Source organism: Heptranchias perlo, chromosome 1 (assembly GCF_035084215.1).
Source record: "Heptranchias perlo isolate sHepPer1 chromosome 1, sHepPer1.hap1, whole genome shotgun sequence".
NCBI classification, from domain to species: domain Eukaryota; kingdom Metazoa; phylum Chordata; class Chondrichthyes; order Hexanchiformes; family Hexanchidae; genus Heptranchias; species Heptranchias perlo.
This window is the reverse complement of record NC_090325.1, coordinates 29,513,224-29,569,179: the sequence shown is the minus strand read 5'-3', so window position 1 is coordinate 29,569,179 and position 55,956 is coordinate 29,513,224. Positions and strand designations below refer to the sequence as shown.

Genomic DNA, 55,956 nt, shown 5'->3' with positions numbered 1-55,956 from the left:
GATGTTAAGTAGTTGAATACATTTACAGCAACAGCGAGTGAACACCAAACTTAAGGACTAGCATGCAGTTGATCAGTAAGGGACAACAGTGAGGAACCTGAGATTGGACTCAGTAACCATCAGTAACCAGGGTCCAGGCCCCAGACTACCTCGTGTCAACAAAATGAACTATTCCACCCGACTGCGTATCAATATTATTGGGTTTGGAATGCAGTAGGGCTGGGCGCTCCAGGATACCATTGACCAGGACTGACTGATGCTGGGTTGTTGCCAGTGGAGCGGCGGAGCTGACTATTATGTACCTGCAGGTAGCAGGGGGTAAATGTTTGCCTTTAGAGTGACGTCCAGTAAACATTTATAACCGTGGTCCAGTGAACATTTATAACCCTGGACCTCCAACTGACTATCCTGAGCATAGCCATGGGAGATCTACCAATGATGTTAAGTAGTTGTATACATTTACGGGACAGGAAATGAGCACCCAACTCAAGGTCTGGCAGCAGCTGGTCAGTGAGGGACAACAGGGAGTGTCCTGAGAGTGGAGCTGAGTAACCATCAGTAACGAGGCTCCAGAAAACCCATGAGAAATGCCATGGAAGATCTACTAGTGACAACAAATCCAACTATTCCACCCGACTATGCATCACTATTACTGGGTCTATTAAACTGTTCATATTGCTTGTAATAACTATCACAAATTATGATACAAGACAAACAGGTAAAGACAAACCTTTCAATATCCGCAACCTTCTGCCTAATCTGTTGGTTCATGTTTTCATCGATATCAATGCTCCAATGTCCTTCTGAAACAGCATTTGTGTTTCTTGGGTTTGGAATGCAGTAGGGCTGGGCGCTCCAGGTCATCGGTGGTGCCGGATACCATTGACCAGGACTGACTGATGCTGGGTTGTTGCCAGTGGAGCGGCGGAGCTGGCTATTATGTACCTGCAGGTAGCAGGGGGTAAATGTTTGCCTTTAGAGTGATCTCCAGTAAACATTTATAACCAGACTTCATTCACTCCTCAATAGATAAGCCAGTTAGTTATAGTCAGTGCAGCTCCCTTTCCTTCACTTAAACTGGTTGTGCAGCCTCCTGCCTCAAATTTACCCAGTTTACAAACCTATTGTGATGTCTGATCTCACTGTGATGCGCAGTGTGAGGGTGAAACTTGCCCTGTGATGTCACGGTTTGACCCGTCCAGTTAAAAGGGCCTCACCTTGATGAAACAGTGTTTGGCAAACCCTTGGGCTTCATTTAGGTTACAATGACTTGATGTGCTAGAATGCAATAACAGATTTCCATGTGGTTACGACCTAGAGAACAGAGTGCGCAGGCGATGGGCAGTGATGTGATTGTTTGCCTTCTATCAATGATGTTAAATAGTTGTATACATTCCCAGCAACAGGAGTAGGGCATTCTGCCCGTTCCACCATTTAATTAGATGATAGCTGATCTGTATCTTAACTCCATCTACCCACCATATCCCTTAATAACTGGACATCCTCACCAGAGGAAATTGTTTCTATCTGCTCTGCACCCCCTCTAAGACCAATATATCCCTCCTGAGGTGTGCTGCCCGGGATGAACATAATACTCCAGATGCAGTCTAACCAGAGCTCGATACAACTGTCGTATAACTTCCAACCTCCTTGAGATAAAGGCTAACATTCCATTAGCTTTTTAAATTATTTTTTAGACCTGTCCACCAGTACCTGGTTTCTCACCATTTGGAAAATATTCTTATCTATCTTTCTCAGGTCTTAAGTGGATGACTTTGCATTTCCTCACATTGAACTCCATCTAACAGTTTTGCCCACTCACTTAATCTATCAATGTCCCTTTGCAACTTTCCGCTCCCATCTATATCACTTACTATGACACCTAACTTAGTATTGTGAGCAAACTTGGATTTATGGCTCTCTATTCCTTCATCTAAGTCATTGAAAAATATAGTGAAAACCTGAGGCCCCAGTACAGAACAACACTCAACACATCCACCAATCAGAGAATGTACCCTTTTATCCCTAATTTTTGTCTCCTATCTCCCAACCAATTACCAACCCATATCAGAAGGTTACCTCCAATTCCATGCATTTTTGCTGATGATCTCCTGTGTGGAACCTCATCAAATGCCTTCTGGAAGTCCATATGGACAACAGCCATAGACAGTCCCTGACGCCGTGTTAGTGATCTCCTCAAAATGTTTTATTGGATTGAACCTTCACTAATCCATGCTGACTTTCTTTGACTACCTACGAGCAATGCCATGGGGGAACTATCAATGATGTTAAGTAGTTGTATACATTTACAGCAACAGCGAGTGAACACCAAACTTAAGGACTAGCATGCAGTTGATCAGTAAGGGACAACAGTGAGGAACCTGAGATTGGACTCAGTAACCATCAGTAACCAGGGTCCAGGCCACAGACTACCTCGTGTCAACAAAATGAACTATTCCACCCGACTGCGTATCAATATTATTGGGTGTGTTAAACTGTTCAAATTGCTCGTTATGACTTTCACAAATTATGATACAAGATAAACAGGTAAAGACAAACCTTTCAATGTCTGCAATCTTCCGTCTAATCTGTTGGTTCATGTTATCATCAATTGTGTTCCCTTCACAAAGTAAACATGTGGGGGGAAACTTTCATATGAGATTATTTGTTTTAAATGAACTCAACCGTTAGAAGTGCACAAAGTTAACAGGTTCTGCATGCTTCTGCCTGTAAATGGTTCAGATCGCCGAGTGACATTAACCAACCACATTCACTCCTAGATAGATCAGCCAGTTATTTACAATCAGTGCAGCTCCCTTTCCTTCACTTAAACTGGTTGTTCAGCCAATCCCAGACCCAGTAATAGTGATGCACAGTCGGGTGGAATAGATTGATTTGTTGTCACTAGTAGATCTTCCATGGCATCAACTCCAGTTTACAAACCTATTGTGATGTCTGATCTCACTGTGATGCGCAGTATGAGGGTGAAACTTGCCCTGTGATGTCGCGGTTTGCCCCATCCAGTTAAAGGGGCACCTCACCTTGATAAACAGTGTTTGGCAGACCGTTGGGCTTCATTTAGGTTACAATGACCTGATGCACTAGAATGCAATAACAGATTTCCATGTGGTTACGATCTAGAGAACAGGGTGCGCGGGCGATGGGCAGTGATGGGATTGTTTGCCTTCTCCGTGCTCCCTTCTCTTGGTGAAGGATGATTTCAACGCTCCAATGTCCTTCTGAAACAGCATTTGTGTTTCTTGGGTGTGGAATGCAGTAGGGTTGGGCGTTCCAGGTCATCGGTGGTGCCGGATACCATTGACCAGGACTGACTGATGCTGGGGGGGACCTTAGATGGAGCTGAACCTAATTCCTGCTGGGCCATACATATTGTTGGAGTTGAGGCTTTTCAACAAGTCCTTGCCTGAGAGAAAGACCACGGGAGATGAACCAGTTCCGTTAAGCTATATTATGTACCTGCAAGTAACACGGGGTAAATGTCTGCCTTTAGAGTGAGGCCCAGTAAACATTTATAACCGTTGACAGGAAATGAGCACCAAACTCAAGGTTTGGCAGCAGCTGGTCAGTGAGGGACAACAGGGAGTGTCCTGAGAGTGGAGCTGAGTAACCATCAGTAACGAGGCTCCAGAAAACCCATGAGAAATGCCATGGAAGATCTACTAGTGACAACAAATCCATCTATTCCACCCGACTGTGCATCACTATTACTGGGTCTATTAAACTGTTCATATTGCTTGTAATAACTATCACAAATTATGATACAAGATAAACAGGTAAAGACAAACCTTTCAATATCCGCAACCTTCTGCCTAATCTGTTGGTTCATGTTTTCATCGATTGTGTTCCTTTCACAAAGTAAACATATTCAGATCTTCCACCTGACTTCATTCACTCCTCAATCATTCAGCCAGTTAGTTACAGTCAGTGCAGCTCCCTTTCCTTCACTTAAACTGGTTGTGCAGCCTCCTGCCTCAAATTTACCAAGTTTACAAACCTATTGTGATGTCTGATCTCACTGTGATGCGCAGTGTGAGGGTGAAACTTGCCCTGTGATGTCACGATTTGACCCGTCCAGTTAAAAGGGCCTCACCTTGATGAAACAGTGTTTGGCAAACCCTTGGGCTTCATTTAGGTTACAATGACTTGATGTGCTAGAATGCAATAACAGATTTCCATGTGGTTACGACCTAGAGAACAGAGTGCGCAGGCGATGGGCAGTGATGTGATTGTTTGCCTTCTATCAATGATGTTAAATAGTTGTATACATTTGCAGCAACAGGAGTAGGCATTCTGCCCGTTCCACCATTTAATTAGATGATGGCTGATCTGTATCTTAACTCCATCTACCCACCATATCCCTTAATAACCGGACACCCTCACCAGAGGAAATTGTTTCTATCTGCTCTATCATATCCTTTAATCACCATAAACACCTCAATTAGATCACCCCTTAATCTTCTATACTCAAGGGAACACAATACTAGTCCATACAACATGTCCTCATAATTTAACCCTTTTAGCCCTGGTATCATTCTGGCAAATCTGCTCTGCACCCCCTCCAAGACCAATATATCCCTCCTGAGGCGTGCTGCTCATGACTGAACGTAGTACTCCAGATGCGGTCTAACCAGAGCTCGATACAACTGTAGTATAACTTCCAACCTCCTTGAGATAAAGGCTAACATTCCATTAGCTTTTTAAATTATTTTTTAGACCTGTCCACCAGTACCTGGTTTCTCACCATTTAGAAAATATTCTGATCTATCTTTCTCAGGTCTTAAGTGGATGACTTTGCATTTCCTCACATTGAACGCCATCTGCCACAGTTTTGCCCACTCACTTAATCTATCAATGTCCCTTTGCAACTTTCCACTCGCATCCACACCAACTATGACACCTAACTTAGTATTGTGAGCAAACTTGGATTTATGGCTCTCTATTCCTTCATCTCAGTCATTGAAAAATATAGTGAAAAGCTGAGGCCCCAGTACAGAACACCACTCGTCACATCCACCAATCAGAGAACATTCCCTTTATCCCTACTTTCTGTCTCCTATCTCCCAACCAATTACCAACCCATATCAGAAGTTTACCTCCAATTCCATGCATTTTTGCTAATGATCTCCTGTGTGGAACCTCATCAAATGCCTTCTGGAAGTCCATATGGACAACAGCCATAGACACTCCCTGTCCGCCGTGTTAGTGACCGCCTCAAAATGTTTTATTAGATTAAACCTTCACTAATCCATGCTGACTTTCTTTGACTACCTACGAGCAATGCCATGGGAGAACTATCAATGATGTTAAGTAGTTCTATACATTTACAGCAACAGCGAGTGAACACCAAACTTAAGGACTAGCATGCAGTTGATCAGTAAGGGACAACAGTGAGGAACCTGAGATTGGACTCAGTAACCATCAGTAACCAGGGTCCAGGCACCAGACTACCTAGTGTCAACAAAATGAACTATTCCACCCAACTGCGTCTCAATATTATTGGGTGTGTTAAACTGTTCAAATTGCTCGTTATGACTTTCACAAATTATGATACAAGATAAACAGGTAAAGACAAACCTTTCAATGTCTGCAATCTTCTGTCTAATCTGTTGGTTCATGTTTTCATCGATTGTAGAACATGTTCAGATCTTCTTCCCGACCACATTCATTCCTAGATAGATCAGCCAGTTAGTTAAGGTCAGTGAAGCTCCCTTTCCTTCACTTAAACTGGTATCCAGTTTACAAACCTATTGTGATGTCTGATCTCACTGTGATGCCTGTTGTGAGGTTGAGGCTTCCCTGTGATGTCACAGTTTGCCCCATCCAGTTAAAGGGGCACCTCATCTTGATAAACAGTGTTTGGCAAACCCTTGGGCTTCATTTAGGTTACAATGACTTGATGTGCAAGAATGCAATAACAGATTTCCATGTGGTTACGATCTCGAGAACAGGGTGCGCGGGCGATGGGCAGTGATGGGATTGTTTGCCTTCTCCGTGCTCCCTTCTCTTGGTGAAGGATGATTTCAATGCTCCAATGTCCTTCTGAAACAGCATTTGTGTTTCTTGGGTTTGGAATGCAGTCGGGCTGGGCGCTCCAGGATACCATTGACCAGGACTGACTGATGCTGGGTTGTTGCCAGTGGAGCGGCGGAGCTGACTATTATGTACCTGCAGGTAGCAGGGGGTAAATGTTTGCCTTTAGAGTGACGTCCAGTAAACATTTATAACCGTGGTCCAGTGAACATTTATAACCCTGGACCTCCAACTGACTATCCTGAGCATAGCCATGGGAGATCTACCAATGATGTTAAGTAGTTGTATACATTTACGGGACAGGAAATGAGCACCCAACTCAAGGTCTGGCAGCAGCTGGTCAGTGAGGGACAACAGGGAGTGTCCTGAGAGTGGAGCTGAGTAACCATCAGTAACGAGGCTCCAGAAAACCCATGAGAAATGTCATGGAAGATCTACTAGTGACAACAAATCCAACTATTCCACCCGACTATGCATCACTATTACTGGGTCTATTAAACTGTTCACATTGCTTGTAATAACTATCACAAATTATGATACAAGACAAACAGGTAAAGACAAACCTTTCAATATCCGCAACCTTCTGCCTAATCTGTTGGTTCATGTTTTCATCGATATCAATGCTCCAATGTCCTTCAGAAACAGCATTTGTGTTTCTTGGGTTTGGAATGCAGTAGGGCTGGGCGCTCCAGGTCATCGGTGGTGCCGGATACCATTGACCAGGACTGACTGATGCTGGGTTGTTGCCAGTGGAGCGGCGGAGCTGGCTATTATGTACCTGCAGGTAGCAGGGGGTAAATGTTTGCCTTTAGAGTGACGTCCAGTAAACATTTATAACCCGACTTCATTCACTCCTCAATGGATCAGCCAGTTAGTTATAGTCAGTGCAGCTCCCTTTCCCTCACTTAAACAGGTTGTGCAGCCTCCTGCCTCAAATTTACCCAGTTTACAAACCTATTGTGATGTCTGATCTCACTGTGATGCGCAGTATGAGGGTGAAACTTGCCCTGTGATGTCACGGTTTGACCCGTCCATTTAAAAGGGCCTCACCTTGATGAAACAGTGTTTGGTAAAGCCTTGGGCTTCATTTAGGTTACAATGATTTGATGTGCTAGAATGCAATAACAGATTTCCATGTGGTTATGACTTAGAGAACAGGGTGCGCAGGCAATGGGCTCGAGTGCGCAGCCGATGGGCAGTGATGTGATTGTTTGCCTTCTATCAATGATGTTAAGTAGTTGTAAACATTTGCAGCAACAGGAGTAGGGCATTCTGCCCGTTCCACCATTTAATTAGATGATGGCTGATCTGTATCTTAACTCCATCTACCCACCATATCCCTTAATAACTGGTCATCCTCACCAGAGGAAATTGTTTCTATCTGCTCTGCACCCCCTCTCAGACCAATATATCCCTCCTGAGGTGTGCTGCCCGGGATGAACATAATACTCCAGATGCGGTCTAACCAGAGCTCGATACAACTGTAGTATAACTTCCAACCTCCTTAAGATAAAGGCTAACATTCCATTAGCTTTTTAAATTATTTTTTAGACCTGTCCACCAGTAAGTGGATGACTTTGCATTTCCTCACATTGAACTCCATCTAACAGTTTTGCCCACTCACTTAATCTATCAATGTCCCTTTGCAACTTTCCGCTCCCATCTATATCACTTACTATGACACCTAACTTAGTATTGTGAGCAAACTTGGATTTATGGCTCTCTATTCCTTAATCTAAGTCATTGAAAAATATAGTAAAAACCTGAGGCCCCAGTACGGAACAACACTCAACACATCCACCAATCAGAGAATATACCCTTTATCCCTACTTTCTGTCTCCTATCTCCCAACCAATTACCAACCCATATCAGAAGGTTACCTCCAATTCCATGCATTTTTGCTAATGATCTCCTGTGTGGAACCTCATCAAATGCCTTCTGGAAGTCCATATGGACAACAGCCATAGACACTCCCTGACGCCGTGTTAGTGACCTCCTCAAAATGTTTTATTAGATTAAACCTTCACTAATCCATGCTGACTTTCTTTGACTACCTACGAGCAATGCTATGGGGGAACTATCAATGATGTTAAGTAGTTGAATACATTTACAGCAACAGCGAGTGAACACCAAACTTAAGGACTAGCATGCAGTTGATCAGTAAGGGACAACAGTGAGGAACCTGAGATTGGACTCAGTAACCATCAGTAACCAGGGTCCAGGCCCCAGACTACCTCGTGTCAACAAAATGAACTATTCCACCCGACTGCGTATCAATATTATTGGGTGTGTTAAACTGTTCAAATTGCTCGTTATGACTTTCACAAATTATGATCCAAGATAAACAGGTAAAGACAAACCTTTCAATGTCTGCAATCTTCTGTCTAATCTGTTGGTTCATGTTATCATCAATTGTGTTCCCTTCACAAAGTAAACATGTGGGGGGAAACTTTCATATGAGATTATTTGTTTTAAATGAACTCAACAGTTAGGAGTGCACAAAGTTAACTGGTTCTGCATGCTTCTGCCTGTAAATGGTTCAGATAGCCGAGTGACATTAGACTCCTAGATAGATCAGCCAGTTATTTACAATCAGTGCAGCTCCCTTTCCTTCACTTAAACTGGTTGTTCAGCCAATCCCCGACCCAGTAATAGTGATGCACAGTCGGGTGGAATAGATGGATCTGTTGTCACTAGTAGATCTTCCATGGCATCAACTCCAGTTTACAAACCTATTGTGATGTCTGATCTCACTGTGATGCGCAGTATGAGGGTGAAACTTGCCCTGTGATGTCGCGGTTTGCCCCATCCAGTTAAAGGGGCACCTCACCTTGATAAACAGTGTTTGGCAGACCCTTGGGCTTCATTTAGGTTACAATGACCCGATGCGCTAGAATGCAATAACAGATTTCCATGTGGTTACGATCTAGAGAACAGGGTGCGTGGGCGATGGGCAGTGATGGGATTGTTTGCCTTCTCCGTGCTCCCTTCTCTTGGTGAAGGATGATTTCAATGCTCCAATGTCCTTCTGAAACAGCATTTGTGTTTCTTGGGTTTGGAATGCAGTAGGGTTGGGCGTTCCAGGTCATCGGTAGTGCCGGATACCATTGACCAGGACTGACTGATGCTGGGGGGGGACCTTAGATGGAGCTGAACCTAATTCCTGCTGGGCCATACATATTGTTGGAGTTGAGGCTTTTCAACAAGTCCTTGCCTGAGAGAAAGACCACGGGAGATGAACCAGTTCCGTTAAGCTATATTATGTACCTGCAAGTAACACGGGGTAAATGTCTGCCTTTAGAGTGAGGCCCAGTAAACATTTATAACCGTTGACAGGAAATGAGCACCAAACTCAAGGTTTGGCAGCAGCTGGTCAGTGAGGGACAACAGGGAGTGTCCTGAGAGTGGAGCTGAGTAACCATCAGTAACGAGGCTCCAGAAAACCCATGAGAAATGCCATGGAAGATCTACTAGTGACAACAAATCCATCTATTCCACCCGACTGTGCATCACTATTACTGGGTCTATTAAACTGTTCATATTGCTTGTAATAACTATCACAAATTATGATACAAGATAAACAGGTAAAGACAAACCTTTCAATATCCGCAACCTTCTGCCTAATCTGTTGGTTCATGTTTTCATCGATTGTGTTCCTTTCACAAAGTAAACATATTCAGATCTTCCACCTGACTTCATTCACTCCTCAATAATTCAGCCAGTTAGTTACAGTCAGTGCAGCTCCCTTTCCTTCACTTTCACTTAAACTGGTTGTGCAGCCTCCTGCCTCAAATTTACCCAGTTTACAAACCTATTGTGATGTCTGATCTCACTGTGATGCGCAGTGTGAGGGTGAAACTTGCCCTGTGATGTCACGGTTTGACCCGTCCAGTTAAAAGGGCCTCACCTTGATGAAACAGTGTTTGGCAAAGCCTTGGGCTTCATTTAGGTTACAATGACTTGATGTGCTAGAATGCAATAACAGATTTCCATGTGGTTACGACCTAGAGAACAGAGTGCGCAGGCGATGGGCAGTGATGTGATTGTTTGCCTTCTATCAATGATGTTAAGTAGTTGTATACATTTGCAGCAACTGTATACATTTGCAGCAACAGGAGTAGGGCATTCTGCCCGTTCCACCATTTAACTCCATCTACCCACCATATCCCTTAATAACCAGACACCCTCACCAGAGGAAATTGTTTCTATCTACTCTATCATATCCTTTAATCACCATAAACACCTCAATTAGATCACCCCTTAATCTTCTACACTCAAGGAAACACAATACATGTGCTCAGAATTTAACCCTTTTAGCCCTGGTATCATTCTGGCAAATCTGCTCTGCACCCCCTCCAAGACCAATATATCCCTCCTGAGGTGTGCTGCTCAGGACTGAACGTAATACTCCAGATGCGGTCTAACCAGAGCTCGATACAACTGCAGTATAACTTCCAACCTCCTTGAGATAAAGGCTAACATTCCATTAGCTTTTTAAATTATTTTTTAGACCTGTCCACCAGTTTCTCACCATTTAGAAAATATTCTTATCTATCTTTCTCAGGTCTAAAGTGGATGACTTTGCATTTCCTCACATTGAACTCCATCTGCCACAGTTTTGCCCACTCACTTAATCTATCAATGTCCCTTTGCAACTTTCCACTCGCATCCACACCAACTATGACACCTAACTTAGTATTGTGAGCAAACTTGGATTTATGACTCTCTATTCCTTCATCTAAGTCATTGAAAAATATAGTGAAAAGCTGAGGCCTCAGTACAGAACACCTCTCGTCACATCCACCAATCAGAGAACATTCCCTTTATCCATACTTTCTGTCTCCTATCTCCCAACCAATTACCAACCCATATCAGAGGTTTACCTCCAATTCCAAGCATTTTTGCTAATGATGTCCTGTGTGGAACCTCATCAAATGCCTTCTGGAAGTCCATATGGACAACAGCCATAGACACTCCCTGTCTGCCGTGTTAGTGACCTCCTCAAAATGTTTTATTAGATTGAACCTTCACTAATCCATGCTGACTTTCTTTGACTACCTACGAGCAATGCCATGGGGGAACTATCAATGATGTTAAGTAGTTCTATACATTTACAGCAACAGCGGGTGAACACCAAACTTAAGGACTAGCATGCAGTTGATCAGTAAGGGACAACAGTGAGGAACCTGAGATTGGACTCAGTAACCATCAGTAACCAGGGTCCAGGCCCCAGACTACCTCGTGTCAACAAAATGAACTATTCCACCCGACTGCGTATCAATATTATTGGGTGTGTTAAACTGTTCAAATTGCTCGTTATGACTTTCACAAATTATGATACAAGATAAACAGGTAAAGACAAACCTTTCAATGTCTGCAATCTTCTGTCTAATCTGTTGGTTCATGTTTTCATCGATTGTAGAACATGTTCAGATCTTCTTCCCGACCACATTCACTCCTAAATAGATCAGCCAGTTAGTTAAGGTCAGTGAAGCTCCCATTCCTTCACTTAAACTGGTATCCAGTTTACAAACCTATTGTGATGTCTGATCTCACTGTGATGCGCAGTATGAGGGTGAAACTTGCCCTGTGATGTCGCGGTATGCCCCCTCCAGTTAAAGGGGCACCTCACCTTGATAAACAGTGTTTGGCAGACCCTTGGGCTTCATTTAGGTTACAATGACCTGATGCGCTAGAATGCAATAACAGATTTCCATGTGGTTACGATCTCGAGAACAGGGTGCGCGGGCGATGGGCAGTGATGGGATTGTTTGCCTTCTCCGTGCTCCCTTCTCTTGGTGAAGGATGATTTCAACGCTCCAATGTCCTTCTGAAACAGCATCTGTGTTTCTTGGGTTTGGAATGCAGTAGGGTTGGGCGTTCCAGGTCATCGGTGGTGCCGGATACCATTGACCAGGACTGACTGATGCTGGGGGGGACCTTAGATGGAGCTGAACCTAATTCCTGCTGGGCCATACATATTGTTGGAGTTGAGGCTTTTCAACAAGTCCTTGCCTGAGAGAAAGACCACGGGAGATGAACCAGTTCCGTTAAGCTCTATTATGTACCTGCAAGTAACACGGGGTAAATGTCTGCCTTTAGAGTGAGGCCCAGTAAACATTTATAACCGTTGACAGGAAATGAGCACCAAACTCAAGGTCTGGCAGCAGCTGGTCAGTGAGGGACAACAGGGAGTGTCCTGAGAGTGGAGCTGAGTAACCATCAGTAACGAGGCTCCAGAAAACCCATGAGAAATGCCATGGAAGATCTACTAGTGACAACAAATCCATCTATTCCACCTGACTGTGCATCACTATTACTGGGTCCATTAAACTGTTCATATTGCTTGTAATAACTATCACAAATTATGATACAAGATAAACAGGTAAAGACAAACCTTTCAATATCCGCAACCTTCTGCCTAATCTGTTGGTTCATGTTTTCATCGATTGCGTTCCTTTCACAAAGTAAACATATTCAGATCTTCCACCTGACTTCATTCACTCCTCAATAATTCAGCCAGTTAGTTACAGTCAGTGCAGCTCCCTTTCCTTCACTTAAACTGGTTGTGCAGCCTCCTGCCTCAAATTTACCCAGTTTACAAACCTATTGTGATGTCTGATCTCACTGTGATGCGCAGTGTGAGGGTGAAACTTGCCCTGTGATGTCACGGTTTGACCCGTCCAGTTAAAAGGGCCTCACCTTGATGAAACAGTGTTTGGCAAACCCTTGGGCTTCATTTAGGTTACAATGACTTGATGTGCTAGAATGCAATAACAGATTTCCATGTGGTTACGACCTAGAGAACAGAGTGCGCAGGTGATGGGCAGTGATGTGATTGTTTGCCTTCTATCAATGATGTTAAGTAGTTGTATACATTTGCAGCAACAGGAGTAGGGCATTCTGCCCGTTCCACCATTTAATTAGATGATGGCTGATCTGTATCTTAACTCCATCTACCCACCATATCCCTTAATAACCAGACACCCTCACCAGAGGAAATTGTTTCTATCTACTCTATCATATCCTTTAATCACCATAAACACCTCAATTAGATCACCCCTTAATCTTCTATACTCAAGGGGACACAATACTCGTCTCTGCAACATGTGCTCAGAATTTAACCCTTTTAGCCCTGGTATCATTCTGGCAAATCTGCTCTGCACCCCCTCCAAGACCAATATATCCCTCCTGAGGTGTGCTGCTCATGACTGAACGTAGTACTCCAGATGCGGTCTAACCAGAGCTCGATACAACTGCAGTATAACTTCCAACCTCCTTGAGATAAAGGCTAACATTCCATTAGCTTTTTAAATTATTTTTTAGACCTGTCCACCAGTTTCTCACCATTTAGAAAATATTCTTATCTATCTTTCTCAGGTCTAAAGTGGATGACTTTGCATTTCCTCACATTGAACTCCATCTGCCACAGTTTTGCCCACTCACTTATTCTATCAATGTCCCTTTGCAACTTTCCGCTCCCATCTATATCACTTACTATGACACCTAACTTCGTATTGTGAGCAAACTTGGATTTATGGCTCTCTATTCCTTCATCTAAGTCATTGAAAAATATAGTGAAAAGCTGAGGCCCCAGTACAGAACACCACTCATCACATCCACCAATCAGAGAACATTCCCTTTATCCCTACTTTCTGTCTCCTATCTCCCAACCAATTACCAACCCATATCAGAAGTTTACCTCCAATTCCATGCATTTTTGCTAATGATCTCCTGTGTGGAACCTCATCAAATGCCTTCTGGAAGTCCATATGGACAACAGCCATAGACACTCCCTGACGCCGTGTTAGTGACCTCCTCAAAATGTTTTATTAGATTAAACCTTCACTAATCCATGCTGACTTTCTTTGACTACCTACGAGCAATGCCATGGGAGAACTATCAATGATGTTAAGTAGTTCTATACATTTACAGCAACAGCGAGTGAACACCAAACTTAAGGACTAGCATGCAGTTGATCAGTAAGGGACAACAGTGAGGAACCTGAGATTGGACTCAGTAACCATCAGTAACCAGGGTCCAGGCACCAGACTACCTCGTGTCAACAAAATGAACTATTCCACCCAACTGCGTATCAATATTATTGGGTGTGTTAAACTGTTCAAATTGCTCGTTATGACTTTCACAAATTATGATCCAAGATAAACAGGTAAAGACAAACCTTTCAATGTCTGCAATCTTCTGTCTAATCTGTTGGTTCATGTTATCATCAATTGTGTTCCCTTCACAAAGTAAACATGTGGGGGGAAACTTTCATATGAGATTATTTGTTTTAAATGAACTCAACAGTTAGGAGTGCACAAAGTTAACTGGTTCTGCATGCTTCTGCCTGTAAATGGTTCAGATAGCCGAGTGACATTACCCAACCACATTCACTCCTAGATAGATCAGCCAGTTATTTACAATCAGTGCAGCTCCCTTTCCTTCACTTAAACTGGTTGTTCAGCCAATCCCAGACCCAGTAATAGTGATGCACAGTCGGGTGGAATAGATGGATTTGTTGTCACTGGTAGATCTTCCATGGCATCAACTCCAGTTTACAAACCTATTGTGATGTCTGATCTCACTGTGATGCGCAGTATGAGGGTGAAACTTGCCCTGTGATGTCGCGGTTTGCCCCATCCAGTTAAAGGAGCACCTCACCTTGATAAACAGTGTTTGGCAGACCCTTGGGCTTCATTTAGGTTACAATGACCTGATGCGCTAGAATGCAATAACATATTTCCATGTGGTTACGATCTAGAGAATAGGGTGCGCGGGCGATGGGCAGTGATGGGATTGTTTGCCTTCTCCGTGCTCCCTTCTCTTGGTGAAGGATGATTTCAATGCTCCAATGTCCTTCTGAAACAGCATTTGTGTTTCTTGGGTTTGGAATGCAGTAGGGTTGGGCGTTCCAGGTCATCGGTGGTGCCGGATACCATTGACCAGGACTGACTGATGCTGGGGGGGACCTGAGATGGAGCTGAACCTAATTCCTGCTGGGCCATACATATTGTTGGAGTTGAGGCTTTTCAACAAGTCCTTGCCTGAGAGAAAAACCATGGGAGATGAACCAGTTCCGTTAAGCTATATTATGTACCTGCAAGTAACACAGGGTAAATGTCTGCCTTTAGAGTGAGGCCCAGTAAACATTTATAACCGTTGACAGGAAATGAGCACCAAACTCAAGGTTTGGCAGCAGCTGGTCAGTGAGGGACAACAGGGAGTGTCCTGAGAGTGGAGCTGAGTAACCATCAGTAACGAGGCTCCAGAAAACCCATGAGAAATGCCATGGAAGATCTACTAGTGACAACAAATCCATCTATTCCACCCGACTGTGCATCACTATTACTGGATCTATTAAACTGTTCATATTGCTTGTAATAACTATCACAAATTATGATACAAGATAAACAGGTAAAGACAAACCTTTCAATATCCGCAACCTTCTGCCTAATCTGTTGGTTCATGTTTTCATCGATTGTGTTCCTTTCACAAAGTAAACATATTCAGATCTTCCACCTGACTTCATTCACTCCTCAATAATTCAGCCAGTTAGTTACAGTCAGTGCAGCTCCCTTTCCTTCACTTAAACTGGTTGTGCAGCCTCCTGCCTCAAATTTACCCAGTTTACAAACCTATTGTGATGTCTGATCTCACTGTGATGCGCAGTGTGAGGGTGAAACTTGCCCTGTGATGTCACGGTTTGACCCGTCCAGTTAAAAGGGCCTCACCTTGATGAAACAGTGTTTGGCAAACCCTTGGGCTTCATTTAGGTTACAATGACTTGATGTGCTAGAATGCAATAACAGATTTCCATGTGGTTACGACCTAGAGAACAGAGTGCGCAGGCGATGGGCAGTGATGTGATTGTTTGCCTTCTATCAATGATGTTAAATAGTTGTACACATTTGCAACAACAGGAGTAGGCTATTGAGCCCATTCTACCATTTAATTAGATGAAAGCTGATCTGTATCTCAAATCCATTTACCTGCCTTTGATCCATATGCCTTGATAAGTCCTTCTACCCACCATATTACCAGGACCCAGTGTCCGATGTGCAACAGGAGCACAACTTTGTCTTATTGATCCTGTATTAATTTTGTGACAAAGTCCTAGGTGTGTGCTGTAGGAATGTACAGGTACTGAAACTATGGGGTTGGGTGATACAGCAGGCTGTCCTTTCACCTCTGTGACCCGGGTTTGCACATCTCCTCTCTCTGTTGTAGGGATCTACTATGAAGTGTGAGTTTGGGGTAGTCTCAACTCAGTTCCTAGTGGACACAGGTTCACAACACAAAGCTGCTCAGCATTCTGCACAAAGTGGTAATTTCACTCAGGGAGACTTCAAGAATGGCAAGCTGAGGTACTTTATGGCAGAGCAGAAAGAGCTTTAAGCTGCATTTGGCTGTCCATACCTGACCTGGGAATCCTTGATGCTGACACTGGGTGCCCAAAATGGGAAGTGTACATTGGAGGAATACAAAACTCACCAGTGATGAGCAGACACAATCGAATGTTTCTCAATCAAAACTCAAAAGAGTGGCTTTCTACACCCCCCCCCCCCCCCCCAAATCGTACAATTTATAGTGCCAAATAAAAGCCACATGAGGCTTTCATCGAGTTCCCATCTCCTATGTTAAGCACATTATTTGATTGGCGTCCTGGAGCTTTTGCTGAACTGGGGAATCGGGAAGGAATTTTACAGAATTTCTCCTGGGATTATTCATCTCCCTGGGAGTTAAAATGCAATGGGGAGAGTCCACCCTTCTCAAAGATCACGAATGGATAACCCCAGTGTCATAGGTGCTGATTAAATATCAGCCTTCCCTGAAGCTTCTCCTCACTCCGTTGTTTTGCCTGTTTGAGCGCCCACCTGTCTCACTGGGACCATCCCATGCATCCAGAAATAACCAGAATCTTAAAAACAAAGCCACATGTCCTTATATCCTCCCGAGTCTTCATTTAAATTTTTTTTCTGGGCACTGTCCTAACTTTGCTCGAACAGATTTGTAATTATATCAGAGCAACGGCGATGACGCCTACTTAATTCCTCAGTTACTGTCACTGCTTCCTTAGCAACAAAAATCATTCAACAACACACAGTGCTGGATCCCGGGAGACAGCAAACAGACTTCAGCAAAAGGGAACCCACGAATCATTCACTCACTCACGACCACAAGGACCATCGCTACTCCTATAATTACTGTTTAAATCAAATATTTACAGAAATACACCAGGCCAGCTGGATAATTAGATAAGACTTGACTTCATCTGAACCCTATTGTTGATAGTGATTTAAAGGTAAGCTCTGAAAGTTAACAAGTAGACAGACGGCTCCTATCTAGTCCATTGTATTTTACAGATCGGTCCCTTAATCTGTTTTTGTTTCTTTATCACCCTCACTTTTGGATGTTTTAGTTTCATTCTTTCAGTCTCTCTCAGTTCTTGTTTTATAGCAAGAGCTGAATTAGAGTTTTTGTGTTAACCCTAACTCTTTGTGTTTCCGTTACAGGTTTGTGTGAGCCAAGAGCTCCAATGTTTATATGCTACTAATTTATTTATTAAGGTATTTTTTATTTTGTTTCATACTTGCCCCTTTTTCTGGTTTCTGGACCTCGTCCCAATCCTTTGCCTGTGTAGCTGTTTCTCTGGTTGCTGGGAGGTGCACAAAAGTGGGCCCTCAGGTAACCTGGGATCCATTTTATCCTTCGCTCTGTAGAAAAGCTTCACTAGTGAGATATTATTACTCTATAGTGCTTGCAGAACTCTGCCACTGCAGCTGCAAACCAGCCTCTAGGAGATGTGCCAGGGAGACCTCTCCTCTCTGCTTGGAAGCGCCCAGGCTCAGATCAGTATCGCCCCAGTTGGAAGCTCATCCAACGTGTATTAGATTGCGGGTGCAAACTTGTGCCACAGAACTCGGTGCTCTAACACACTGCAACACCACAGCCTTTCCGATGGACGGTTGTATTTCTTTTTCCTCTGATTTTCTCTTCTAAACACAATGGTCCCAAGAGTCCACAGAGGTTTTACTGGTGTAATTTCAGCGCGAACCATGGAACCCCCAAAGAAATGATGGAGACCCAGTTACGTTGGGATGCCATTGTTTCTGCAAGTTTCCAGGTTGTGCTGTAAGGGATAGAACTTCTATTCCATCTTAGAAGGCAAATAATGAGCCGTGGCAGGGAGTCCCTAAGTTGGGAGTTCCCCCTCCTAGCCCTGGATGGGTACCCGGCGTATCAGCGGCGCCATTGGTTTAGTCGAGTGAAATGAGGTGTTTTGTCCTTACCGAGGGCGCACATGTGCTCCACCGATGGTGTCCAGGCCATTTCACTGGGAGACCAAGCGGAGTATTGCTGGAGTTGGGGTGGGAGGGGGTGGGGCCTTGGGCAACTGCTTCTCCTCCTCCCACAGGCAGGTGGCCGGCAGAATTTCCGCTGGCATGGGTTAGGTGGTGGCTACAAAGTGCTGCAAGTAGCACTTTTGCCTGCCGGCCCCATTCAAATGAGGTGTCATCTCACTGACCCCGCAAACTCTGACCGGGATTGACAGCCAAGGAATTTCAGGCAGACTATTTGAACCTAGGGGACATCACAGCCCAGTCCCATCCTATTCCCTCCTGGTACCACAGAAATACACTGGACAACGATCAGAACGGATGATATATTTTCATCAAATTCTCTACAGAAGGATCCAGTGAGCAATATTTTTTTTTGTAAGGATCATGAGTGAACTTTGTACTTTTTTCACCCTTTCTTTCCTGACGATGGTGATTCATTGTTGGATATAGTTTCTAGGGACACCAGATGCTTTTTTCCCCCTGTGATCTGTACTCAGTTAGCGTTCTCAGCTGGGATGGAATTAGCATGGACTACAGTTGATCTTAGCCTCTCTGGGCTGGGGGAGGGGAAAATCAGCTAAGGTTCCCTGCCCAGGTTTGCTATCAGTGACCTTGCTGGAAAGTGTGTGGATGTTGGCGGGGGGGGGGGGGGGGGGGGGACAGGATCTGTCTTAGCTGTGGTTGCCCCAAGGTAAATAATCTGCTAGCACTCAGTCTCTAGTCTCACGCATAAAGAGTTTATGATTTAAAATGACTGCCAAAGGGCTGCCTTCACCTCTGAAACTGTACCTCAGAATGAGTCAATGTCTTCAGAAAAAAAATGGAAAAGAGGAGATAACTGAAGGGGAAAAAGGGAAATCTAGTATCATAGAAATGAATGGAAAAAGTTGTCTCACAGAGCAAAGTTTTTCTAAACTCCTTGATGTTATGAAACTATTTTGTTAAAGGATTTTTTTCCAAATTGAGAAACCTATTTGAAGGTCCAGGGCCATAGTCCAGTGCACTACTAAAGATGAAAACAATAAGAGAGAGGACAAGGTAAAACAGCAAGTAGTGTTTAATGCCAATTTGGAGGTTAAAAAGTTTGTGGGCAGGAGAGACGGCTGAGGGAGGTAAGTGGCTGTAATCTCATTTCAGGCGTAGAAAAACTAAGGCACTGACACTGCACACTCCACTCTGACTTTTGCAAATGCCGTCCTGTCAGTCTCCAGGAAATAACACGTGGCGGAGGGAAAAGTGGGGAAGGGCACTTCAATTTACAAGACTATGGGGCACAGGCTGAACTACTGGAAGCTGATATTGGGAATAACCAGACTGATGAGTTAAAACCCAATGGGTTTTATTGTTAAGCACCTGAGGTCCTCACAAATTAAAGCTCTAAAAGAGAAAGCCTTTCCTTTCGTTCATTAAATGCATGAACTCTAATTACTTAAAATGCTGTTTTCTGATTTACGTTATAAAGGATATGTTATTAGAATTCAGTATTACTGAAGGCTGGGATCAATTTTTTTTAAAGCTGTAAGGGCTTTTATAACCATTTGGAAAGTAAAAGAATAGTTAAATGAGATAGAAGGAAAGAAAAACTTGAATTTATGTAATGCCTTTCACGACCTCAGAACGTCCCAAAGAGCTTTAACAGCTAATGAAGTACTTTTGGAGTGTAGTCACTGGTGTAATGTAGGATAAGTGGCAGCACAGCACAGCTTGTGCACAGCAAGGCTCCACAAACAACAATGTAATAATGACCAGAACTTCTGTTTTTAGTGTTAGTTGAGGGATTAATTTTGGCCAGGACTCCGGGGAGAACTCCACTGCATTTCTTGAAAACAGAAATGTTGGAACAGGAGTAACATTTTCTGACAAAACAAAAGTACACACAAAACACACACTTCAGGAAGACATAGACAGGTTAGTAGAACGTGCAGACAGGTTTTTTTTAATTCATTCATGGGATGTGGGCGTCACTGGCAAGGCCAGCATTTATTGCCCATCCCTAATTGCCCTTGAGAAGGTGGTGGTGAGCCGTCTTCTTGAACCGCTGCAGTCCGTGTGGTGAAGGTTCTCCCACAATGCTGTTAGAGAGTTCCAGGATTTTGACCCAGCGACGATGAAGGAACGGCGATATATTTCCAAGTTGGGATGGTGTGTGACTTGGAGGGGAACGTGCAAGTGGCGTTGTTCCCACGTGCCTGCTGCCCAAGGTGGTAGAGCTTGCGGGTTTGGGAGGTGCTGGCGATTTAATATGGATAAGTGTTAGGTAATACATTTTGGGAGGAGGAGATTTCCGCTGTTCACTATTTATGGTGAAATTCTAAATGCTTATATAAAAAGCATGTTTAGGGTTATGCTATAAATAGTGAGAACAGGATCAGGATTGGCTTTCATGCTCTAACCTTGGTTAAATAGTCTGGCAATACTCACTGGCTAGGTTCACAAATGAGGAATGGCCACTTACTCAAGGTAACAGAAGTTGCCATAGAAGGTGGCAGAAGTGTCGGTAACCAAAGGATACAGATTTAGGGTGATTGGCAAAAGAACCAGAGGCGACATGAGGAAACATTTTTTTACACAGCGAGTTGTTATGATCTGGAATGCACTGCCTGAAAGGGTGGTGGAAACAGATTCAATAGTAACTTTCAAAAGGGAATTGGATAAATATCTGAAGGGAAAAATTTACAGGGCTATGAGGAAAGAGCAGGGAAGTGGGACTAACTGGATAGCTCTTTTAAAGAGCCGGCACTGCCACAATGGGCTGAACGGCCTCCTTCTGTGCTGTATCATTCTATGACACTACTGTGATACAATGATACATGAGCCACTATCTTTAGAAAAGGAGGAGCAATAAGAGGGGAAAAATCTCTTGGTAGAGTGGGAGAGTTTTAAAAAAAATTGAAAAGAGATTTATTTTACAAAGCTGTTACCTTGTGTGTAGCAACGCTGTTTAAATTCATTCTGTGCCCTAGTTTTCCAATTAATTATTTCTTAATTTTCAAGGACCAAAGAACAAAATGCCAACACAGATTCAATATTATAACTCGTCAGCGGCTATAACTGGAATTCTACAGCCCCAGACCTCAGAATGTGCAATCAGGTCCATGAGGCCAATAGATCCCTACCCCATCAACACAGTATCACGCATTCGCCCAGCCACCGGTAAGTTTCTCTAGTAGAATGGAAAACTTTCTCATTGCCAGAGAACTGTTTAATTCTCATTGTCCTAACACTTTGGGAGATTATCCAAAGGTTTACAATGCAACTTAAAAATCTGCTTTCCAGCTTCATCCCCGCTCCAGCCAAGAAAATTCACACTTAGGTTCAATTCCCATGTATTTTCATTGAGCACACTCCTTTCTGGCCTCCCAAGATCCACCCTTCATTAATTCCAGTGCTTCCAAAACTTTACCTTCCACATCCTGCTTTGCATTAAGTTCCACTCATCCATCACCTAATACCGAATCCCAGTAATTCAACTAATGCCCGGTCTTTTCTCTTTTATGTGAAGCCCTTTGGAAAATTTTATTATGTTTAAAGGTTTAATACAAATGGGAGTTGTTGTTATTTCCTCCACAGAATTACTTTCTGTATGTGTAGGACAAGAGAAAGCAAGAATTGGATTGCAAGCTTATAACACATTAAGGGTTCAGATGACATTATGAACCATGGGAATGAAATTGGAGAAACTTACAAACAACAACTTGCATTTATATAGTACCGTAAACATAGTAAAACATTCCAAGGTGCTTGAAAGAGGCATAATCAGAAATAAATGGACATTGAGCCAAAGAAGGACATATAAGGAAGAGTGACCAAAAGCTTGGTTAAAGAGGTGGGTTTTAATGACAGCCTTAAAAGAAGAGAGGGAAGTGGAGAGGCGGAGGGGTTTAGGGAAGTAATTCCAGAACATGGGGTTTATCCAGCTGAAGGCACAGCCACCAGTGGTGGACTGAAGGGGGGGTGGTGGGATGCACAAATGGCCAGAGTCAGAGGAACAGAGAGTTTGGGAGGAGGGGGTGGAGAGCTGGAGAGGGTTGAAGAGAGAGGGAGGGGTGAGGCCATGAAGGAACTTAAACATGAGAATGAGAATTTTAAATTGCAGGCATTGGGGGACCAGGAGCCAATGTAGGTCAGCAAGGACAGTAGTGATGGGTGAGTGGGACCTGGTGCAGGATAGGATACGGGAGTGGGACCTGGTGCAGGATAAGCAGCAGTGAGCTCAAGTTTACGGAGGATGGAGAATGGAAGGCCGTCCAGGGGAGGATTGGAATAGTTGAGTCTGGAGTTGACAGCGGCATGGATGAGAGTTTCAGCACCAGGCGGGCTGTGGTAGGGGTGAAACCGTGCAATGTTTTGGAAGTGGAAGTAGACAGTCTTTGTGATGGAGAAGATATGGAGTTGAAGGCTCATCTCAGGATTGAATAGGACGCCTGGGTTGTGAACCTGAGACGGTGGTCGGGGAGGAGAGGTAGAGCTGGGTGTTGTTAATGTACATGTGAAAGCTGACCACGTGTCTGTAGATAATGTCGCCAAAGGGAAGCATGTAGGTGAGGAAGAGGAAGGGACCAAAGATAAATCGATGGGGAATTTCAGAGGTAATCATGTGGAGCAGGAAATTAAGATCAGATAGGTAAGAGTGCAACCAAACGAGGGTAGTCCCACTGAGCTGGATAACGGAGGAGAGGTGTTGGAGGAGGACTATGCCAAAGGCTGAAGGGAGATCGAGGAGGAGGAGGAATGATCATTGTGAACCATAAGATTTATCACTGTCTTTGTAACACACTCCTTTATATGTTATTCTTTTCTTTATAATATACATGTAGATAAATGTACTTTTGGGCTGTATGATATGTGTGATGAGCATATTAAGCTAATCATATGAAATTCCTCTGACCACATTTATTACTGGTGGCACAATGTGATTTCAATTCATTAATCTTTGATGAAAATTGGAGGCAGCAGACTTAGACAGTACGTTGTCGAATATGGAAAATGGTTATAATATGAGTATACTTAACGTAACTTAAGATGCAGTGATACTGTACAGTCTAACTAAAATTGCAATAATATACTGTTCCATTTGAGCAAGTGTTACATGGAAATACTTGTATTTTATAGTTTGAATATACAGTAGTATGAAATATCTTTTATTTCATATTCACTCTTCACTCATATTTAAGAAATGCTGTGCTTGGAGCATCAGTTTGGCTTCATGTGTATGGTGACAAATTAAAAATAATCTCTCAGAAAAAGAGATTTCATTATATGTTTTTACCTAAGATCTCTGTCACATTAGAGGTCTCAATATTTAACTCTGTGATCTCCAATTTACATAAAAGATTAATGAATTGAAAATGTGATACCAGTAACAAATGTGAATAGAGGAATTTCATACAAACGCATTAACATGCTCATTACAAATATCGTTATATAGTGGAAGTCAAAGCTTTATGAATGTTTTGGAAATCTATTCTGTTGTTACTTGGAATCCTCTGCTAAGACTAAAGGCCTGTTTTTAATCCTGTCAACCAGTGGGAAAGGTGGGGTTGAATGGTGGGAGGGAGGGGGGTGGTGGGGGGTTAAGATGGCAGAGGGGAGGGGGCGTTGGGTCATGCTCCTGATGTGTTCCTGCTTCCCCATCTTAACTTGCCAGAGGAACGTGGGCCTAATTTAAGTGGCAAAGTCACATCCTGATGAATTAGGCTGGACGTGCACGCCATTTTAACTGAGGGCTAGGCTAAGGCCCGCAGGGTCTTACACCCATCAGCAAAAGCAGGCTGCAGGCAACAACCTGGCCACAGGATATAAAATATATTTATCTTTAATTTTACTTTTTAAAGGTAGTGCTCCTTCTGGCCCACGAGGATACCTTAAGCCTCCCCTGCCCCGGGCTTCACCTCTTCCCAATCGCGGACTTTACCAATAGCCCCATTCCTAACAGCACTCCTGACAGTGTAGCTTGCTCACCCACCCTCTAGACTGGTCATAGTGAATGACAAGAGGAGGTTAAAGATTGGGGAAGGAAGTCATCGATAGCTCATAGTGAATAACTGAGCCACACAGACCAGAAAGGCCGCAGGTTGATTCTTGGTTTGCGCTCGGTTAGCTGATCTCAGCCCGGATGGCAGCAGAGCACTACAGTAAGCTTCAGTGTCTCTAGCCTAGGAAGGAGAAAAATCACCCAGGATTCCTGCTCTAGATCACTAACTAGTGATGTTTGCTGGAAAGTGTCTGTGTGGATGTCAGGTGAGGATATATCAGGCTTAACTGTGATGCACAGCCTGCAGTCAAATCACCTGCCAACACTCCCTGGCTAGTCTTCCATACATAGGATGGTCACCTGGGCAAGATTCCACAAGGACGTGACAAAAATACAACACCTTCAGGAGAGCAGGAGAGGAGAGGAGGGGAGAACTTGGGTGGACATTGAAGGAGAAAAAGAGGAAAGAGAGAAAATATCTCAGAGAGAGGGAGTTTCACCCTCAAAAAAATAAATAACTGACTCCCTGGGTCCTTTTGAAAGGTGAATGGTTGCCATTCATAGAATTACATAGAATTTACAAGACAGAAACAGGCGATTTGGCCCAACAAGTCTGTGCCGGTATTTATGCTCCACACCAGCCTCTTCCCACCTTACTTCATCTCACCCTATCACCATCTCCTTCAATTTCTTTCTCCCTCATGTACATATCTAGCTTCCGCTTAAATACATCTATGCTATTCGCCTCAACCACTCCTTGTAGCAGCGAGTTCCACATTCTTTCACTCTCTGAGTAAAGAAGTTTCTTTATTGGATTTATTAGTGACTATTTTATATTTATGGCTGCTAGTTTGGACCCCCCACAAGTGGAAATATCTCCTCTATGTCTGCCCTATCAAACCCCTTCATAATTTTAGCGATTGCTATCAGGTCACCTCTCAGTCTTCTCTTTTCTAGAGAAAAGAACCTCAGCCCGCTCTGTCTTTCCTGATAGTTGTACCCTCTCATTTCTGGGATCATCATTGTAAATCTTTTTTGCATGTTCTCCAGTGCTTCTATATCTTTTTTGTAATATGGAAGTTTGCACAATACTCCCAAGTGTGGTCTAATTAAGTTTTCTATAAGTTTAACATAACCTCTCAGATTTTGAATTCTATTCCTCTAGAAAAGAACCCCAGAGCTTTGTATGCATTTTTTATGGCTTTGTTAACCTGCATTGCTACTTTTAATGTCTCGTGAATCTGTGTCCCCCAAATCCCTTTGCGCCTCTACCCCATTTACACTCTTATTTTCCAAGGAGTATGTGGCCTCCCTATTCCTCCTACCAAAATGCACCACCTCATACTTATCTATATTGAAATTCATTTGCCATTTACGCTCCCATTCTGAAAGTTTGTTAATGTCGTCTTGTATTTTGTCGCAGTCTTCCTCAGTATTAACTACACCCCCCAATTTGGTGTCATCCGTAAATTTTGATACAGTACTTCCGAGTCCCGAGTCCAAATTATCTATGTAAATGGTGAACAACAGTGGTCCCTGTGGAACCCAACTTCCCACCTACTGCCACTTACTGTGTAACTACCTTTAACCCCTACTCTTTTGTTTTGTAGCCAGTTTGCTATCCATTCTGCTACTTGTCCCCTGACTCCATGTGCTCTGACTTTAGTCATGAGTCTACCATAGCATGTACCCTGAGAGATATCCCCCACATTAATACCCTGTGAAATCATGAATGGTTATATTTACTGACTGATATTCTTCCACTTTCTTTAATCAGGATTCCAGTTCAGGAACATTTCCCCTCCCAGCGGTAAACCTGTGTGGAATGATCCCAGGAAAAAGGGTGAACCATGGACCGGCAGTCTGAGGAAGTTCAGAGTGATCTTAAATCACAGGCCCATGGAGTCTTTGGTCAGCAGAAAAGCCCCGTTTGCTGGTGAGTACCGCTGAATACATTGTTACCAAGCTTTCTTGGCTCCTTCGTTTGAACAGCATCACAATAAGTCAACATCAATTAAGCCAGAGCTCCACATTTATGCCAAGGACATAGGAGCTGTGCGCCTGTCCCTGAAGGTCCTGTATCAATCTGCATACCAGCAGAGAAGCTTTACACATTGCTCCTGACTTGAAACTGGTACAGGATGGAGCATTGCAGGGGCCTGAGAACCAAATGTGGAAAGAAGACAGGGAGGTGGGAATCTTTTGTGGAACGTTTGCATTTGGGGGCCAAGACAAATTTACTGGCATCTGAGTCAGGGGAAGAGCACGCTCACAGTCTAAGTCAATATCGAGACTAGGAGATTAGCTGACTTCCTTGGTACAAATCCTGCTGCTCCTCTGCTTTACTTTTTAGAATTGTAAACAATTTTACAACACCAAGTTATAGTCCAGCAATTTTATTTTAAATTCACAAGCTTTCGGAGATTTTCTCCTTCCTCAGGCAAATGTTTGCCTGAGGAAGGAAATTGCTGGACTATAAAATAAAATTGCTGGACTATAACTTGGTGTTGTAAAATTGTTTACAATTGTCAACCCCAGTCCATCACCGGCATCTCCACATCATTACTTTTTAGAAGCAGGAGGACCAGTGGTCAGAAAATCAGTCGATTTGCTGGTCCTGAAATTAAATATGCACTTAAAAACTCGCTCTTGCAAACTGCTGCAGCACCTCACTGTGCCTCCAACTTGCAGATCAAGGTTTGGAATCAGCATAGTGAGGTACATAAGAACATAAGAACATAAGAAATAGGAGCAGGAGTAGGCCAATCGGCCCCTCGAGCCTGCTCCGCCATTCAATAAGATCATGGCTGATCTGGTCCTAACCTCAAATCTAAAATCATGTCCAATTTCCTGCCCGCTCCCCGTAGCCCCTAATTCCCAGAGCCAGGGTTGGTGACGGTGGGAGTAGGCTTAGACCCACAGAGATGGCAGGAAGTGGGGCTGTTCTGAAATGTATTGAGTGGGAAGGTGGGAGCAAAGCTTAAGTTGAAGAATTTGTGGCAGGTCTGGGAGGAATCAGAGTGGAACTGAAACATTTCATAGAACCATAGAACCTTATAGCACAGAAGGAGACCATTCGGCTCTTTGAAAGAGCTAACCAATTAGTCCCACTCCCTTGCTCTTCCCCCATAGCCCTGCAAATGTTCTCCCCTTCAAGTATTTATCCAATTCCCTTTTGAAAGTTACTATTGAATCTGCTTCCACCACCCTTTCAGGCAGCGCATTCCAGATCATAACAACTCGCTGGGTAAAACAATTTCTCCTCATCTCACCTCAGGCTCATTTGCCAATTACCTTAAATCTGTGTCCTCTGGTTACTGACCCTTCTGCCAATGGAAACAGTTTCTCCTTATTTACTCTATCAAAACCCTTCAGGCAGGCCTAATCAATAGAGAGGCCTTGGACTCGCAGCTCGATCAGTCAGGGCAGGCCAAAGACAGAGGGAGCAGAGTGTGATCAGGGTGAGTCTGGGAGACAGAAGTCCGATAGCGAGGCTGGGAGGGAGCAGGTGCCAGGCAGAGTGGGTAAAGGGGTAGAGAATTAATGGAGAGCGGAACAGGAACTATCGTGGCAGCTCAAATATCTTGAAAACTTTATCCCTAAATTGTGATTAGTTCATGATGTCACATGGTTAGTTCTGACCAGTGTAAGGATCTGATTAGTTTGTGGTGTGACATGGTTAGCACAGACCAATCAGCAATTTTAAAGGCTCAGTAAACAATTGCAATCTTACAGTATTACAAATATAGGAACATACAAAAAAAAGACAGAAAAAGACCAGCTGGTCCATCGAGCCTGTCCCATACAGTCGTGTTGCAACTAAGCAGCATGACACTCAACGCTCCCCACCCCAGAAACCATGTAATCTGCTGGGAGAGGAAAAAAACAGGTTAAAAAAAAAACCCAGGCCAATTCAGGGAAAAAAGAATTGTGGGAAATTCTTCTCTGATCCCTGAAGATGGTCAAAAATGAGTTCCAGGAGATAACAGTGACCACAAGGTACATCACCCAAAATCTCACCTATCTTTTGTAAGCAGCAATATCGGCCTCCTACAGGAACTTGTCCAGCTCCTTTTTGAATGTTTGAAGTGAATCCACACTCACTGCACAAGCCGGCAACTTATTCCAAAGGCCTGTGATCATCTGCGGAAAGACAAATCTCCTGACATCATACTTAGTTCTAAGCTTACATAACCTGTGCGCATGTCCCCTTGTTCTCCCTACCTAATTTAAATAATCTATTCAGATGACATAGCCTAGTCCCTTCATCATTTTAAATACTTTGATCAAATCACCCTGAAATCTATGCTTTTCTAGGGTTAAAAAGACCTAGCTCTCTGAGCATATCATGATATCTGAGGGTTTTTAAACAGGGTATTAATCTAGTGGGTCTCCTCTGAACCTTTACCAGGGTCTCTATATCTCCCACCATCTGAGGGGACCAGAACTGGACACACTATTCTAGACGAGGCCTAATCAAGGCCTAATGTAAGGACACTGTGGTGCTCTTTGTTTTATATTGGATTGTCCTAGTTTAGGGTTCCCAACCCTCCCGCTTTCGGCAGGATTCTACCGGAATGGGCGATTGGTAACCTGAACACTGCTGCAGTACCCTGGCCATCATGACATGCAGCCAATCCACATTGTCGGGGCCCTGCTGGTCACCCCGCTATCCGGAATGCAGTGCTTCTTTACTGGTTGTGAGGAAGGCAACATCGGGGCCAATGAAACTCCGTGAGTCCTGAGGGAGCAACACAAACTGGGGAGGGAGGGAGAGAGAAACATACTGGGGGAGGGAGAAACACAAACTGGGGAGGGAGGGAGAGAGAAACAAACTAGGGGAGGGAGAAACACGGACTGGAGGGAAGGAGAGTTCATGTTGGCCTATAATGTACGCTGTTGTATAATGTCTTTTATTATGGGAGTCAGGCAGCTTTGGTGCTTCTCCCTAAGGACTGAACCTCATCTCCCTGAAGCTGGGAGTCAATGAATTGAATGAGGTTTGGTTTTGGTTTCATTTATTATTTCTATAACTTGCTGTGTATTGTAAAAACTCATAAAATTGTACAAAAACTTTAGTTAGAAATTACTTATATCTAGGATCTTATTGTTGAATCAGTGGAATTTACTTGGTGTTTCTAATCGCAGTCGCTAATATAGAAACATCACTGAAGTCGTTTTTATTTAAACAACACTTACCTTTAAATCTTTCTATTCTTTTGTGTTCTTTCTTTGATTTATAAATTTTGTTATTCATCTCACTACAAAACAAAAAGTCAAATATTTTATTTGAGGCTTGGTGATACTGAGACACACAACTAGGGTAAATGCAATAACATTTGCAAACAGTGGGCAAGTACCATGTGATCAAATGCCATGTGATCATGATCAACTCTCCAGGATTACGTCAAATCAGAGTTGGCAACCCTATCCTAGCTATACATTCTAATACTCCATTTGCTTTTGCTATAGCCTCTTGGCACTGGTCATGAAGACCTTTAGAGACTCATGCACTATAAAACCCAGGTCTCTTTTCCTTCCAACTATTCAGAGCCCAGCATGGTATACACATGTTTAGCATTAACCCTACTTACATTAAATGCCATCTGCCATTCCCCCATCATATGTAAATTCAACTGTAATCTTTTTTCTCTCTCCTCAAGGGTTCTGATTTATCTGCAAACTTCCAGACAGTACCCCAATGCCTTCATCCAGATCATAGATCTAGATTGTGAAAAGTAACAGTAATATTCTGGCACGGGTGGAGGATTGGTTATCTAACAGGAAGCAGAGAGTTGGGATAAATGGTTCATTCTTGGACTGGCAACCAGTGGCCAGTGGTGTTCCGCAGGGGTCGGTGCTGGGTCCCCAACTCTTTACAATCTATATTAACAATTTGGAGGAGGGGACCGAGTATAACATATCAAGGTTTGCAGATGATACAAAGATGGGAGGGAAAGTAGAGAGTGAGGAGGACATAAAAAACCTACAAGGGGATATAGACAGGCTGGGTGAGTGGGCGGAGATTTGGCAGATGCAATACAATATTGGAAAATGTGAGGTTATGCACTTTGGCAGGAAAAATCAGAGAGCAAGTTATTATCTTAATGGCGAGAAACTGGAAAGTACTGCAGTACAAAGGGATCTGGGGGTCCTAGTACAAGAAAATCAAAAGGTTAGTATGCAGGTGCAGCAGGTGATCAAGAAGGCCAATGGAATGTTGGCTTTTATTGCTAGGGGGATAGAATATAAAAACAGGGAGGTATTGGTGAGACCGCACCTGGAATACTGCATACAGTTTTGGTGTCCATAATTAAGAAAAGACATACTTGCTCTCGAGGCAGTACAAAGAAGGTTCACTCGGTTAATCCCGGGGATGAGGGGGCGGACATATGAGGAGAGGTTGAGTAGATTGGGACTCTACTCATTGGAGTTCAGAAGAATGAGAGGCGATCTTATTGAAACATATAAGATTGTGAAGGGGCTTGATCGGGTGGATGCGGTAAGGATGTTCCCAAGGATGGTTGAAACTAGAACTAGGGGGCATAATCTTAGAATAAGGGGCTGCTCTTTCAAAACTGAGATGAGGAGAAACTTCTTCACTCAGAGGGTAGTAGGTCTGTGGAATTTGCTGCCCCAGGAAGCTGTGGAAGCTACATCATTAAATAAATTTAAAACAGAAATAGACAGTTTCCTAGAAGTAAAGGGAATTAGGGGTTACGGGGAGCGGGCAGGAAATTGGACATGAAGCTGAGTTCGGATCGGTCAAGGCCCTGTGGGTGGCGGAGCGGGCCCAGGGGCTGAGTGGCCGGGTCCTGCTCCTACTTCTTGTGTTCTTTAGATTTGAGGTTAGGATCAGATCAGCCATGATCTTATTGAATGGTGGAGCAGGCTCGAGGGGCCGATTGGCCTACTCCTGCTCCTATTTCTTATGTTCTTATGTTTAATACCAATCCCTGCAGCACTCCGCTAGTAACCAACCGCGTGGAGCCGCTACCACTAATGGCATCCCTCTGTCTACAAGAATGCAACCAATTCCCTATCCAACCCAGGGTCTGCCCACCAATCCCACAGGACTCTATCTTATATAGTATCCTGTACAGTAGGTGGCACCTGTCCAAAGCTTTTCTAAAGTCCAAATATACAATGTTTATTGCCCATCAACCTAGTAACTCTCTCGAAGAATTCAACCAGGTTGGTAAGACATGACCTTCTTTTCCAGAAGCCATGTTGCATGTCCCTTCTCTGTCAAGGTGGTCTTACAGAGTATCTCTAATGATCCCTTCTAACAATTTTCCTATAATTGATGTCAAGCTAATAGGCCTATAATTTCCCAGTTCGGTCTTGTTGTCCTTTTTGAATAACATGAGCCTCCCTCCAATCCACAGAACGATCCCAGACTCCAGTGAGCAATAAAATATATGAACAGGAGGCTCATTTAGCACAGCCCCAACTTCTTTGAGCGCCCTCGGGTAAATGCTGTTTGGACCAACAGCTTCTCGTCAGGATTACATCTGCATCCATTTTAACATTTATAGCTTTAGTGCCAACTGCTCATTGTATTAAAGGTAACTGAGCACAGTCTACATGAGTGAATCCTGATGCAAAGTAGTCATTTAAAATCTCTGCTACTGCATGGGAGTGCACCTGAATCTTCCCTGAGGAATCCTTCATCAGCCCTATGTAGTTTATCACCTTCTGACTCCTAACCCAAGTCTCAGCAGTGAAAGGACAAATAGTAATAGCCAGTTCTTTTACTTTAGAATGTTTTTGCACACCATGGTCAGTATTTTAATCGTAAATCTTTGTTCTCTATCGTGTTGAAATTCCACTGGGCACTATTTTTAGCACACTCATTAACACGCTTGTGCTAAACTCTTATGTGTGCTACTTTAACAAAGTCATTCATTTTAAATAAACCATAACTTCATTAAAATAGCACGCATAGGGTTTTTCTGTAAGAATATTGATCAGTGCCCCAAACAGAGCACTCAAAATAGAGCACTCAGCAGAATTTTAACCACACTGTGTTTACAGCACGAACTCTGGACACTGGCAGCAGATATAAGGATGGCCGGATGGGCGATTTCCCTCAGTACAACCCACTCAATGACCCTCATCTCTTTGATTACTATGGCAAGAAGTTTGGACTCCAGCTGCAGCCACGCACTCCTTCTGTAAGCCTCTGACTATTTGTTGTTCTAGATAATCAGATAGATAGCGGCCAGTCCTCAGGGTGTCATAAACCATAAAAGGATAGGTTGGGTGGCTTATAAATATTAGCAGGAGCCTGAGATTAAATTAGTGTCTTAGACTCGCTGTCAGATAAGGCAGTCCCGGTTGGTGGGCAGGGGCCACAGAGGGTTCTGCAGTGAGCGGGAATAATTTTTGGGGGCCAGGAGGACCATTCATGCAACCTCCACTCTGCCCAGTGAAGACCAAAATTACGTTTTAGTCCTAAATACGTCTTAGGACCCCGATATAAATATGTTACTGAAGTTCCCGTTTAAATTGAGGCTCGTTTGAAAATCGCATCAGGTGGGCCAAGGGCGAGATTCCATCAGTGAGTTTTCTTTTTAGATTTTCATCTCACTACCACTCCGTTAATGCTGACTAACTTGATTGAATTTTTTGAGGAGGTAACAAGGAGGGTTGATGAGGGTAGTGCATTTGATGTAGTGCATATGGATTTCAGCAATGTTTTTGACAAGGTCCCACATGGCAGACTGGTCAAAAAAGTAAAAACCCATGGGATCTAAGGGAAAGTGGCTAGTTGGATCCAAAGTTTGTTCAGTGGCAGGAAGCAAAGGGTAATGGTTGATGGGTGTTTTTGCGACTGGAAGGCTGTTTCTGGTGCGGTCCCGCAGGGCTCAGTACTAGGTCCCTTGCTTTTTGTGGTATATATTAATGATTTGGACTTGAATGTGGGGGCTTGATCAAGAAGTTTGCAGTTGATACAAAAATTGGCCGTGTGGTTGATAGTGAGGAGGAAAGCTGTAGACTGCAGGAAGATATCAAATGGACTGGTCAGGTGGGCAGAAAAGTGGCAAATGGAATTCAATGTGGAGAAGTGTGAGGTAATGCATTTGGGGAGGGCAAACAAGGCAAAGGAGTACACAATAAATGGGAGGATACTGAGAGGTGTAGAGGAACAAAGGGACCTTGGTGTGCATGTCCACAGGTCTCTGAAGGTAGCAGGACAGGTAGATTAGGTGGTTAAAAAGGCATACGGGATACTTTCCTTTATTAGCCGAGACATAGAATATAAGAGCAGGGAGGTTTTGCTAGAACTGTATAAAACATTGATTAGGCCACAGCTTGAGGACTGCATGCAGTTCTGGTCACCACATTACAGGAAAGATGTGATTGCACTAGAGCGTACAGAGGAGATTTAGGAGGATGTTGCCAGGGCTGGAGAATTTTAGCTATGAGAAAAGATTGGATAGGCTCGGGTTGTTTTCTTTGGAACAAAGGAAGCTAAGGGGAGATTTCATTGAGGTATATAAAGTGATGATGGGGCTAGATAGAGTGGATATCGAGGGCCTATTTCTCTTAGCAGAGGGGTCAGTGACCAGAGGGCATTAAAGTAATTGGTAGAAGGATTAGAGGGGAGTTGAGGAGAAATATTTTCATCCAGAGGGTGGTGGGGATCTGGAACTCACTGCCTGAAAGGGTGATGGAAGCAGAAACCCTCAACTTATTTAAAAAGTACTTGGATGTGCACTTGAAGTGCCGTAACCTACAGGGCTATGGACCAAGCGCTGGAAAGTGGGGTTAAGCTGGATAGCTCTTTTTCGGCCGACACGGACACGATGGGCCGAATGGCCTCCTTCTGTGCTGTCACTTTCTATGATTCTGTGGTTCTATTATAGGAATGATAGTGAGACCAAAATCACCCCCTATATTTTCCTCCCTCCTTGCGGGAACACTGCTGAAAACCCAACCTGCATATCAAATGAGGCCCTGTCCAGGAAAATGCAGTGGATTTCTGGCAATATCAGGTGGGTGGGTGGAAGTACTGCTCCACTGTGTTTCTAGCGAGCAGAGGAAATCCCAGCCCTTAATCTTGAGAGGAAGATGAATGACCTTCCTTCAGAGAAAAGAAATCCTTGCGAAACTTTCCCCTGTCCCTGTGAAGGTAGCTGCAGAATATCAATCAAATATTTTTAATCTACATCATTATGCTGTCCTGAGTGGTTGTAATTCAATGATGATATTTCGAATGGCCTCAGCAAGATGTGTGGACTGCATTTGAGAAATGGCAGGTGGATTTTAATGTGGATAAGTGTGAGGAAATGCACAGTGGAACAGGAAAACGAAATGTATACAAGGTGAAAGATGTCCATTAGCAAAGAGAGAAAGAGAAAATGAATTTCCACAATGGGCTGCCGGGTCGCTATCACCCATTTTTAACCCGGCAATAAAAATGAAAATTACCCTCCAGTGATTCTAACCTTACATAGATCCCTAACGAAGCCACATGTGGAATACGGTGTGCAGTTTTGAGCCCTCTACCTCCAAAAACACTTTGTTGCATTGGGAAAAGTTGAGGGAGTTGTGACTAGATTGATTCTGGGATTAGGGTTCCCAGAGGGAACTGAATTTGTTTTCATTAGATACAAGAAAACTAATAGGACGCAATGATCAAAGTCTTTAAAATGCTGAGTGGATTAAATGTTAACAGCCTCTTTAACCTGAACCATCAGCGCAGAACTAAAAGGCATGAGTACAAAGCTGACATGCCTCAAGCAAAAGTAAGAAGGAATTCATGCCATGGAAAACGACTGGTGTAAAATATTGCAGGTTGTAAAGTTTGGTAAGTGTCCTGGAGTTTTGGGGGCAGGGAGAAACTTTACAGGATCTACTCTCAGCAAATTTAATACATTGGACAGAATTCATAATAGGGCAATTTGCACATGGCCTATGGAAGGAACTGGCTTGATAAGCCAAAATACCTTTTCATGTACTTTATGATACTTATGGCTATGCGCATCTTGAAATGGTTTTGTCATCGTTTCTGAAGGCAGTTATCATGAATTAAAATAACCTGATACAAAAACTTAATGACTTTCGTTTCGTTGTGACTTTCAGCGCCCTAGGAGTGCTCTGCTTCCGAGGTCAGGAAACACTCGAGCTGACTGTACAAGGACTAGATCCGTAGCAGATGGTGACATTTTGTACAAAGTGACGGTGAAGACAGGGGAGAAAAAAGAAGCAGGCACTGATGCAAAGGTGAGGTCATTCTGATTAACTTTTATCAGGTGATACAGTTGGCAGTGATAACAGCCTGCAATAAGAAATGATAGCGAACCAGTGAGGGCTTTTCAAATAGATTCTTTTCCAATAAATACTCCATGGTTTTCCACTGGGTTTACATGTCCTCTGCTGGTAGCCCATTTTCTGTTGCGAGCTTACATCAGTGGTAATGGCTTACCCTCACTTTGGATGAATTATGCCAAGGGGGATACAGAAATTGTGAGTCACTCTTGATTTTGCCAATCAGGTTTAATCACTGGTAAAATCTCAGCGAATGTTTTAAAGGGCTTTGTGGAGACAGCTTTGCTAAAACTTTTTCAATGTTTACAATCAAAACCAAATGATGACAGTTTGCATGCTTATGACATTGTTTTCATTATTATAACATCACCTGTACTCAGGTGCTGCAACATATGATGTAGTGGCAATTGTAGAAGATAGTACACTCTACATCATGTATGGAATTTATTTTATAAGGAGGGGTCTAAGGGCATGATAACCCAGAAAATGTATGGTGTTGGCTGTTTACTTGGTGCATTTCTTTTAGCCTTCTTTTGGAGAATACATAAATATGATATGTTTATATGAGATAACATAACCCACTAAGCTGGAGTGAAAACTAATAGTGAATCATGTACCTTGTGGTAATCTATAACACTTGTTTTTTTCCAAATTGCTATTATTTTTGAGTTTAGAAATTGCTATTAATATGGGCACAGAGATTGCCTCGGAGCGGTGAACCAGCAGTCCTCGCCGTTCCATAGATTTATACTAAAGCATTGACTTACTGTGGTCTCTAATGCGGGCACTACTTCCAATAGAAAGCGGAGAAGAGCCTAGCGTTAATTCCAGTGAAGCTAGGACCCATGGGAGAAGCGAGAGGATCACTCTCTTCCCTTGACCAACCAGTTTTCAGCAATTTTTACACATTGCGAACGGTTATTGCAAGCTGGAACATAAAATCCAGGAAGTGAAAGGAACAACACTAAAATCATTTGTAAAAACAGTTATAGAGAGCGAAAAAAGAGAGGGTAAGAAATAAAAGAAATAAATAAAAGAGACAGAAGGAAAAAGTAAAAAAAAAAATTGACTTTTAAATTTAAAAAAAATTCTAATGACCAAAAACTATTAAAGTAAGGAGTAATGAGACTCCACAATTTTAAAAGTAAATTTTTAGTTGTTTGGTAGTCATTAAGACTTACCGCGCTGTGAAAACTTAGTTTAGACCTAGTATTTTTAAGTGTACCTGTTCTGTGGCGTAATTAGTTACTTTCCAGCTGGGCAGAAGAGCAAGTTAGTGGTGGTCCGTTGATTCTGTTGATTGCAGCCGGTGATATCCCTTTAATGCGAAGCTGTCGTATCGCCAGCGAACCAGGAGAGCAAGTTCCGGAACTTGCTCCTCGATGTCGCCACTAACAACGGTGAGCGCTGTTGAGGTCATCGTTCTTTTTTAAGCAATTTCCGGCCCCATTGAAGTCAATGGAAATAAAAATCAGGAGAGACATGTAACGGGCTGCTGATTCCCTCTCACCCATTTTACATTGTCGCACAAAGTCAAAATCTACCCCATTGATTTTACTCAGGATGTCTTCATTTAGATAGGGAACGTTGCCTATGTGTCCCTTGTGAATACTTGGAGAAAGTAGTCATTCAGAATATTTACTATCCTGTGCTCATCCTCGATTGCAAGCCTGTTTGCATCTTTTATGGTTCTCACCTCTTCTCTGACTGCTCTCTTGCTGTTGTGGTACTGCATTTTTTTTTACTGTTATGCTTAGCTTCAGTTGATACGCTTTTTTTCCCGTCTCTCTTTGCCTCTACGACCACCTTTTTAACATGTTTCTGCAATTTTGTGTCTTCATCCCAGTGAACCCCTTCTCCTTTTTTCCCTGCAGGATTTGTACATGCCATTTTCCCACTTTTCTCAATTTTAATTTGTTTGCTGATCTCACTTTGGGTCATGTTAGAGTTCAGTCTGAGCTTGTTAGTTTTGGGCATTATACCTTTAAAGGTATTTTTCTTCCAAAGACATGGGGCTCGATTTTAAAAGTAAAAAACAGGTGGGTTGGGGGCGGTGGTGCTTTGAGAATTGCCACCATTTCAGACTCGCCCCCAACCCGCCTCAAAACCGCCCATTTCCAGTTATCACGAGGGCGGGATGAGGGGTGGGAGGCCAACACGCTCCCAGGAGGTGGGTCGGGCTTTAAAACCTTTCAAGGAGGCTTCAGGCCTCCATTTTTAACTAATTCACGATTTCAAACCCGTGGGGGCCGGGATTCCCGGGACTTCTGTTTTATGCCTTCCCCGATCGCGGACCCCCCACCCGATCGCGGACCCCCAACCTCCTGACCCCGATCATCCGACCCCGATCCTCCCTCTCCAACCCAGACCCCGATCATCTGACCCCGATCCCCCGACCCCCGACCCTGATCCCCCGACCTACCCCCTCAATGATTGCAGACCCCCGCGATGACTCCCCGATCCTGCTCCCCCCATGACTGACCCCCGATCCCATCCCCCATGGCTTGTGACCCACGTGCTCACCTATACCCGCCCGTGTCAACCTATGCCTGTCTGTGCCCACCTATGCCCACCTATGCCCCCGTTTCCTCCCCCCCACATACAAACAAAGACTTACCTGCAGACGTTCTCTCCCTGGCTGGTCTCCCATCTGACTGAGACTAGCCTGTCAATCAGCCAGTCAGTCGGACGGGAGACCAACAAAAAAAAAGACGTACTTACGTCAAAATCGTAAGGACATCCGGGAAACCCATAGTAAAGGGGTTTCCCGACCTCAAATTGACCCCCCCCGCCCCCTTCCCAGCTCTGTTTCAAAATTCAGCCCCTTTTATTGAACAACCTCCTTCAATCTATTTGCTTTATTTGTTCCCTCATTTCATCGAATTTAGCCTTTTTAAAATTATGCATCTGGCTTCTGGTCTGAAGGTATTTCTGACTCCCAGATCATGTTAAACATTAGCAATCTGTGGTTGCTGTCGCGCAGTGGTGCTATGACTTCCAGTTCATGTATATTTTTTGGGTCATCTATGAATACCAGATCAAGATGAGCATCGCCTCTTGTGGCTTTATTGGTGCACTGAGTCAAGAAGTAGTCATGAACTATATCTACCAAGTCCCAATGACTCAGCTGATCCTGACAACTGCTGCCTCTTATAATTCGCAGTCTAATCGACCCCGAGTGCTTTGGGAATGTAAAAGCAGGAAACTTGGAGCTGCAGTGCCACTGGCCTTCATTACAATATACCTAAATGAACTCAATTGGGACTCAGCGTGTGGATTGTGGAAAGAGCCAAAAAGTGCAGGGAATTCAAGGAGATGGATTTTGGGGCGGAAAACCAGCCTAAATGGCTTCTGTTCCATTTTACTGCCAAATATAGTTACTTGTACCAATTATACGCTGAAATTACACCGAAGACGGCATGGAATTTCTAGGCCTGTGAATGTGAGGTGGTGTGAGTGGGAGTGTAACATAAATAATAATGGCTAGGTCAAAGATGCTTTGAATAGGTCCTTTTGGAAACAAAAAAACATTTGTACTGCTGCCAACAGTCTTCTTCAAATGCCCTCTGGAGAATTTTTGCAATTATTTTAGTTAAAAGGATCATAGAGTATTACAGCACTGAAGGAAGCTATTTAGCCATCACGCCTGTGCTGGCCGTTTAAAAGAGCTATGAAGAAAAAAAAGACTTGCATTTATATAGCATCTTTCATACCTCAGGACGTCCCAAAATGCTTTACAGCCAATTAACTACTTTTGAATTGTTGCCAATGTTTTAATGTGGGAATGCTGTAATCTACTAGTTCCATTCCCCTGCCCTTTTCCCATTCCCATTTATATTTTTCTTTTTCAAATATTTATCCAATATTTACTATTGATTTTAGAATGACTTACAAAACATTGGGTGAATCATGAAGCATGAACTCTTCAAAGGCTGGTTGAAAATAATAGTTATGTATATTAAAATATTACAAGTTTTTTTTAATGTTGTTCCAAGAATAGCTATGTTTAGTTTACGTTGGATGATGAAAAACAGGCACACAAAAGGATAAACTTTAAAATAGGTCAAACACTCCTTTGAACTCTAGCTATTCAAGTCTGCCCTGAAAAGCATTGCCCTAAGATCATTTTTGCCTCTTTCACATCTAACCCAACTAAAACCTGACCTCTCCAATGCTAAGTTCAGACCTGACCTCTCCAATACTCAGTTCAGACCTGACCTCTCCAATACTCAGTTCAGACCTGACCTCTCCAATACTCAGTTCAGACCTGACCTCTCCAATACTCAGTTCAGACCTGACCTCTCCAATACTCAGTTCAGATCTGACCTCTCCAATACTCAGTTCAGACCTGACCTCTCCAATGCTCAGATCAGACCTCACTTCTAAACTTCTCCCGTTAGGTCTGACAGCTATAGGATTCGCTTGGGTTCTCACTTCTAAAGGACTATCCAAATTTATTATCTTCATGCCTTTTCTAAGATGCTCATATGTTGTGACTCCGAATGAACTTTCCACGGGTCTGACTATTGTGAAACTCTCTTCAGGGTTGACTTCTAAAGGACTCCCTTGATATTTGCCTTCTACAGGACCATCAAGGTTTATCCTCCTCAGGTCTTCTGTACTCGTCTCAGGTGTGACTGCTATAGGACTATCCACATTTGTTTTCTTCAGATCTGGTTTGACTGTAATAGCACTTCCTTGAGGACTGGCTGCTGCAAGACTCTTCAGAATTGTCTTCTTCAGACTGTCATCAGAACTCCACTGAGGTGTGCCTGCAGCAAAGCTTCTTTCAGAATCAACTGCAGAAGGACTCCCAAGTGATGTATCTGCTCTAGGACTACCTTCAGGTTTGAGTGCCTCAGGACCCTCTTTAAGCTTGAATTCTGTAGGAGTCTCATGGAGTATGACCTCTATGTGACTCCTCAGAGGTGTTTCTGCTACAGGAACCTGTTTAGGCTTGGCTTTTGCAAGACTCTCATAGAGTCTGACATCTTCAGGACTATTCAGATTTGACTTCTCTGGGTCATTTCCAGGTCTGACTGTTACAGAGCTCCCCTGAGGTGTCTCTGCTACTGGCACTAATTCATGTTTGACTTCTGCAGCATTTCCTTGGGGTTTGACTTCTATTGAATCATGCAGGCTTGAATTTTTCAGCTCTTCTCTCGGACTCTCATGGAGTCTGACTATTGTGAAACTCTCTTCAGAATTGACTTCTGAAGTACTCTCCTGATATTTGCCTTCTTCAGGACTTTCAAGGGTTATCCTCTTCAGGTCTTCTGTGCTCCCCTCAGGTGTGATTGCTATAGGACTATCCACATTTGTTTTCTGATCTGGACTGACTGTAATAGCACTTCCCTGAGGATTGGCTGCTACAAGACACTTTAGATTTGACATCTTCAGGTCTTCATCAGAACTCCACTGAGGTGTGACTGAGGCAAGACTTCTTTCAGAATCAACTGCAGAACGACTCCAAAGTTGTGTGAAAACTATAATATTCCCTTGGTGCTTGAATTCTGTAGGACTCTCATGGAGTCCGACGTCAATGTGACTCCTCTGAGATGTGTCTGCTACAGGAATCTTTTTAGACTTAATGTCCACATGACTCTCATTGAAGTAGACATCTTCAGGATATTTCAGATTTGACTTCTGTGAATCATCTCTAGACATAACTTCTTTAGGATTCTCCTGAGGTTTCTCCACTACAGGAATTTCTTCTTGTTTGACTTCTACAAGTCCATAATGGTTTAGCTGTTCTCCAGAACTCCCACGGGATTGAACTGTCATAAGACCCTCTTCAATATTGACATCTAAAGGACTTCCCTCATATTTTCTTGCTACAGGGCTATTAAGATTTAACTTTCTCAGGTCTGTACTCTCCTTAGGTGTGACGTCTATAGGACTATCCGTAGTTGATGTCTTCAGATCTTCTCTAGTAGTCCTTTCTGGTGTTATTGTAACAACACTCCCCTGAGGATTGACTGCTGCAACACCCATCAAATGCGACTTTCGTTCTCCATCAGAACTCTTCTGAGGTGTGCCTGCAGCAAGACTTCTTTCAGAAACAACTGCAGAAGGACTCCCAAATGGTGTGCTTCCTTTAGGACTATTGTCAGGTTTGAGTGCAACAGGACCACCTTGAGGCTTGAATTTTGTAGGTCTCTCATGGAGTGTGAACTCTATGTGACTCCTCTGAGGTGTGTTTGCTACAGAAACCTGTTTAGGCTTGAAGTCTGCATGACTCTCATTGAGGTAGACATCTTCCAGATGATTCAGATTTGACTTCTGTGAGTCATCTCCAAACATAACTTCGAAAGGATTCCCCTGAGGATTCTGCACTACAGGAAATCCTTCTCGTTTGACTTCTTCAACAGCATGCAGGTTTAACTGTTCTCCAGAATTCCCATGGGGTCTAAGTGTTGTAAGACACTCTTCAGAATTGACTTCTAAAGGACTCCCCTGACATTTTCCTGCTACAAGACTATTAACGTTTAGCCTTCTCAGTTCTGTACTTCCCCTAGGTGTGATGTCTATAGGACTATGCAGACTTTCTCTAGGAGTCCTATCTGGCCTTATTGTAACAACACTCCCCTGAAGACTGACTGATACAAAATTCTTCAGGTTTGATCTCTTCTGGTCTTTATCAGAACTGCACTGAGGTGTGACAGCACCAAGACTTCGTTCAGAATCATCTGTAGAAGGACTCCCAAGTGGTGTCCTTCCTTTAGGACTATCTTCAGGTTTGAGTGCCACAGGACCATCTTGGGGGTTGAATTTTGTAGGTCTCGCATGGAGTCTGACCTCTATGTGACTCCTCTGAGCTGTGTTTGCTACAGAAACCTGTTTAGGTTCGATCTCCTCAAGAGTCTCATTGAGGTAGACATCTTCAGGATGATTCAGATTTGATTTCTGTGAATCATTTCCAAACGTAACTTCTGTAGGATTCCCCTGAGGATTGTCCACTACAGGAATTCCTTCTTGTTTGACTTCTTCAAGACCATGCATGTTTGACTTATTTAGCTGCTCTCCAGAATTCCCTCGGGGCCTAACTGTTGTAAGACTCTCTTCAGGATTGACATCTGAAGGACCGCCCTGATATATTCCTGTTACAAGACTATTAAGATTTAGCCTTCTCAGGTCTGTACTCCCCTTAGGTGTGATGTCTATAGGACTATGCATATTTGATATCTTCATATCTTCTCCAGGAGTCCTATCTGGTCTTATCATAACAACACTCAGCTGACGACTGACTGCTCCAGAACTCTTCAGATTTGACCTCTTCATGTCTTCATCAGAACTCCACTGAGGTGTAACAATGCCAAGACCTTTTTCAGACTCAACTGTAGAAGGACTCCCAAGTGGTGTGCCTCCTTTAGGACTATCTTCAGGTTTGAGTGCTACAGGAGTCTCTTGAGGCTTGAATTTTATAGGTCTTTCATGGAGCCTGACCTCTACCTGACTCCTCTGAGATGTATTTGCTACAGGAACCTGTTTAGGCTCGACGTCCGTATGACTTTCATTGAGATTGACATCTTCAGGATGATTCAGATTTAACTTCTGTGAATCATCTCCAAACATAACTTCTATTGGATTCCCCTGAGAATTCTCCACTACAGGAATTCCTTCTTGTTTGGCACCTGCAACACCATGCAGGTTTGACTTATTCGGCTGTTCTCCAGAATTCCCATGGGGTCTAACTGTCGTAAGACCCTCTTCAGGATTGACTTCTAAAGGACTGCCCTGATATATTCCTGCTACAAGACTATTAAGATTTAGCCTTCTCAGGTCTGTACTCCCCTTAGGTGTGATGTCTATAGGACTATGCATATTTGATATCCTCAGATCTTCTCCAGGTGTCCTATCTGATCTTATTGTAACAACACTCTCCTGAAGATTGATAGCTATGAGATTCTTCAGATTTGACCTCTTTAAGTTCTCATCAGAACTCCACTGAGGTCTAACAGTACCAAGAAACCTTTCAGAATCAACTGTAGAAGGACTCCCAAGTGGTGTGCCTCCTTTAGGACTATCTTCAGGTTTGAGTGCTACAGGCCCATCTTGAGGGTTGAATTTTGTAGGTCTCTCATGGAGTCTGACCTCTATCTGACTCCTCTGAAGTGTGTTTGCTACAGGAACCTGTTTAGGTTTGATCTCCTCAAGAGTCTCATTGAGGTAGACATCTTCAGGATGATTCAGATTTGACTTCTGTGAATCATCTCCAAACGTAACTTCTGTAGGATTCCCCTGAGGATCGTCCACTACAGGAATTCCTTCTTGTTTGACTTCTTCAAGACCATGCATGTTTGACTTATTTAGATGCTCTCCAGAATTCCCACGGGGTCTAACTGTTGTAAGACTCTCTTCAGGATTGACTTCTAAAGGACCGCCCTGATATATTCCTGTTACAAGACTATTAAGATTTAGCCTTCTCAGGTCTGTACTCCCCTTAGGTGTGATGTCTATAGGACTATGCAAATTTGATATCTTCATATCTTCTCCAGGAGTCCTATCTGGTCTTATCATAACAACACTCAGCTGACGACTGACTGCTCCAGAACTCTTCAGATTTGACCTCTTCATGTCTTCATCAGAACTCCACTGAGGTGTAACAGTGCCAAGACCTTTTTCAGACTCAACTGTAGAAGGACTCCCAAGTGGTGTGCCTCCTTTAGGACTATCTTCAGGTTTGAGTGCTACAGGAGTCTCTTGAGGCTTGAATTTTATAGGTCTTTCATGGAGCCTGACCTCTACCTGACTCCTCTGAGATGTATTTGCTACAGGAACCTGTTTAGGCTCGACGTCCGTATGACTTTCATTGAGATTGACATCTTCAGGATGATTTAGATTTGACTTCTGTGAATCATCTCCAAACGTAACTTCTATTGGATTGCCCTGAGGATTCTCCACTACAGGAATTCCTTCTTGTTTGGCACCTGCAACACCATGCAGGTTTGACTTATTCAACTGTTCTCCAGAATTCTCACTGGATCTAACTGTCGTAAGACCCTCTTCAGGATTGACCTCTAAAGGACTTCCCCAGTATATTCTTACTACAGGATTATTAAGATTTAACCTTCTCAGGTCCGTGCTCCCCTTAGGTGTGACGTCTATAGGACTATCCATATTTGACGTCTTCAGACCTTCTCTAGTAGTCCTACCTGGTCTTATTGTAACAACAGTCTGCTGAGGAATGACTGCTGCAAGACTCTTCAAATTTGAATTCCGTTCTTCATCAGAACTCCACTGAGGTGTGCCTGCAGCAAGACTTCTTTCAGAATCGAGTGCTGAAGGACTCCCAAGTGGTGTGCTTCCTTTAAGACTATCTTTAGGTTTGAGTTCCAAAGGTCTCTCTTGCAGCTTGAATTTTGTAGGTCTTTCATGGAGTCTGACCTCTGTGTGACTCCTCTGAGGTGTGTTTGCTACAGGAACCTGTTTAGGCTTGATGTCCGCATCACTGTCATTGAGTTCGATATCTTCAGGATGATTCAGATTTAACTTCTGTGAATCATCTCCAAACATAACTTCTATTAGATTCCCCTGAGAATTCTCCACTACAGGAATTCCTTCTTGTTTGGCACCTGCAACACCATGCAGGTTTGACTTATTCGGCTGTTCTCCAGAATTCCCATGGTGTCTAACTGTCGTAAGACCCTCTTCAGGATTGACTTCTAAAGGACTGCCCTGATATATTCCTGCTACAAGACTATTAAGATTTAGCCTCCTCAGGTCTGTACTCCCCTTAGGTGTGATGTCTATAGGACTATGCATATTTGATATCCTCAGATCTTCTCCAGGTGTCCTATCTGATCTTATTGTAACAACACTCTCCTGAAGATTGATAGCTATGAGATTCTTCAGATTTGACCTCTTTAAGTTCTCATCAGAACTCCACTGAGGTCTAACAGTACCAAGAAACCTTTCGGAATCAACTGTAGAAGGACTCCCAAGTGGTGTGCCTCCTTTAGGACTATCTTCAGGTTTGAGTGCTGCAGGCCCATCTTGAGGGTTGAATTTTGTAGGTCTCTCATGGAGTCTGACCTCTATCTGACTCCTCTGAAGTGTGTTTGCTACAGGAACCTGTTTAGGTTTGATCTCCTCAAGAGTCTCATTGAGGTAGACATCTTCAGGATGATTCAGATTTGACTTCTGTGAATCATCTCCAAACGTAACTTCTGTAGGATTCCCCTGAGGATCGTCCACTACAGGAATTCCTTCTTGTTTGACTTCTTCAAGACCATGCATGTTTGACTTATTTAGATGCTCTCCAGAATTCCCACGGGGTCTAACTGTTGTAAGACTCTCTTCAGGATTGACTTCTAAAGGACCCCCCTGATATATTCCTGTTACAAGACTATTAAGATTTAGCCTTCTCAGGTCTGTACTCCCCTTAGGTGTGACGTCTATAGGACTATGCAAATTTGATATCTTCATATCTTCTCCAGGAGTCCTATCTGGTCTTATCATAACAACACTCAGCTGACGACTGACTGCTCCAGAACTCTTCAGATTTGACCTCTTCATGTCTTCATCAGAACTCCACTGAGGTGTAACAGTGCCAAGACCTTTTTCAGACTCAACTGTAGAAGGACTCCCAAGTGGTGTGCCTCCTTTAGGACTATCTTCAGGTTTGAGTGCTACAGGACCATCTTGAGGCTTGAATTTTGTCAGTCTTTCAAGGAGTCTGACCTCTATGTGACTCCTTTGAGGTGTGTTTGCTACAGGAACCTGTTTAGGTTGGATGTCCTCAAGAGTCTCATTGAGATCGACATCTTCAGGATGATTCAGATTTAACTTCTGTGAATCATCTCCAAACATAACTTCTATTAGATTCCCCTGAGAATTCTCCACTACAGGAATTCCTTCTTGTTTGGCACCTGCAACACCATGCAGGTTTGACTTATTCGGCTGTTCTCCAGAATTCCCATGGTGTCTAACTGTCGTAAGACCCTCTTCAGGATTGACTTCTAAAGGACTGCCCTGATATATTCCTGCTACAAGACTATTAAGATTTAGCCTCCTCAGGTCTGTACTCCCCTTAGGTGTGATGTCTATAGGACTATGCATATTTGATATCCTCAGATCTTCTCCAGGTGTCCTATCTGATCTTATTGTAACAACACTCTCCTGAAGATTGATAGCTATGAGATTCTTCAGATTTGACCTCTTTAAGTTCTCATCAGAACTCCACTGAGGTCTAACAGTACCAAGAAACCTTTCGGAATCAACTGTAGAAGGACTCCCAAGTGGTGTGCCTCCTTTAGGACTATCTTCAGGTTTGAGTGCTGCAGGCCCATCTTGAGGGTTGAATTTTGTAGGTCTCTCATGGAGTCTGACCTCTATCTGACTCCTCTGAAGTGTGTTTGCTACAGGAACCTGTTTAGGTTTGATCTCCTCAAGAGTCTCATTGAGGTAGACATCTTCAGGATGATTCAGATTTGACTTCTGTGAATCATCTCCAAACGTAACTTCTGTAGGATTCCCCTGAGGATCGTCCACTACAGGAATTCCTTCTTGTTTGACTTCTTCAAGACCATGCATGTTTGACTTATTTAGATGCTCTCCAGAATTCCCACGGGGTCTAACTGTTGTAAGACTCTCTTCAGGATTGACTTCTAAAGGACCCCCCTGATATATTCCTGTTACAAGACTATTAAGATTTAGCCTTCTCAGGTCTGTACTCCCCTTAGGTGTGACGTCTATAGGACTATGCAAATTTGATATCTTCATATCTTCTCCAGGAGTCCTATCTGGTCTTATCATAACAACACTCAGCTGACGACTGACTGCTCCAGAACTCTTCAGATTTGACCTCTTCATGTCTTCATCAGAACTCCACTGAGGTGTAACAGTGCCAAGACCTTTTTCAGACTCAACTGTAGAAGGACTCCCAAGTGGTGTGCCTCCTTTAGGACTATCTTCAGGTTTGAGTGCTACAGGACCATCTTGAGGCTTGAATTTTGTCAGTCTTTCAAGGAGTCTGACCTCTATGTGACTCCTTTGAGGTGTGTTTGCTACAGGAACCTGTTTAGGTTGGATGTCCTCAAGAGTCTCATTGAGATCGACATCTTCAGGATGATTCAGATTTGAATTCTGTGAATCGTCTCCAAACGTAACTTCTGTAGGATTCCCCTGAGGATTGTCCACTACAGGAATTCCTTCTTCTTTGACTTCTTCATGACCATGCAGGTTTGACTTATTCAGATGCTGTCCAGAATTCCCATGGTGTCTAACTGTCATAAGACCTTCTTCAGCATTGACTTCCAAAGGACATCCCTGATATTTTCCTGCTACAGGATTATTAAGATTTAACCTTCTCAGTTCTGTACTCCCCTTTGGTGTGACAATTATAGGACTATCTATATTTGACGTCTTCAGATCTTCTCTAGTAGACCTACCTGGTCTTGTTGTAACAACACTCTGCTGAGGAATGACTGCTGCAAGACTCTTCAAATTTGAATTCCGTTCTTCATCAGAACTCCACTGAGGTGTGCCTGCAGCAAGACTTCTTTCAGAATCAAGTGCTGAAGGACTCCCAAGTGGTGTGCTTCCTGTAGGACTATCTTCAGGTTTGATTGCTACAGAACCATCTTGAGGTTTGAATTTTGTAGGTCTCTCACGATGTCTGATCTCTATGTGACTCCTCTGAGATGTGTTTGCTACAGGAACCTGTTTAGGCTTGACGTCCGCATGACTCTCATTGAGTTTGACATCTTCAGGGTGATTCAGATTTAACTTCTGTGAATCATCTCCAAACATAACTTCTATTGGATTCCCCTGAAAATTCTCTGCTACAGGAATTCCTTCTTGTTTGACATCTGCAATACCGTGCAGGTTTGACTTATTCGGCTGTTCTCCAGAATTCCCACGCGGTCTAACTGTCGTAAGAGAGTTGACTTCTAAAGTACTCCCCTGATAGTTTCCTTCTACAAGACTATTAACATTTAGCCTTCTCAGGTCTGTACTCCCCTTAGGTGTGATGTCTATAGGACTATGCATATTTGATATCCTCAGATCTTCTCTAGGTGTCCTACCTGGACTTATTGTAGCAACACTCCCCCAAAGACTGACAGCAACAAGAGTCTTCAAATTTGATTTCAATTCTTGATCTGTAGGTGTGCCTGCAGCAAGACTTCTTCCAGGGTCAACTGCAGAAGGACTCCGAATTGCTGTGCTTGCTTTAGGACTATCTTCAGGTTTGAGTGCAATAGGATCCTCTTGAGGCTTGAATTTTGTAGGTCTCTCATGGTGACTTCTCTGAGATGTATCTGCTACAGGAACCTGTTTAGGCTTGGCGTCCTCATGACTCTCATTGAGGTAGATATCTTCAGGATGATTCCAATTTGATTTCTGTGAGTCACCTCCAAACATAACTTCTATTGGATTCCCCTGAGGATTCTCCACTACAGGAATTCCTTCTCGTTTTACACCTGCAACACCATGCAGGTGTGACTTACTCAACTGTTCTCCAAAATTCTCATTGGATTTAACTGTCATAAGACTCTCTTCAGGGTTGACTTCTAATGGACTCCCCTGATATTTTCTTGCTACTGGGCTATTAAGGTTTAGCCTTCTCAGGTCTGTACTCCCCTTAGGTGTGACGTCTATAGGACTATCCATATTTGATGTCTTCAGATCTTCTCTAGTCATCCTTTCTGGTCTTATTGTAACAATACTCTCCTGATGACTGACTGCTGCAAGACCCTTCAAATTTGACTTCTTCAATTCTTCATCAGATCTCCACTGAGCTGTGCCTGCAGCAAATCTTCTTTCAGAATCAACTGTAGAGGGACTCACAAGTGGTGTGCCTCCTTTAGGACTATCTTCCAGTTTGAGTGCTACAGGACCCTCTTGAGGTCTCTCATGGAGTCTAACCATGATGTTTAGATCCTCTCCTGCATTCCCAAATGGTATAACTATTGTACGACTCTCTTCAGTGTTAACTTCTAGAGGTCTCCCCTGATAACCGCTTGCTAGAGAACTATTAAGAATGAAGTTCTTCAGGTGTTCCACTGTACTTCCATGGGATTTGGCTTTGTCAGTACTCCCCTGATGGGTGTCTGCCAGAAGATTATCTATATTTGACCTCAGTTCTCCTCCAGAACCTTCAGCACTGACTGCAATGTCACTGAGCTGAGGAGTGACAGCTATAGGAGTATCAACATTTGATTTCCTTGAGTATTTTCCATGACTCTTGGGGGGTGCATCCGCTACAGGGTTCTTCTGTGGTCTAACTGCAACAAGACTCTTTTTAGGGTTGGCTTCTGCAGGAATCTGTAAATTTTCCTTCTTGGTGGCTTCTTCTTGTCTTATTGATAGATTATTCTGATGGATGCCAGGCGCCACTGCGTTAGCTGAGTTTGACATTTTAAGGTCTTCTTCAGGACTTTCCTGATATCTGAAAATTGTAAAACTTCTTTCAGAATTGGGTTCTAAAGAGCTCCCATGTGACATAACGGCAGCAGAATGAATGAGGTTTGATGTCTGGCCTTTCCCAGGATTCTTTTCTAACCTGACTGCTACAGGACTTTGCTGAGGTTTAACTTCTATAGGACTGTCATGAAGTCCAACTTTTATAGGATACTACTGGGTTTTCATTGCCAGTTCTTCTCCAGAATTCTTTTCATCCATCACTGACATGAGACTGACATATGGTCTTAAATCTGCAGGGCTCACATATGGTTTGACTGACATGGATTCCCATTGATTGTGGCTGGTGGTTGGGTAACCAGATTTGACTTCAGATTTTCTTCAGGACTCTCCTGCGGTAGCTTCTAGTGGACTCATAGGAAGAATGACTGTCATAGAGATATTGATACTTGCCTTCAGATCTTCTTCAGGATTGCTGTTCTGACTGGGACAGTGCTCACCTGATCTCGGCCCTGGAGTTTAAATTCTACACGATGGAGTCTGATTTCTTCAAATCTTCTCTGGGGCTTTCTTTCGGTCTAACTTTTACATGATTCCAGCAACCCTTTAGGTCAGATCTGCAAATACAGACTCAAATTAGACAAAACTTTTTGCTTTTCATGTGGCAAGCCCATCTTTTTCTAACTTGTCCCCAGGTCAATTGTGACAGGAGTTAGAACACAGTTGCTATGGTTACATGACAATTAAAACCTATAGCTGTTATCAGGGTCCTCTTGAATGGAAAATACTACTTGATAGGGTACACAAAATAGGATGATGAATAATCTGTTTGTAGAGGAGAAATATTAAAGGATGGGACATGAGTTGATTATTAGAGGGGATGCATTGTAGGATGGCCCCAACCTATAATGTACCCCCTCCAACAAACAGCTCATTACTGTGATAATAAATGGGATTAGGAATATAGTAGTTCAGACAGACCTGCTGTGCAAAAAAACTAAGGTCCGACTGCTACAAACTTAACAGGCCTGATTTTAACTCGGGGCAGGGACCCAGGCAAGCACCAAACCATCCCGACCTTGGCAGCGTGAGGCCCGGGAGATTTTAACTTCCGGGCCTCATCTACACATGCCCCAGTCAGTTTCCCGCCTGAAATCATCAGGAAGCAGCTCCTCCTGGCCCCACAAGGAATGTTCAAGAGACAGTAGAATAACATCTTTTTGGGCCTCTTCTGACCCTGATGCCTCTTCCTGCTAGGTTGGCCTTTTGGAAAAGCCTCAACAGCTTCACTCTGCACTCCTCTGGTTAAAATAATAGTCAGGCCCCAATGATGTCATTGGAGCTCGATCTTCATATTTGAGGAAGGACCCTGACGGTTTCCGGCGGGTGTTCTTCTCGCCCGCTCAGAAGAGTAGGTTAAAATCGTAGGATCGATGGGGGACATCGGTGGGGGGGGGGGGGTGAGTCACTGGGCAATTTTACATGCCCATCCACCCGAGTGGGCAGGGTTAAAATTGCCCTTAACATCAGCATATGCTTGGTTGGCCAACTGGCGGAATGTGCAGGTCAGCCGCTCGCTACCTGTGATGAGAGGCCCAATCTAGTTTAAGGGATGGGGCTCATTAACATACCCCCAGTGCGCTGCACGTCCCGAATGGGTGTGCTGCTGCAGCTCGCCAACTCTGGGCCAGCACAATATCGGGTGGCTCAGAGGCCGACCCAGCCAGAAGAATGGTAGGTGCGGGCCGGGTGCAACTTGGAGGAGGGGGGAGCCTGTGATGGCAGCGGTTCACATTATTCCTGTGAATAATGATCTTTGGAATTCTCTACCCCAGAGGGCTGTGGATACTGAGTCATTGAGTTTATTCAAGGCTGAGATAGATCGATTTTTGGACTCTCAGGGAATCAAGGGAAATGGGGTTTGGGCGGGGAAATTGGAGTTGAGGCCAAAGATCAGCCATGATCTTACTGAATGGCGGAGCAGGCTCGAGGGGCCATATGGCCTACTCCTGCTCCTCTTTCTTATGTTCTTATGAAGCTCGAAAGAGCGTTCCTGCTCCTCCGGGACCCCACCAAAATAATTTTAACGCTTACGTTTTTGAGCCACTTCCTCTTGGCCGACAGGTTTTACTGAGCGGAGTGCCCATGGCTCACGCTCCGCCCTGTAGGCCGTTAACATTATACCTGGGTCTTATGTACATCATAGGACCCCAATTTGCACGGTTGCCCCGATCTGATTCAGGCAGGTGCCTTGACCGCCCGGGAAAACATCCGGTGCAATATGGTGATGGGCGGAAGTGGGATGGTAAGTTCATCGCTGCGATTTTAACTCTGCTACTGCCCATTTCTGCTGGGTGAAGGGAGTCAAAGACGCTCCTTCCATTGATTTAAATGAACAGGTTGGGGTGCTAGACGATCCAGGTGGGAATGGAAATGTCACATCACTAATCCAAACTTCCGACCTTGGAAATAATCTGGAAATTGTGCCATTGACCAAGCTGGCCAAGCCGCCCTAAGTTAAAAATTTCAAAGCCATGGACTTTATTGGAGGATATATTGAGAAAAATAAATAAATATAACAATGCATTTGACGCGATGGTAGAGGGTGTTATAATCTTGGGGATTTCCTTTACATACCCGGGGCTGGATTCTCCTCTTATTGGAGGGGTGGGGTATCACTTTCTGCTAGCCCCTGTGACCCCACTATAACCCCGACCCATTTTCCTGGATTGTGGATTACTTATCATGCAGGGCAGCTTTCCAGCAGGATACCCACTACCAAGGGGATGCTTGCCGCTGCCAAACCAGAAAACTGCAGCCATACTGCTGAATTTAAAGTGGCCGCCCAAAGAGAAACACTGGAATTCTTTCTTAGGCCTTGGCCGAGACCCAGGGCCTACCGCCATCATACTCCTGGTTGTTCCTGGGGTTGGCAGAGACAGTGGCAGTATACAGGAGAATGGGGTGGCCCGCTAGGCTCCACATGCCGGTGAGCATGTGGGGCCTAGCAGGCCACCCCATTCTCCTGTATACTGCCACTGTCTCCGCCAACCCCAGGAACAACCAGGAGTATGATGGCGGTAGGCTGCAATGGGCAGGGAAGTGGCAGCCGCTGGTCATCCTAGTGGGGGTAAGGGAAGGAAAATTGAGATCAGGGTGGAAATGTGCCAGTAAGATACATCGCCTGATTTTACCCACTTTCCCATCAATTTCAGGCGGAATGATAGATGAAAATCCAGCCCCAAAAGTTGGTCAGTGACAGATTTTTGGGTACATTAAAAAAAATGTAAATAAGGAGTCCGTGTTAAATAATGAAAACAGTCTGCAGAGCGGGAGAGAGCATTACTTCAACCCTAACCTTCTTGGCAATTGGGAATGACAGCTAATTGTATTCCATCTATGTTAGGTTTTCCTACAAATGAAGGGATCAAAAGGAAAAATGAACAAGAAACGTCTGTACAAGAAGTCAGGGTCGAAAAAGTCAGACATGCCCACAGAGTTCCAGTTCAGAAAAGGATCATCTCACACATTTAAAGTCTATGGACCGGAAATCGGAGAGCTCCAGAACATCATATTAGAGGTACCTGTGTAGAAAGCACTGGTCTAACAATTATTGTGGAGATGCCGGTGATGGACTGGGGTGGACAAATGTACGGAGTCGTACAACGCCAGCTTTTAGTCCAACAGCTTTATTTGAAATTTCGTCAGCTTCACCTGACGAAGGAGCAAAGCACCGAAAGCTTGTGATTTCAAATAAAGCTGTTGGACTATAACCTGGTGTTGTACGACTCCGTACACCTAACAATTATTAACTGACCAAATAGCTGTAATCTTTGTTTGAACTTGCCCCTGCTGAATCCTGCGGTCATTTCACATAGGACGCTTACTCCAGCAGACAGAGGAGACTTCCATCCCATCACTGGGTGATGGCTTTGGACTCTGTATAGATGCCAGTGTAGATGTCATCACGCACCACCCAGTTCTTTACATTTTTAACTTTTCCTTCCTCCAGGCTTTCTCCAAAATTCACCCTTTATCCCTCCTCTCCTGAAGATGCTGGAGGAGAAATTCAACTTCGCTTCGCTCATTTTTTTGGGCATAATGTTTGGGGTAAAACTTACCAAAATTGGGCCGGGATCTTCCGGGCTCAATCTGCACCCGAAGTTCGGCGGCTGCCATATTGGATCAGGCAACTTTTAGTCGCCCAGAGCGCCCGCCTAAAACTGGGATTGAGCTCACTGTTTATGCAAATCGAGGACCTACAACCCGATTGTGTATACCAGCTACATCCATTTCTACCAGGTCTTAAGCAGCCGTACCAGCGGTCCTTAACAGGACCTTAAAAGCTGAAGGCCTCAGGAAAATGGCCCCTACACTGTGAAAATTTCTGTTTTTTTGGGTGGAGTCAGAAGGAGCAGAAGTGCTCCTCCTGGCACCACAAAAGGACTGCAAGCCGCTGCCAGCCCAGGCTCACCCTCTCTTGCAATTGCCTCCCCCCCATCGCAGCCAGGACCTACCTGAGGACCACCGCCAGCATCGCAGCCGGTCCAAATTACTGCAGGTGGGACCAGCGAGCTGCTTCCCGATGCCTGATTAGGACCCACAGCTCACCGGTTCTATGGAGATGTGGCCCTGTTCTGAATTCGGCATGGGCCTACTGCCAGTGGGGATTGGCGCAAATCGTTTCACTTTCTAGCCCATTGACTCATGCTGGGGTACAGTTGCACCAATTTCAGAAGCCCTTCCATGCCTTGCCCAAGTGACTGTTGTACTTGTGTGAGTTAGCACGATGAATGTTGTCAAGCTATTTTGATTGTACGGGAACATCACAGTGAGTCCAGTTCTGTCCTCACCTGCCCATAAAGACACACTTTCAGCAAGAATCACTGGCAATAAGAGCAGGAACTCTTATGAGGATTTTCCCTCTCAGGAACACTGAAGCCAACTGCAATGCCCCCAACCCTTGACCTAACTCAGCACAGTTCAGGATTGAAATCTGGGACCATCCTAGCATGTGTAGTTCAGTGCCACACCATATGGTGCATTTACCAGCTGAGCCAATGCAGTGGGAACTCCAGAGAGTGACTGGAACTCCACACTTCCACTCTGCAGCGTAGCACTTTAGCGCTATCACCAACTCTACCATTTCGCCACCTCATCTAATTTTGCACAGTAGGGCTGCTCCAGTTGTCCCCAGTACTTAACTCCAAGGTTTTTCTTCTCTTCTCGCTACTCTAGCACGACGGTCTGGAAAAGCGGCAGGCATGGTATGTTGAAGAAGTTTCCGTCACAAATACTGCTTGGAACAAGGCATGGAACATTCCCTGCCGGCGTTGGCTGTCCCTGTTTCACACAGATTGCCAGTTGAGCCGTACATTCTCTCCGGTCACTGGGAGACGTAACGACTACACCGGTTAGTAAGAGACAGTTAGTCAGTATAATTAGATATGGATCTGAGGGTAGAGAACAGTCTGTATATCTCTTGTCTTCTCACTGCCTGACTGATGCTTAGGACTTCTGGTTTTCAAGAATTCAGGTGAATAAGTTGAGAAAATAAATATGTGCTTTTTTTGGTTCAAATGTAAATCAGAATGTTTGTAAACAGAATATTTTGGTTTTAAACGATAAAACAATTTTGGAAAGGAGCAAATAAAAAAAAACCTTTAATTAAATAATAAATGCGTATAATCATCTTAATAAAGTGTACTGCTAAAAGGAGTTAATGTGCATCATTAGCCACATCTTCACAACCTCCTGCCTCCAAAGAACTTTGTTCATTTGTCTGTGTGATGCACATAACTGAAGGTGTGCTCTGAGTTGACAATGCAAGTGGCAAGGAGAGAAGGTGATATTTTCCCTATGTCACATAGGCAACACAGCTGCATGAATGAGATCTGTCGGATTTAACTTGAATATGTTAAAATGCTATAAATATAAGTTAGTAAC

At 43.7% G+C, this 55,956-nt stretch overlaps 1 protein-coding gene across 1 annotated transcript; it reads left to right on the top strand.

Moving 5' to 3' along the window:
- Positions 1-17,195: 17,195 nt before the first annotated feature.
- Positions 17,196-55,609, top strand: LOC137320991 (uncharacterized). The gene is made up of 7 exons (XM_067983072.1): positions 17,196-17,356; positions 21,390-21,548; positions 26,147-26,305; positions 32,407-32,546; positions 35,461-35,601; positions 53,417-53,590; positions 55,249-55,609. The coding sequence occupies exons 2-7, from the start codon at positions 21,404-21,406 to the stop codon at positions 55,426-55,428; spliced, it is 939 nt and encodes a 312-aa protein (XP_067839173.1). The 5' UTR covers positions 17,196-17,356; positions 21,390-21,403; the 3' UTR covers positions 55,429-55,609.
- Positions 55,610-55,956: the final 347 nt, after the last annotated feature.

What these genes read in the sequence shown, in the direction of transcription:
- LOC137320991 (XM_067983072.1), top strand. Translation starts at nt 21,404, where the DNA reads ATGCCAACACAGATTCAATATTATAACTCGTCAGCGGCTATAACTGGA. An exon ending in TGCAGCCACGCACTCCTTCT is followed by an intron (nt 32,547 to 35,460) that starts GTAAGCCTCTGA and finishes TGTGACTTTCAG; the next exon opens with CGCCCTAGGAGTGCTCTGCT. An exon ending in AAGCAGGCACTGATGCAAAG is followed by an intron (nt 35,602 to 53,416) that starts GTGAGGTCATTC and finishes CATCTATGTTAG; the next exon opens with GTTTTCCTACAAATGAAGGG.